Source organism: Hetaerina americana, unplaced genomic scaffold, assembly GCF_022747635.1.
Source record: "Hetaerina americana unplaced genomic scaffold, ioHetAmer1.1.p SCAF_14, whole genome shotgun sequence".
Lineage (NCBI taxonomy): Eukaryota > Metazoa > Arthropoda > Insecta > Odonata > Calopterygidae > Hetaerina > Hetaerina americana.
In genome coordinates this window covers 693,900-765,988 of record NW_027286514.1, presented here as the reverse complement: position 1 = coordinate 765,988, position 72,089 = coordinate 693,900, and the positions used below count along the sequence as shown (strand labels likewise).

At 37.7% G+C, this 72,089-nt stretch overlaps 2 long non-coding RNA genes across 2 annotated transcripts; both read right to left on the bottom strand.

The window, feature by feature from the left end:
• Positions 1–35,927: 35,927 nt before the first annotated feature.
• Positions 35,928–37,742, bottom strand: LOC139686418 (uncharacterized). Its single transcript, XR_011700373.1, has 3 exons — positions 37,672–37,742; positions 36,857–37,058; positions 35,928–35,947 (listed from the first exon to the last, which is right to left on the bottom strand). It is a non-coding gene; the product is annotated as an uncharacterized lncRNA (long non-coding RNA).
• Positions 37,743–37,887: 145 nt separating this feature from the next.
• Positions 37,888–41,702, bottom strand: LOC139686417 (uncharacterized). Its single transcript, XR_011700372.1, has 3 exons — positions 41,562–41,702; positions 40,889–40,972; positions 37,888–38,100 (listed from the first exon to the last, which is right to left on the bottom strand). It is a non-coding gene; the product is annotated as an uncharacterized lncRNA (long non-coding RNA).
• Positions 41,703–72,089: the final 30,387 nt, after the last annotated feature.

Here is a 72,089-nt window from a genome sequence, read left to right as displayed (position 1 = left end):
GCCTACACCGAAACAGTAGGGATCTCTCTATGGGATGGCACTTGCATTTGTTCAAAATAGGATCCTGAATTCTCAGAATCGACATGGGAGTGTTGTTTAACCATGGAACTTGCTATATTGAATCCAAATATCAATTTGATGTTAGCATTCGGAGCTTGCAAAAATAAAAATTGAAACGATGCATTTCTACGTCTCTAATATGACAGAGAGTTTTCATTTATCTTAAAATTTACCAACTTGGATAGTACCTAGGTTATTTTCTTTAGCTCATTTGTTTTATTTCTATCTATTGCTTTGACGATTTCTCCCAATAACATAAGATTTAATAATTGGTGCTTAATATTGGCAGTTGAAATAAAGCCACTGCTATCATTTATCAATTATGCCAAATTAACCTTTGAATGATTAATAGCAAAGCTGATCGATATAACTATAGCAGTGAACCTTATTTAAAATGAGTACATTTTGACAAACTTACCTTACTTGTTCACTTTTATACTCGACTGAGACGAATATGAATTTTGAAGATATGGAACCTTGAAATATGTAAGCTGTTGGTAAATACCAATTATATAAACACTTCAATAGCTCTTCCCAACGTTAGTATTAAGATAGATGGCCTTTGAAATATTAAAGTTGTAGGCAAACACCAAATACATAAACACCTCACTCACTCTTCCCGCCGTTAGTGTTCCACAAATCCTTATGAAAACCATGGAAACCAACAATGAGAGAAAATTTATTCATTTCGCGTCATTCTCCAACCTTCTACGATGGCCCTTTAGTCTTTCGCCCTAAGTTCTAAGTTGAGTTAATTCATCAATTCGGCGTTAAAAACTTCTAACTCGGAAGAATTAAGTATATTTCACCTAGACAGACTGAAATTCCCCTCTTCAGCGATTCATAATAAACAAGCACGCATGAAAACTGACGTTTTCACTTCATTGCATTTGAAAAATAGCAAAATTAGACTAGGAATCTATGATTTAGCTATACTACGTCCATATCATAACCATTCTGTAAAAGGTCTTTTAGAAAGTTATATAGAACGGACGCAGTAGAAAGTCATTGCCAAATGGTTGGTATTCATTGCAGGTATTTGGACCGGAAGTATTTCAGCTATATAGTTTCATTTTCTCTGCTTGAAAGAGAGACCACGACGAGAGGAAAACTTATAAATTATTCTCTTGATAAACTTCAAAATATATTTTTTAATGCCGCCTTTCCTGTCAAGAAGTGGAGCTGCACACCCGAACGACTGAAGAGACTGGAAAGTCCAACCTTTCCACAGTTTTGAAGCGGGCTCACCGACGATTGCTTATATCGTTAGCAACATGGCAGTTATGTAACGGTTTGCGAAGGACCGAGATGGGAACCCAGGCAACCATACATTGATTCATGGTACCTTTTAAACCACCGAAAGGGTGCAGGGCAGGGGGGATCATATGCTTGACTTCTTTGTCGCAAGCTAGTAACGAGTGGTTTACCAGGCAATGAAAACACAAGAATTTTGATAAAAATGTATTTCATTTTAACAATAACATACTGTCAGCTCTGTACGCATTTCCCAGCGGTTTTCAATATGTGTGATAACCTTTTTGTTATGTAACTTTCTTGCTCCTCAAAATAGCTATTAACTGCCGTCATTACTTCCTCAAGGTCGGAAAATCTTTGAACACCGAGCCATTTTTTTTAATTTTGCGGAGAGACAATAATCCGAGGGGGCTAAACCTGGCGAATAGGGTGCATAAGGTAGCAATTGAAACTATATTTCATGAATTTTGGCCATTGCAATTACAGATTTGTGAACCGGAATATTGTCTTGATGAAGGAACACTTTCTTTTTAGCCAGTGGCGGAGTGATCTGACGAAGACTGCAGTGTCCCGCCCGTCTGACGTATTCCCGAGAAAATGTTTTGCCTGACACGAAGAGCCTCCGTGTTTTCCAATCGCAATGGGGTAGTCCAAAGGGTACAAGATTCGTCTGCTGGCTAGATAAGCCCAGTTTTAAATTTGGGTGACAGTGTTGATAGCTGAAATGGTGCTATTTTCTAGGCCCCAGATCTCTATAGGTAACACCGTGTGAAGCTGGGATAGCACCTAATGCTCATACTTGTAGTTGTTATTAAAACGCACTGCAGGACAATATAAATAGCTTGACCTGAAGCCAAATTGACCACTGTATTCTTTACCATTTATTAGCCGGGGTCGCGGTAGTCCAGTGGGCAGAGCGTTTGACTGCTGACCGGAGGGTCCCGGGCTCGATTCCAGGGCAAGGCACTCTGGGCACAATCAGCTCCACCCAAGCTGAAGTGATTTTTCGGGTACCAGGTCTTCCTGGGGAACCATATCCGGCACAGGGAAAGGAACTGGCCCCCCTACCCTGATGTGTGAATGTTTAATGTGCTAAAACATTACTTTTTTGTCATAGAACATTTGGCCAAATCTTATTGACCAATGTGAGTGTGGTGGGTGAACAATAATACAGCCAAGATAAAGATTAATTGAGAATTTAATCGGCAAGAACGGTATATATCTATAATTTCAGCCCCTCATAATTATTCTGCACAGCCAGTGTTACATATTTAATTTTGAGATCAAGTGACCTCATTTGAAATGGACAGGAGGGAACATTCTTCAACAGATAAGGCCAATTCAGATGGACATTAATGCAATGGTCATTGATGCGATGGTCATTTGAATGAGGAATCTCAAGAGATTTTGCACCATGATCCTGTATCATATTGAAAGGAAACAGAAACATAAAAAATACATTCCATTGGCAAATACAAGCTTAACATTCCTCAGATACTCTGGTGAAAGAGATAATAGAGATGACGGAGAATGAATCACATTGCTTCAACTGTTTTTAAACTTCAGAGGAATCATAGTTCCAATTAATTTAAATTTTATAACGAAATAAATCTTTTCTTTCGGCCACATTCATGGTAGATAAGATTGGTAAGTAGAAGGTTAGGAAACGATTCATTTTTATTGTTAAATGTTATTATCTGTGTTAGAATACCCTGTCACACACCGTAGCTGTGGCTTGCGGAATACCATGGAGAAAAATTAGAATAAACAAAAGAGAACTAAGGTTAATAGCCATAAGTAGGGTACGAGCTGCCCATCCCCCCTTTTACTAGGTATGTATGGATTTCGGCCAAAATTGATACGGTTGTCTTTGAATCAATTTCGGTGGATTTTTGTTGTGGAGGAGAGATTTAATACCGTCAGATAAGTAGATGGAAAGGCAGTTTTAGACGGAGGAATAGTTGCCGAAAATAGACCAACTAATAAAATGCTAACCAAAGCATTTTGGGTTACGAATTACCTACTACGAATCGAATTCGATAAAAAATTCGAATAACGAGGATTTATATTAAAATACGGTTGGATACTTTTTGAATTGATAATTTTTACACATTTGCATACGTTCCTGAAGAGCGATGTAACGCATGAATGGATTGGTTTGTAAGAAATTTAAAATGCGTCCGTTATCGCATAGGACCACGCGGGACTCTTGGTGGGGGATGTCAGCAGAAGAGAATAATAGGGAGAGGATGGAAGAGTATAGACACTGAGATAATGGAACTCAAATAGAATAAAAGCCAAAAGGGTTAAGCGGTTGGTAAAAAAAATCCATTGAAACCTATCCAATAATTTGTACATGATTTTTAAATGTAATATCCTGAAAAGCTTTTATTATTTTAATTAATCCTCAAAGATACAATCAATCCTACTACATTGCACTGTAACAACAGTGATTGATACTTGCGGTCCTTTTCCACTGAGGTCAATTGTGCGAGAAAGGTACCCAACGGACGAATGAGGTTAACATTTTCACGTCCCAAAGGACGAACTGCTACTCCACTTGCAGTGCTTTGGTTTATTTGTGAGTAGGTATCACCCTACATCGTTACGGTAGTAAGACTGGTTTCTCGGATAGGAAATGAATGTCTTCCTCCTAGGATATCGTACGTATTAAGGTGTCTGAATTAAATGAATTGCACAATATCAAATACAGAGGAGCTTTTTATTAGGGAATTATTAATGAAAAGAATGAATAAACTCAATGAATTTTCGTATGCCTAAGAAGTACATGTACGTAACTTTTTTATTAAAAAGAAGATTTTCTCTGTAGCAGAAGTTCCAGCACACCGATTAGAATGCCACTTAAACAGCATCATCTTAGGAGTGGGTCCAAGGAGCTGCAGATGTTCAATGGGTAATGCCTTTTGGATGCATAATGACGATGACATTTAAAATACTGGATTTTATTATTAAAGCATTAACAAAATGCGAAACGGACACAATAGTGTACGCAAATACAATTTCATTTTTTTTATCAGATCGATCTCCGATAAACAGATTACAGTGTAAATTCCATTGTGCTAATACATTACATGTTACATCAGGGTACGAGCTCCCCATCCCCTATTTTCTAGGGATGCATGGAGGTAGGCCAAAGTCGATACGGGAGTCTTTGAAATATTTCGGTGGATTTGTTTGGAAAAGGGAGACTGAATGCCCTCAGATGAGTGGATTTAAAGGATTTCTTAGACGGAGCAATAGTTGCAGAAAAAGACCCAACCAATAAAATTCTAACTAAAGCATGTTCGAAATTCGAATTAGGAGGATTTATTTTAAAAAAACTGTTATATACTTCTTGAATTGATCCTGTTTATTCATTTGCACAAGTTCGTGAAAAGCGATCTAACGCATGAATGTTGGAAAATCAATACGAAGTCAAATGCTATTATACGCCAAGATTCAAATTGTAAAGAATGATATCTAACATCAAAAGAATAAGATCACTTATAATTACGATAGATCAAGGGTGAAAGCCAAGACGGAATTGAAGAGGGTGTTATGCGAAGGACAGAATTATCAGAAAATTTGAAATAGAAACCGAAAACGATGTGGCCATACGTCTGAGAGGCACAAGGAAATGAAAGTTATGATCAATACAAGACAGGACTGAATTTATAACACGCTTATTTCGAAGGATACATCTGATTTTTTGGATTTGATACTGTGCAATTCAAGAATTTCAGACCCCTCACTATGCATGGGGAAAGGAGACCAAGGAGAAAGTTACTCATTTCCTATTCGAGAAAACAAAATATTCCATGTGTTATACTTGAAATGAAATACATATGGTGACCAATTCAAGCATTACTCACTATATAACTTAAACGTTGAGTAAAAAAAAGAAATTACAATCATCAGCCTACAAGTTTGGTTTGATGAGTAGAGTAGGAGCCTACCTCATGCTTTCCTGCATTGTATCTGAAATTACAAGTATGAGCATCAGATTCCTTCCTTGCTCCACCTGTGATCTTTTAGAAAGAGCTGGGGCCTTAAAAATGTTAACATTTGCAGCTGCCCAAAGTGACTATCACTTTCAATATTGGCTTATCTGGCCAGTAGTCAAATGTTCAACCCTGCGGACTTCCGCATTTCTGTTTATAGGTTGTGCACAAATTTTATTTGAAGACAGCAATTGTATCAAGTATAGATTGAATAATACTCACTCCTCCTGGAAATTTGTTGTTGTCCAGAACCAATTGGTGACGAAGCACTTCCCTGTATATGAAATCTTTAACATCACAGATAGTGTCATCAGTGTCACTCATGAAAAGCTAATCATGAATCTCATTTGAATTAGAAGATACGTGAATTATTCCGATTCCTTGAAAAAAATATGCCTCAATTGCTCGGAAAAATCATGAGCTCATAGCGGATGAAGTCCTTAAAATGTTTATATATATATATATATATATATATATATATATATATATATATATATATATATATATATATATATACCAGAGGAAAGGGAAGGAACAGGATAGGGTTGTTGGACGGGATGAAGGGAGGAAGGAAGTACTCAGAGATGAAGAGGGACCTGATATAGAGTAGGATGATTGATTTTGTGTTTTGTTAGGAGTAATAAAATATTTGTTTGGTAGTTGTGTCAGTCCAAAAACCTACCTTAACCGGTAGATTACTTTAAAAAAAAATATATATATATATATATATATATATATATATATATATATATATATATATATATATATATATATATATATATATATATATATATATACACCCACACACACACATTCAAACGCGAAATCCCGCCATGCGGCGAGCAAATATTCATTTATATAGAAACAGATGTTAGGAAAAGGGACATGAACACATAATGGACGAACAAAGGAGAGATGGGGAAGGCGGAATCAAGAATATCACGAATGCAAAAATATTTCCAAGACCGGGATTCAAACTCTGGATCTTTCCATTTTCCGGGTGGAGGCTCTTAATCATTTCAGCTTTCCAGGAAACGTTTTATACGTTGAGATCTGCGATTCTTTATGCATGCATGTGCCCTTATTCTTTGGCCAAGAGATGGCATAAGGGAGCTGTTTCACCCAGCAAAGGAGTAATAAACAAGAAACTCTTCCTGTATGTGGGTTCCGATCCCTTGATACATATTTTTAAATAAGTACAATGATCGGTTTCATTATAAATATTCAAGTTGATTTTTCATGATTTTATCAAGGCAGTAAAATTGAACGAATAATTTTGCAAAAACAAATAACTGATTCAGGATAATATATTTAAATCGCTTAAGATTCCATTACTAATGTTTCGGAAGAAAGTAAAGCCTCAAGTCCAAATTGGGGATGTTCTATGTCTTTCTGTTTCCTTTCAATCTGTTTCAAGATAATTTTTAATAATTTCTTGAGATTCCACATGCATATGGCAATCGCATTCATGTCCATCTGCATACGGTCATCACTTGTCTTGACTGCAGAAGTTGAATGAGCCATTCGGTTTATCTCTAAATGAGGTCACTTGATCCCCACTTTGAATTTCTAACACTGGCTTTGCAGAATTATTATCAGGGGCTGCAATGTTAGATCCCTACTCTTTTTCCGCATGAATTTTTGGGCTGTACTATTGTTTATACACAACCTTCACAATTGTCATTTAGTTTGGGTCAACCGGTTTTTATGACCTGTGAGGAAAATGTAATTCATTATCTCATTAAAATTTGAAAATTCTTTTATCTGATTATAGTAGCATTATATTCATTGATCATTCAGGCATTAATATTTTCCCTTTGGCTTCAGCAAATTATTCAACATGGTACTTTAGGAAAGGGGTTCAAGCAACAAGGACAGTTAACTCTTAATGGACTTTTAGGGTGTCAAAAGGAAACCAGTACATATATTCAACCAAGTGTGGAGTTCTGTAAGCGATGTGTAATCTTTGCAATTGTAGTAGATTTTTACATATATTTCACAATATTTATTTATTTTCATTTAGTGTTATAGATTTAAAAAATTCGCAAATATTATTTGTTAAGAGCTTTATTAGGTAAAGAACATATCTTTGGAAGAAGAAATGATATTGTGAATGTTTGTGAAAGAGGTGATAGTAGGGTAATAAAAATTTAGTAACTTAATTTTTCTTAGAACATATATTTCAATAAATAAAAGCTTTATATTCGATGTTTTCTGGCTTACCTTTGTGGAAATTAATTATTACTGAAGTTAATATAACGTTTATCTTTCCATTCCAAATTTTACTTTAGTGAAACGCACTTATCTTTATGAGAGAAGATTTTTCCTTGTCAACATTAGGGACATTTAAATTAACTTACTGTATTTTCCCAACGAAAACGCGAACCAAGAGCTTTGTAGTTCTTATAAATTTGTGTAGATAGCTCGCGCCAAGGGCTTCATAGTTATATCTTGAACGCGTAAAGATGCCGCGCATCAGTATATAGACTTATATAAGGGCGTAAAAATTATATTTAGTGTGTGTAAAAATACGTCAATATACGATGTGCGCGTGTGTGTGCGTAAAAATACGTCCATGTTTGGATTTTCTAAATGTTCATTGCAAAACGCGCGTCGTCATTTTTTTCGGCCATCTGCACATTTCTGCATAGCTATCGTTCTCGTTATCGATTGGAAAATAGGGTACTTTTTTCGGTTTTAAATTCGACTGAAACTAATCGGAGCCTCAAAACAAGTATTCTTGATATATTACAGCCATAAGAAAACACCTTATGTATAAAAATATTACTACTTTACTTAATATTAATACTTTAAAATAATTACTTTTACTTCGTTCGATTTTTCTTCAATATTGAACTTGAGTATTCCTGTCCACACCGTAGAAGCCAAACAATGTAAAGATATTCACGCCACCTAATCCTATTTCCATAAGTGCCTTGCCGCCGTGGGTATTTAGAGAATTATTCTGCGTCAAAAGTTTATCGATTTCATATCTTCGGGAATAAAGTCCTCCGCACACAGAAAAAGGTGATTTTTCATTTTTGGAGACTTAAGAGTGGCCAGAAATGGACAGAGAAAAAAGGACCTCTGGCTCTTTTATGGACTGCGAATTACGATATTTAAAAATATTTATGCTGCGTCGACATTTCGATGGTTTTCCTCCGCTGATGTCGCCGATGGACCAGGAATCTCTCGGTTATGCTTCGGGTGATGCAGACTACGACGGGTTATATCTCTGACATGGACTCCTTGCACGCCTACGGCCGGAACGCGACACCCTGCTGACTCAAGCACCGCCCACCTCCGACGGAAACTCGGCGAGAGATGATGTGGAAAACTCCTCTCATTTCACTCTTCTCACCCTCCCAATCTACATCTCCCTATCTACATCTACATATTACCCCGCAAGCCGCTGCGAGGGCATGTATCGGGGGTATTTAGGTCACCACCCGTAAAATAAAATAAAACCACATGCAAAACCTAAACATGTTACCTCCACAAAAATATTTTTGTCTCGATAAATTTTAATCACGCGAAAGAAAGTACTCACTCGTATGCACTCCTTCCCAGTATAAATCCATCTCCTGTTTCCAATTGCAACTTTGTTACGGTTTAAGTGTCTTTTTATCTTTTAAATATGCAAAGAACCATGATTTAATCCACCCCATCACGACCACGCTGCCGAATATTATGCCGGTCCTTCTGAGGGTTATAAGTCGAACTTTTAGGCTACATCCTAGAAAATCGAGTTTCCTCCTTTCCTCTCCGAACAGACTGGAGTCCTGCCGATGAGAAGAAGACCGTATATACACCCATAGATGGCTCGACTGATAATGTTTTCCGGAATCATGAACTATCAATACGACGGACTCGACCACGCATCACAAGTAGAAAACGGGACGCCTCTCTCCCTGTCTCTCGTCGAAAAACCTACCTCTACCAGCAACTCTTCTCCGCCCTAGTTGACCCGGCTCCTCAAACCCCCCCTAACAATCACGCCAGCATACCCCTCATTCGCCCAGGAACCAATTATCAAGCCCCGAACTGCAGATATCCGTGAAAGACACGAAGGATTGGACTCTTATAAACAGATCCATCACCGTTTCCCTAGAGTCTCCGTCGATCAGCCGCCTCTCGGCAGCGCAAAACAAAAGACTACAAACGCTTAATTGTATTTTCTCTGAAAAAGCTGGGAACGCTTCACCTCCCAGTTAGAAGTGGGCAAAAATCCTTTCCCAGTGGTCCGCGGGCAAAGCCAACCCAGCCCAAAGCATCCGCGATTCTTTTGCTGCCTTTTGCCTACATATTAATGACGTCATCCAGATGCACTCTTTCAAGCCGATGACGACCACAATGAGGGAAGACGGGAAGACCTCCACTAGCTGGATCCCAACTACCAAACTCTCTCCACTTCGAGCACACCTGCTCTGAATATTCTAAATAGATTAAAGTTGTGTTGGATGAAGTCCACGGCACATCCACTCCTATTTTTTCTATTTAAGAATTGCTAAATTAGTTTAAACACGCGGCTTGAATCCAAGAATGATTGACATCGTTCAGAAAGTCCCGTGGAAGTTACTTCCTCCGAAAAGAACGACTATATCCACGTTGCAGTTTTTAGTGAATGGTACAGTTTTATTATATTTTCACGAATAACCGGGTGTGAAAAATCTGGGCGACATGAGTGTCTCGTTTGTTGTCAGTGGTGGGTAAAAGCAATCAAGTGGCTAATTCGGAGGCTGGTTTGGCCCTTCTCTGATCCACTCGTTGAGTTTCCGCGTGCATACATTGCTGTGGATGAACTATGAACACATTAATACACTCCAGAAGCATTCAAACAGTCGAAACAATGGGTTCCGAAAGGTGATCTAAAGGCTCCGAAAAAGGCGAAGTAGGTGCATTCAAGCGAGCAGATGATGATATGCCAAGTTTTTTTGTGGATAGTCTGGGTATCATCTGCTTAAATCACATGCAAAAAGAGAAAGCGGTAAATGGAGAATAACATGCTTCGTCCTGCACCGGTTAGACAAAATCATCGAGATCGATCAACCAAATCAACTGCAAATTGGATCAGCACCATTCGCTAGACTCAAGCCTACAGACAAGACTCGGGACTGAAGATTAATTTTGAAACAGTATCAAGTAAATAAAGAAGGACAATGTGAAGTTTATTTAGAATAATTAAGGCATTGACGTCAATATTATTGATGTGCTTAGGACAACAGTAAATTCTTTTATTAAATGGGATAAGAGTGGCATAAAAATTATCTCCTTTTCTTGATCAACTTTTTTAAATAATTAATTTCCTTTTATAACTTGAAATTACATTACCAAACGTCCACAACATACATAACGACCACCCTTGCCGAATTATGTTAGAACAGACGCACCATTAATGAATCATCGGCTTATGTTGTTGATAACACGGAACCTTCGTGACAGTTCACGATGGATTAACTCCAAGCTACGGATTACACGAAACAATAAATTGTTACCTCATTGCGTCCGTTGGGCAGCTACTTCGCACTAATGACCTCAGTGGAAAAGGACTGCAAGTATCAATCACTGGTCAAACAGTGCAATGTATTAGGCTTGATATTAACTATGAGAATTAATTACAATAATTTAGGGCTTTCAGAAAATTACATTAAAAAACCTTCTACGTTTTTTGAAAAAGTTTCAATGGACTTTTTTATACCAATCGCTTAGCTCTTTTGGCTTTTATTTTATTTTGAGTTCCATTATTTCAGTGTCATTACTCTTTCATCCTCTCCCCATTATTCTCTTATGTTGACATCCCATACCATTAGTCCCGCGTGGTGTAACCTACCCAGTTTGACTTAATCTTCCTTATATGCCCTCACTGTTCATGGCACTTTCCATTTCTTCTCAACATTGGTTCATTTACAAACCTTTCCTACCCGATAACAAATTTCATTACCAATTTCTTCCAAACATATTTATGCATGCGTTATGCAAGTAATTTATCGTTTGGGCCATTTTCTGAAACTATTCCTCCGTCTCAAACTGCCTTTTCATCCACTTATCTGAGGGTATTATATCTCACCTCCCCTCAAAAATCTACCAAAATATATCCAAAGACAACTGTATCAATTTTGACCGAAATCCGTGCATCCCTAGGAAAAGGGGGGATGGGCAACTTGTATCCTACTTATGACTATTACCTTAATTGTCTATTGTTTATTCTATTTTTTCTCCATGGTATTCCAAGAGCCACAGCTGCGGTGGGTGACAGGGTATTATAACGCAGATAATAACATTTAAAAATTAAAATGAATTGTTTCTTAACCTACTCCTTACTAATCTTGTCTATCATGAATATGGAAGAAAGAAAAGATTTGTTTCGTAATTAAATTTAGAAGAATTGGAACTTTGACATCCTCTCAATTTGAAAAACAGTACAAGCAATGTGATTCTTTCTCCGTCATCTCTATTCTGCCTTTCACCAGCGTATCTGAAGAATCTTAAGCTTGTATTTGCCAATAGATTATTTTTTATATTTCTGTTTCCTTTCAATATGATGCAGGGTCATTGTGCAAAATCTCTTGAGAATCCTAATTCAAATGACTATCGCATTAATGTCCATCTAGTTTGAGCTTATATGTAAAAGAATGTTCCTCAAAATTAAATATTTAACACAGGCTGTTCAGAGTAATTATGAAATGTTGGATATATACCCTTTCTGCCGATTGAATTCTTAATATTCTTTATCTTGGCTCTTTTATTGGTCAATAAGATGTGGCCAACTGTTCTATGACAAATATGTAATATATTAGCACATTAGAATTAGATAATGCTTTAATCTTATTATCGGAAATTATTCGGATAAAAAATGAAAATATATATATATATATATATATATTATATATATATATTATATATATATATATATGCGAACACTATTATGTCCGTTTCGCATTTTGTTAATGCTCTCATAATAAAATCCAATACTTTAAATGCTATCGTCACTATGCATCTCACATGCATTCCCCCTTGAACATCTGATGTTCCTTGGTCCCTCTCATAAGATGAAGCTCTTTTAGGGGCATTTTATTCGGTGTGCTGGAACTTTTGCTACAGAGAAAATCTTCTTTTTAATAAAAAAGTTACGTACTAGTACTTATTTGGCATACGAAAATTCCTTGAGTTTATTCATTCTTTTCATTAATAATTATCCAATAAAAAGCTCCTCTGTATTTGATATTGTGCAATTCATGAAATTTAGACACCTTAATACGTACGATATCCAAGGAGGAAGTCATTAATTTCCTATTAGAAAAACCAGTCTTTCATCCTTTACACTTGAAATAAAATGTGTTATGACCCATTTAACCATTGAATATCTAGCTTAAACATAAAAGAAAAATTCCAAGAAACTATGGTAGATGCCAAGACAGTAACTTTAAACGGAGTCGACCGCTAAATGTGCATTGCAGTGCAAAAATTTCGGAGCATAAAAATCGTACAATCTCGTAGTGCAAGGGGACCCATCGGTGGCTTAATTGACTGCAGCACATCTAAGGATCCGGGTTTGAATCCCGGTCAATGATTCATATTCTATGAAATAGTTTCATAATTAAATAAATAGTAAAAATTACAGTGGTCAATTTGGTTTAAGGGCAAGCTATTTATATTGTCCTGCAGGGCGTTTTAAAAGCAACTACAAGTATGAGCATCAGGTGCTTTCCCAGCTTATCACGTTGTTTCCTAGAGAGATCTGGGCTAATCTGGCCAGTAAACAAATATTGTACCCTTTGGACTACTCCATTGCTTTCGCAAGAGACGGAGGCTTTTCGTGTCAGGCGAAACCATTTACCGGGAATGCGTCACGCCAGCGAATCACTACAGTCTTCGTCAGATCACTCCGCCACTGGCTAAAAAGAAAGTGTTCCTTCATCAAGACAATATTCCGGTTCACAAATCTGTAATTGCAATGGCCAAAATTCATGAATTAAAGTTTTAATTGCTACCTTATGCACCCTATTCGCCAGGTTTAGCCCCCTTGGATTATTGTCTCTCTGCAAAATTAAAAAAATGGCTCGGTGTTCAAAGATTTTCCGACCTTGAAGAAGTGATGTCGGCAGTTAATAGCTATTTTGAGGAGCAAGACAGTTACATAACAAAAAGGTTATCACACATTTTGAAAACCGCTGGGAAATGCGAATAGAGCTGAAAGTATGTTATTGTTAAAATAAAATACATTTTTATCCGAAATTCTTGTGTTTTCATTGCTTGGTAGACCACTCGTTACTAGCTTACGACAAAGAAGTCAAGCATATGATCCCCCCTGCCCTGCACCCTTTCGGCGGTTTAAAAGGTACCATGAATCAATGTATGGTAGCCTGGGTTCCCATCTCTGTCCTTCGCAAACCTTTACATAACTGCCATGTTGCTAACGATGTAAGCAATCGTCGGTTAGCCCGCTTCAAAACTGTGGAAAGGTTGGACTTTCCAGTCTCTTCAGTCGTTCGGGTGTGCAACTCCACTTCTTGACAGGAAAGGCGGCATTAAAAAATATATTATGAAGTTTATCAAGAGAATAATTTATAAGTTTTCCTCTCGTCGTGGTCTCTCTTTCAAGCAGAGAAAATGAAACTATATAGCTGAAACATTTCCGGTCCAAATACTTGCAATGAAAAATTCCAAAGAAACTGCGGGAGATGCCGCAACAGTAACTTTTAACGGAGGCATTCCCTAATGTGCATTTCAATGCAACAATTTCAGAGCGTAAAAATCATTCGCCTTGACTGGGACTCAAACCCAGATCCCTCAATATCCGGTCGAGTGCTTTAGCCACTTAAGCTACCAAGGCGTCCTCTTACACTCTGAAATTTTGGGGCTTTTAAAGGAACTAGATGTTAAGATGAAATACCGTACGTACAATGTCACATGCATTCGTAATCGAGCATCTGGGTTCGAGTCCCAGTCAAGGCGAATGATTTTTACGCTCTGAAATTGTTGCACTCGCAATGAATACCAACCATTTGGCAATGACTTTCTACTGCGTCCGTTCCATATAACTTTCTAAAAGACCTTTCACAGAAAGGTTATGATATGGACGTAGTATAGCTAAATCATAGATACCTAGTCTAATTATGTTATTTTTCAAATGCAATGAAGTGAAAACATCAGTTTTTATGCGTGCTTGTTTATTATGAATCGCTGAAGAGGGGAATTTCAGTCTGTCTAGGTGAAATATACTTATTTCTGCCGAGGTAGAAATGTTTAACGCCGAATTGATGAATTAACTCAACTTAGAACTTAGGGCGAAAGACTAAAGGGCCATTGTAGAAGGTTGGGGAATGACGCGAAATGAATATGTTTTCTCTCATTGTTGGTTTCCATGGTTTTCATAAGGATTTGTGGAACACTAACGGCGGGAAGAGTGAGTGAGGTGTTTATGTATTTGGTGTTTGCCTACAACTTTAATACTTCAAAGGCAATTTATCTTAACACTAACGTTGGGAAGAGCTATCGAAGTGTTTATATAATTGGTATTTACCAACAGCTTACATATTTCAAGGTTCCATATCTTCAAAGTTCATATTCGTCTCAGTCGAATATAAAAGTGAACAAGTCAGGTAAGTTTGTCAAAACGTACTCATTTTAAATAAGGTTCACTGCTATAGTTGTATCGATCAGCTTTTCTATTAATAATTCAAAGGTTAATTTGGCATAATTGATAAATGATAGCAGTGGCTTTCTTTCAACAGCCAATGTTAAGCACCAATTCTTAAATCTTATGTAATTAGGGGAAATCCTCACAGCAATGGATAGAAATAAAACAAATGAGATAAAGAAAAAATGCTAGGCACTATCTATGTTGGTAACTTTTAAGATAAATGAAAACTCTCTGTCATATAAAAGAGGTAGAAATACATCGCTCCAATTTTTATTCTTGCAAGCTCCAAAGGCTAACATCTTATTAACTTTTGGATTCCATATGGCAAATTCAATGGTCAGACAACACTCCTATGTTGATACTGAAAATTCAGGATCCTAATTTGAACAAATGCAAGTGCCATCCCATAAAGAGATCCCTACTGTTTCGGTGTAGAACTCTACAGTTGTCATAAAAGTATAAGCTAACATTTATGGGATATAACGAGGAAGGAATTAATCAAATTCTAGAGTTCAAAACTTTTTTTTTTATTATCAACATCACAATTTATTGTTTGCATCACTACCAATGAATGTCTTCCTCATTGTCCTATCAATTTATTATTACTTCCTCCTGAAGAGTTCTGCTAAGATTGACCCTTACTTTAAATTAACTCCTTATTTGGTTGGCAATTTCAATCTCTTCGTTAATATCATTGGCAAAGGCCAACTCCCAATAGACTTCAAGCCCGTTTTCATCTTCCGATGTATCTCTGCATTATTCATGCTACTATCGATAGCTATCTCAGGGAGGCTGTCATTATTTGAAATGAGTCTCATCTCTTATTTGAAAGTTCAATTTGACTGCTTTTTTAAGCATTTTTTGGTGTTTCTAGGATGTTTTAAACATATCTTCTGATCCCATTACTCCTCCAGTTTGCTTAACCACAGTCCTATTGATTTCCATCTTTAATTCTGTACTCCCACATTTATTAATTGCCACAGAGGGTAGAATGGATATTGAATTTCTATTAATAACTTTTTTCAAATTTTCAGGTCTGTGATTAATGCTGTATTTACCTAATTTTTCTTTATGGAAAATAATTATTTTGTGATGACTTCAATTAAGTACCTGGAATATTTGTTTCTTATTGATGTAATTTTTGGTGGTTTTTAAAATTAAGAAAATCGACCCTATTTTTTAAATATTTTTTTCTGTGGTCCATTTCTACTCCCACAAAAGTATTTTACTAATTTTCTATCTTCAGCCTCAACATTTAAAATTTGGAAAAATTATCAAACTTCCTTTCCAGCAATTACATTCCGTGCCCCAAATAACAACTCCATCTTAGATAGGAGTTATTTGGCTTCTACCTAAACTATTAAGCTTCATCAAAGAGATTTGCTGTAACTGAAATTTATGAGAGTGCCACCAATTATTTCATAAATATCTTTGAATTGACCAAGTTCAGACGATATAATTTATTCCTTTTGTCATTTTATTTAAAGAAGTTTCCACCAGAAAAATATGAAAGCATGAATCAAATATTACCTTTATCCTCTCCATTAAATGAACTTTAATATTAGGTATTTATTCCATCAATTTTATTCATTAAATTTTCAATCTATATTCTGGCTCATTTTCGGACCAGAGCTGAAGGCTGGGGAGGCTGAGTACTAAAGGGAGAAGCACTGTGTTATACATCACTCCCCACTCCCTTAGGTGCGGCTGTTCTTAAGAGGAGGCCACGTTCAGGGTGTCACCAATCATGATCCTGGGAAAGGTGAGATACGGAGGCTAGGGCAAGTTGCAAGCCTCTTACAGGTTTTGACAGTAGATCGAACTTCCGTAGATTATTTGGGTCAGTGTGAATCATTCACTGATTTTATTAGTTTGTTATATCAAATTACTTAATGAGCCAATTAGTAGTTAAGTTTTGCACTTGCAACAGAGTAAAACAATACCTTTTGCAAATTGCATGTGGAATCTCTAACAATTATTAAAAATTATCCTGAATCAGATGGAAAGCAAACAGAAAACCATAGAACATCCTCCATTTGGAATGCGGTCATCACTTTCTCTCCAAACCTTTCTAATAGGAATATTAAAAAGGGAAGAGAAAGTATCATGCTTGAGATCGAAAAGTTTGAGTGACAGTGTAAGTATAACTCTTTTAATATTAATAATGAATTAACATTTCCCTTATCCATTCTGTTGTCATAACTGCTCTAATGTTTTCCTAACTTCTGTTGAAAATAGAGCCATATGTAATCCTTAAAAATCATTTTACAATCTTATTTTATCTTCCCTTCAAAGTTGGTTAGAAAGTATACATAACCGTTCATGGTCCAGCTAGATGATTCCATTTGGACATTTACTTTGCAGCTACATTTTATCATGGGATGCCATTAAATTTTAACTATCGCCAAATATAATAGAGAGTGAAATTTAATTGTTGCACATTATTAATATGATTTCTCTAAATTGTTGTCATTCAGGATTATAAAATTTTTTTTGGATTTTGTAACTTTTCAAATGCCTCCCATTTAGGATTAAGTAGATCGTGTTGTAAACCATCGTTCAAACTCTTGAATGGCATAATTTTTTGGTATAATATCAATCTTTTTTATAGTTTGGAAATAAGAAAGTCCCTTGGGGTGCGACTGAGAGAATATGGTGAATGTGGTAAAATTTCTGATCCACATCACATTGATTGCTGGTTGCACCTTGTTTGCTTCTGAGAAGGAATCGATAGTCTTTGAACCCAGCTTTCTGACAACTTTGACATAAAAAATAAATTTTTCTCACACAGCCATAACTATTTCAAAATAATTTATGTGATTCCACTTTGCTCCAATGGAATGAAGTCATCAAGTTTTTTAAAGTTGCTTTATCTTCGATATGAATAATAATGTATTTATACTTAGTACTGGTGAACGTAAAACATCAGAAAAAGATAAGAAACCAAACCGTATTTAAATTTTTAGTGGTTCAAGCGATCTTTCTCAAGGAAAAGAGGGAAGGATCCTTTTTTTCCCTTCCTCTTGTATAAATATATGTTTTAAGTTTTTGTCAGAATGAGTAGCAAAAAAATGAAATTAAGAATATTCAAGTACGATGGCGTCTTTTCTTTTCCTTGCAAAACATATTCCTTGTATTGTAACAGGGCATTTTTATAATCAATAAACATATTGGGGAACATATAATGTACTTAACTAAACAAATCCACTTCTATTTATTGAAAATATTTCTACCATACAGATGCTGCCTAAGAAAGTGATGAACTCAGGAAAGACTACTCCAAATTATATGGGACTCAATGTTGAACCCGTAATTGGAGAACCTGCAACTAATAAATCATATCCCCTGACAAGGAATGGTAAATCCAGGAGTGAGGGGGCAGTGGAAAAATCTCATTATGAGTGGCTGAATACATCCCAGAAGATAGCCTCTGATCTGACTTCCTCTCAAGACACAGACTCCGATTCTACGACATTTTGGAAAAGACAAAGAAAATCACTTTTCAATTGTCTAAGGAGTTTTATATCATGCTGCATGAGACAAGATGTTGAATCGGACGTCTCTCTTGATGTCTAATTGAGTAAAGACATTAAACAAAGCAATGAATTGTTAAACCAAGGGCAAGAGTTGCAAGATACAAACCGCCTGTACTCAACACCAGCGCCACCTCTACGGTCAGCATCAACAGTTTGGTAGCAGCTTAAATTTTCAGTACATGGAGGATTAGAATTTATTGAAGTCTATAAGTTCATAATTCAAAAAGAAAAAAAATGATAGCTTCTGTATTTTATTTTTGCAAAATTATTTATTCAATTTTACTTCCTTAATAAAAGATTTGAAAATCAACTTGAATATTTTTCATTAGACCAATTATTTTACTTATTTAACCATAGATATATATATATATATATATATATATATATATATATATATATATTTATATATATATATATATATATATATATATATATATATATTTATATATATATATATATATATATATATATATATATATATATATATATATATATATATATATATAAATATCCCTTTATATACTTCATTCTCTATGAGCACATGCTTTTTTATGATCGATTAAGACATAAATCTTCCAAGGAATCAGAACAAATTACCTATATCTTCTGATTTAAAAGAGAATGAGTTTCATAATAGTCTTTTCATGAGAAATTCTGAGGTGACCTTGATGACTTTGTCTGCGATGTTTTAGATTTCATAAACAGGGAAGTACTTAGTTACCAATTGGTATTGGATGACAACAAATTTCCTGGAGGAGTGAGTATTATTAAAACTATACTTACTTCAATTTCGGTCTTCAAATAATTCTGTGCACTATCTATAAATAGTAATAGGGCAGTCCACAGGGTTGAACCTTTGATTACTAGTCATATAAGCCCAGATTAAAATTGATAGTCGCTTTGGCAGCTACAATGGTACTAAATTCAGGGCCAAAACTCTTCCTAGAAAATCATCAAAGGCCTTTCTTCTTCATAATGAAGCAAGGAAGGCCTCTGATGCCCATACTTGTAGATTCAGAAACAATGCAGGAGAGTTTGTGGTAGCCTCCACCTTTCCTCATCAACTAGGACTAGGACGCTATCAACCGTGTTTCCAAAGTTACTATCCCCAATAAGTTCTTCGTAGTGTCTTTTGATGTATCCAACCTCTTCACCAGAGGGCCGCTTAAAGTAGCTATAGACATTGCAGAAACCAAACTTTTCCAGAGTTCTGTGCCTTAACCAGTTATCTGTGAACTAATCCAACTGCTACAGACATGTTCTTCGCAAAATTATTTTAAATTTAACGGAAAATATTTCAAACAGCCCAATGGCCTAGCTATGGGTTTCCCTCTATCACCGATTCTGGCCGACATTTACATGAACCATTTCGAAAAGAACTTGTTCTCCTCGTGTAACGAACTAACAAATAATGTGTTGTGTTGGTATCGATATGTGGACGATGTGTAATGTGTGTGGAGAGGCTCCAAAAGGCAAATTCAGCTATTTCTTACACATTTAAATTCTTTGAACAAAAAACTAAAATTCACCTGTGAAGTAGAAGAAAATAATACACTGAATTTTCTTTATTTAAAAATTTCAAAATTAAGCAACCGGCTTGATTTCTCTATCTTTCGGAAAAACTCATACACAGATCAAGTTATCCATTTCAAGTCAAGACATTGCTTCTCGCAAAAACTCTCCGCCTTCCATTCAATGATACACCGGTTGGTGAACGTCCCAATGTCGCAAAACAACGTCAAAAAAGAACTTACCACGATTAAATTGATTGCAAGAAACAACGGCTACGATGAGGAGCTAGTAGAGAAACTATACCGCAAAAAACTGAATAAAATGGCATTGAAAGATATTTACAGTACTGAACCGCCACAGGACCCCGCAGCCAAGTGGCGCAGAAATTTTGTTGAAATTTTACATGTTGAAAGCAAAGGCTATAGATTGGACGCCTTAGAACATTTAGAAATTTTAAATTGTGTTTGTTTAAATGAAAATATTGTTAACGAATTTCTGTATGCCTCCCACTCTCCTCTCCTTAAAGACCCAATCCTCACGGTGGCCGATGACACCGCCCCCTGCCCTTAATCTAACCCTCTCTAATCCTCTGACTCACGAGAGCTCTACAATGTAGACTTCTCCCTCCCGCTCCACATTCCATCAACATCGCGGAGAGGACGCCAAACTGCCCTCCCCTCCAGCACGCAAACCAATCCTGACTTTACCCCTCCGAAACCTTCCTGATTATCTCCACCCCACCCACGCCCTGGCTGTATACTACCTTGATCAAAAAGTTCAAACGTTTTCAGTCAAAAAAGAAGGCAATGCTGACGGTTTTCATGGATTACAACGGTGTAGTGCATCATGAATTTTTGCCAGACAGTAAACAAAGAGTATTATTTGGGCGTTATGAGACGTTTGCGTGAAGCAATTCGCCGAAAGAGACCAGAAATGTGGGCAGAAAACTCGTGGATTTTGCACCATGATAACGCACCGTCGCACAGTGCTATCATTATTCGTAATTTTTTGACGAAAAATGCAACAAATACCATCCAACAGCCACCGAATTCACCTGATTTGGCTCCCTGTGACTTCTTTCTGTTCAATCGAGTTAAAAAACCATTACGAGGAACGCGTTTTAGCAGCCGAGAGGAAGTAATGGAAAAATCGCAGGAAGCACTGATGGACATGGATTTGATGGGTTTTTTTATCAAATTGAGCTATTTGACAATTCCTAATTCTTCCGCTGTCCATTATTTATTTTCAGTTGGTCGGTGTGAATTGTTTCTTGGAGATGCGCGGTGGCAACATTTTTCGTGAGAATGCTTTGGAAAAATGCATTCAGACTGTTAGCTCTGCCCTCACTCTCAGTATGAATGATATTCTTATAATGTCTTAAGAAACACTCGGATTTTTTGCCCCTTTTACTTCATTAAACATATGACTAGAAGGCCTTAGGGTCAGTGTCCAAATACTCGCAGTAACCTTTGTTTAAAGCCTTTTGAGGCGCTAAGTAATTGTGTTTAATATCAATTTTAGAGGATCTATACTCGTCCAATTCTCCAAGGATGATGTGTCCACGCCTGCTTTCTTTTCCTTGGAGTGTAACATTCTCTGCTTCCTGAGGGCTTTTCTAACGTCTTAGTCGGAAATATCCCATGCTTATATCTTTCATTTTTATCAAATTCCTAAGTCCTAATGCCTAATTCATTTTTTTCTTTACTTAAATTTCTCTTCCCAGAAAAGTTGTCAACATAGCTCAAAGTTGTCAGCGGAAAGAAATAAATAAATAGCGTTAAAGTGTGAAGCCAATTTTGCAGTTATTCAATTTGTCACTGTTTTTTAAATGAAATAATTTTTTGTAACTATTTCGAAATTTATATACTTGCTACCGTAGATATTTAATAATGTCAGGGCTTAATTTCAGTGAAATCAATTCTAAAAATTAGAGTATTTGAATAAGTTGTATAGGGAGAAAGAGGAGGGGGAAAAGAAACCATGGTGAGGAGGAGAAAGGCTTTTCCAAGAAACTTCAGGAGATGCCAAAACAACTGGTTTTTATATGGTCGCGTCAAATACACCCTTATCATATTTTTTGGAATGCGCATTTCCTATTTTTTCCATTTAGAATGCAGCTATTAATTTTCTCTACATAGATGTCGATTGAAGTTGGGGTGAGGCAGTATCCCTGTCTCCCTACTTTGCCCATCACTATCCCCTCTGGGATGACAACATTTATGTCCAGTGCACCCCAAGCAGTCATCTTCATGCCATTAAATAACTTTAATCCTTACCTTTTATTTTGACAGACTGCCAAATTCCTAGTTCATTTTTTTCAAATTAGTTATTTTAAAAGTTGATCGAGGAAAGGAGATAATTTTTCTTCCACTGGTATCCCACTTTATACAAGAATTTACTGTTGTCCTAAGCACTTAAATTACCTTGACGTGAAAACGTCAAATATTCATAATTGTCTTCACATTGTCCTTCTTCAGTTACTTTATGCTGTCCCAAAATTGGTCTTCAGCCCTGAATTTAGCAGTTTGTAAATGGAAGAAGAAATAGGAATAGATGTGCCATGGACTTCATCCAACTCAACTTTAATGTATTTGGAATGATGGAAGCAGGTGTGCTCGAGGTGGAGAAAGTTAGGTAGTTGGGATCCAGGTGGGGGAGGTCTTCCCGGTCTTTCCTCATGGTGTTCATCATCGGCTTGGAAAAAATAAATAATAATAATAATGAAGTGTGGTAACGGAGTGTCCTCATGTAGATCTCTCCTTTTTTATTTGGAGAATCAAATACAAAAGAATAGCATACAATAAAATAGCCTGATATGTTGAGGGGGTTCTTGGTCTCGCAAAATCCACCTTTAGTGTTCTCATATAATTAATTACACAACATGACGAAAAGAAATATCAAACAAGATGACACAGTAGCATTCAATTACAGAAGCAATGTACAACCCAAATTTAGTACAATTAGAGATAATAATTATTATAACAAATAAATATATTTTTTCATTACAATGCCTGCACATCTATCAGCCTGTTTCAGTGAATATGTTTATGCGCCCCACATAACTACGCTCCACAACAAAATGTTGCCCACTATTTTTTCATTATATTTACTCATCATTCCTGTCATTAACTCTTAATTTCTTGTGAAAGGCCCATAGCCCATCACAATTTCCATGTTTTAGCATTGTTTCAAAACCCTTCCGAGTTTAGCAAAATATTTTTACCTGCCATCTGCAATCTCCATTATGTACCTGGGAACTAATGTCTATAAGTAATTACACCCACATGAATTCGCTCAAAATCAAAGTGTTGACCTTTCTAATTTCATTATCATTTTTCATCATTCTTGTCATTAACTCCGATTTTTTCTTGAAACCTTGTATCCTTACTAAGACAATATTTTTTCAAAACTTCGTCGAGATACGTAAACTTCTTTTTGCAATTTCCAATATGTTGCTACTCTGGTCGAGATTAATTTTATCGGGATTCTGATTTCTGAGCAGGATTTATCTGTGCCTGGGAACTAATTTCTAATATAATAATCCGGGAAAAATTAAATTTCGGAAATGCTTTCATTAATAATTAGAGGCGAAGTATTTCACTTGAAATTCAAACATTCGGTTTGGAGACAAATGTCAAAAATATAATTCTTTGTAGAGTATTCCAAACTATTTTTCCTCGGGAACAAATTGAAAGGTTTGTAGGCCCTGCAATCAAAAATGGAATAATACGAGCATTTAATTTGCTTCCCAAAATTTTCCGCTGCAAGTGTTATCGCTGCATCTTTGAAATGGTATCCGTTACTTGCAGTACACACCGTATAGGTTTTTACGCCCATATTCAGGTTTCTTTGGAAACACTGGTATAATTTCAGAGCCATTGCACTCGACTTTTGTCCCATCGTTTCACCTCGTTTGTAAACCTTTCCCCTCCGCCCTTTCTCTACGTCCCCTTTACTCCGCATCATTTTACGTTACGACCTCATAATCCCTTACCCACACCCTCCTACCTCGACATTTATCTACCATGTCAGCTACAAAATGACGTCACGTCTTCACCGCCCACTTTTTCCTTGTGCTTTCTTTCCAATATTACATTTTGTTTGTTACTGAGTTGACATATTTATTGACTCGCCCGTTTAACATGACTTTATACTGTGGAATTACTCTTACATTGAAACATGTTCGTGGTTTTATTTCTTTCACAAGGTTCACGAGGCCTCAACTTCACCCAGCAACCCTTTTCTTACCTCTACCTGACCGTTTTGACATCCATACTTCCTTTTACTTCTTTTTCTCTTCCACACATAATGTACCTATCTTTTTATATTTCAAAATGGAACGGAAGACTTTCTATGCAACAATTCAGTGTGTAAAATCAGTTGCTATGGATATCTCGATGTTTGGCAGAGTAGTCAGTTGAGCCATCGAAGCGTTCTTGTTAGCTCTGAAATGTTTGGGGCTTGAAATTAGAGATATGTTGTTATTAAATACCAATACAAAGTCGCAGGCATTCACAGTTTTTACTGGGGATGCGGGCATAATCATAAAAAAGGGCCGTGGAGCAATGTTTTTTCCACTTGCGAGCGATGTTGATATGCTCGCATTTCTTTGGATGGATGTTGAGTTTCCAGGTGTCCATCCACTCCTCCATCAACTCCAGCTGTTCTTGGACGTTGTCCGCTTCAGTGTCGGGGCAGAAATATTGGGATGCTATGACTGCAGCGTCGGCGTGGAGATAGGATTGGGGTTTAGGATGGGATGAAAAAATCTTTTATATTTATGTTAAAAAGGATTGGGGATAGAACGTTATTGGTTCGAAAAGTCGGAGGATTTGGTGGGTAGTGGAAGTTTTTCTCCTGAAGCCTGTTTGTTCCGGCCGCAGGATATTTTGGGCGGTGGGTTCCTTTTCGAACCGATAAGGCATGATAAGTATTAGGACTTTCCTATACAGGAGAGGAGGCTGATTGGTCTGGGATTTCCGTGGTCTTTGGGATCTTTACCGGGTTTGGATAATACTATAATTTTTGCTGTTTCCAGGCGGCGGAGAAGTAGCAGAGGGAAAGGCATGAGTTTAGGATAGACAGGAGGTGATCGATGAAGGGTTTGGGGAGGTTTTTGAGGTGTTTGTAGGACATGCGGTCAGGGCCGGGAACGGATTTGGCTTTGCAGTTGTTTATGATGGCCTTTTGGTCGGACAAGTTTGCCAGTGGGATAGCGGGAGGGGGTCTTAGTGCAATAGATTGGAAGTTTTGTGTTGCGGGGGAGTCAAGGTGGGATGGGTTTGGGTTAGGGAACACCGATTCCAGGATATCAGCAAAAATTTAACACTTTTCTTGGTCAGATTAGGTTATTTGACCGTTAATGAGAAGAGGAGCTTGTGACGTGGTCCTTTTACGGAGCAGTCGGGCGAGCGGCCAAACCGAGTTGTCCTCGTGGGACAGGGAGCTTTTTGTCCCTGAGGGATTGCTTTTCACCGGAAGAATTAGGAATTGTCAAATAGCTCAATTTGATAAAAAAAACCATCAAATCCGCGGTTTCAGTAAAAATACATGCTAGGGTAATGAAACATTAAGCTCCTATCATCGCCGTATTTCGTAACGACTGTATTTTCTATAGGGTGTGTTGTAGGATTCCTATTTACGTGCTATACCTCTTTAGGAAAGCCTAAGCCAAAGGATGTAATAAGCTACATTTACAAATATTTGGTCACTTCTCTTTTTCTCCAGTTTGCCGAATAATTTATTTTAAAAAATCAATCTTTTACTTCGGATTTAACTCATCTAAGTAAGAATTAAACTTCCTTAATCTGATAAATAAACGAAAGTACTAACTTTGTAGTTCCACACGAAAACGATTTATTCACACGACCCGGGTTTTGAAGTAAAACTTCATCATCAGGTGAGCTCTCTACATTTGCAGCCCTTCTTATATATACAGCCAGGGCGGGGGTGGGGTGGAGATAATCAGGAAGGTTTGGGAGGGGTAAAGTCAGGATTCGTTTGCGTGCCGGAGGGGAGGGCAGTTTGGCGTCCCCTCCGCGATGATGTTGGAATGTGGAGCGGGAGGGAGAAGTCTACATTGTAGAGCTCTCGTGAGTCAGGGGATTAGAGAGGGTTAGATTAAGGGGAGGGGGCGGTGTCATCGGCCACCGTGAGGATTGGGACTTTAAGGAGAGGAGAGTGGGAGGCATAAAGAAATTCGTTAACAATATTTTCATTTAAACAGACACTATTTAAAATTTCTAAATGTTCTAAGGCGTCTAATTTATAGCCTATGCTTTCAACATGTAAAATTTCGAAATCAAAATCACTTTTATGTTTATTATCAATCAAATGCTTTGCGAATTGAGAGTTCATCTTTTTATTTTTTGCACATGCTTGATGCTCCTTCACTCGTTCTTGGAATTTCCTCCCTGTCTGTCCTATGTATATTGCCCCGCAATCGCACTTTAGCTTATATACTCCACTCTTTTCCTTATATGGGATTCTGTCCTTTGTGTGGGAGAGCAGGCCCCTGAGGCTTGATTTGTTATAATGGGCTATCTTAATTCTACATTTTGGAAGTTTCTGACATACTTTTTGTGAAAAATCGTCTAAATAAAGGATTCTGCGCCACTTGGCTGCGGGGTCCTGTGGCGGTTCAGTACTGTAAATATCCATCAATGCCATTTTATTCGGTTTTTTGCGGTATAGTTTCTCTACTAGCTCCTCATCGTAGCCGTTGTTTCTTGCAATCAATTTAATCGTGGTAAGTTCTTTTTTGACGTTGTTTTGCGACATTGGGACGTTCACCAACCGGTGTATCATTGAATGGAAGGCGGAGAGTTTTTGCGAGAAGCAATGTCTTGACTTGAAATGGATAACTTGATCTGTGTATGAGTTTTTCCGAAAGATAGAGAAATCAAGCCGGTTGCTTAATTTTGAAATTTTTAAATAAAGAAAATTCAGTGTATTATTTTCTTCTACTTCAAAGGTGAATTTTAGTTTTTCGTTCAAAGAATTTAAATGTGTAAGAAATAGCTGAATTTGCCTTTTGGAGCCTCTCCACACACAATACACATCGTCCACATATCGATACCAACACAACACATTATTTGTTAGTTCGTTACACGAGGAGAACAAGTTCTTTTCGAAATGGTTCAGGTAAAAGTCGGCCAGAATCGGTGATAGAGGGCAACCCATAGCTAGGCCATTGGGCTGTTTGAAATATTTTCCGTTAAATTTAAAATAATTTTGCGAAGAACATGTCTGTAGCAGTTGGATTAGTTCACAGATAACTGGGTAAGGCACAGAATTCTGGATAAGTTTGGTTTCTGCAATGTCTATAGCTTCTTTAAGCGGCCCTCTGGTGAAGAGGTTGGATACATCAAATGCAACTAGGAAGCACTTGTTGGGGATAGTAACTTTGGAAACACAGTTGATAGTGTCCTAGTCCTAGTTGGATGAGGAAAGGTGGAGGCTACCTCAAGCTCTCCTTCATTGTTTCTGAATCTACAAGTATGGGCATCAGAGGCCTTCCTTGCTTCATTATGAAGCTAAAAAGGCCTCTAATGATTTTCTAGGAAGAGTTATGGCCCTGAATTTAGTACCATTGTAGCTGCCAAAGCGACTATCAATTTTAATCTTGGCTTATATGACTAGTAATCAAATGTTCAACCCTGTGGACTGCCCTATTACTATTTATAGATTGTGCACAGAATTATTTGAAGACCGAAATTGAAGTAAGTATAGTTTTAATAATACTCACTCCTGGAAATTTGTTGTTATCCAGTACCAATTGGTAACTAAGTACTTCCCTGTTTATGAAATCTGTAACAACACAGACAGAGTCATCAAGGTCACCTTAGCCTTACTCATGAAAGGACAATTATGAATCTTTTTATCCTTTAATTCAGAAGATAAGTAATTTGTTCAGATTCCTTGGAAGATTTATGTCTTAATTGCTCATAAAAAAGCATGTGTTCATAAAAGATGAAGTATTTAAAGGGATATATATATATATATATATATGTTTAAATAAGTACAATAATTGGTCTAATTATAAATATTCAAGTAAATTTTCAAATTTTTTATTACGGAAGTTAAATTGAATAAATAATTTTGAAAAAATAAAATACAGACTATACCATTTTTTTTTCTTTTTGAATTTTGAGCTTATAGACTTCAATTAATTCACATCCTGAATATTCTGAAAATTTCAGCAGCTACCAAACTGTTGATGCTGACCGTAGAAGTGGCGCTGGTGGTGAGTACAGGAGGTTTGTATCTTGCAACTCTTGTCCTTTGTTTAACAACTCATTGCTTTTTTTAATGTCTTTACTCAATTGGACATCAAGAGAGACTTCCGATTCAACATCTTGTCTCATGCAGCATGATATAAAACTCCTTAGACAGTTGAAAAGTGATTTTCTTTGTCTTTTCCAAAATGTCGTACAATGGGAGTCTGTGTCTTGAGAGGAAGTCAGATCGGAAGCTATCTTCTGGGATGTATTCAGCCACTCATAATGAGATTTTTCCACTGCCCTCTCACTCCTGGATTTACCATTCCTTGTCAGGGAATATGATTTATTAGTTGCAGTATCTCCAATTACGGGTTCAACATTGAGTCCCATATAATTTGGAGTGGTCTTTCCTGAGTTCATCAGTTTCTTAGGCAGCATCTATATGGTGGAAATATTTTCAACAAAGAGAGGTGGATTTGTTTAGTTAAGTGCATTAAATATTCCACAAGATGTTTATTGATAATAAGAAAGCCCTGTTATAATACAAGTAATGTGTATGCAAGGAAAAGAAAAGATGCCATTGTACATGAATATTCTTAATTTTAATTTTTTTTGCTACTGATTCTGACCAAAACTAATAACATATATTTATATAAAAGGAAGATAAATAAAGGAATCTTCCCTCTTTTCCTTGAGAAGATTGGCTTGTACCACTGAAAATTTAAATACGGGTGGGTTTCATTTCCTTATCTTGTGTTTTACATTCCCTGGTATTAAGTATACGTACATTATTATTAATAAGGAAGATAAAGTAAACCTTAAGAAAATGAGTGCCTTTATCCTGTTGGACCAAAGGAGAACCACATAAATTATTATAAAAAAGTAATGGCTGCGTGAGAAATATGACTGTTTATGTCAGAGTGGTCAGAAAGCTGGGTTCAAAGACTATCAATTCCTTTTCAGATGCAAACAAGGTGCACCAGCAATAATTATGATTGGGATGAGATATTTATCCAAAAATACCCTGTTCTCCCAATCATAGCCCTAAGGACTTTTTCTTATTTCCAAAACAAAAAAAGATTGGTATTTTATCAAGAAATGATGCCATTCAAGAGTTTGAACAATGGTTTACAACACTATCTACTTAATCCTAATTTGGAGGCATTTGAAAAGTTACGAAATACAAAAAATTTTTATAATTCTGAATGACAACTATTTAGAGAAACTCTATTAATATTGTGAAACAATTAAATACCCTCTCTATTATATTTGGCGATAGTTAAAATTTTACGGCACCCCCTGGTAAAATGAAGCTGCAAAGTAAAAGTTCAAATGGAATCATCTAGCTGGACGATGAACGGTTATGTATACTTTCTAACCAACTTTGAAGGGAAGATAAAATAAGATTGTAAAATGATTATTAAGGATTACATATGGCTCTATTTTCAACAGAAGTTAGGAAAACATTAGAGCAGTTATGACAACAGAATGGATAAGGGAAATGTTAATTCATTATTAATATTAAAAGAGTTATACTTACACTGTCACTCAAACTTTTCGATCTCAAGCATGATACTTTCTCTTCCCTTTTTAATATTCCTATTAGAAAGGTTTGGAGAGAAAGTGATGACCCCATTCCAAATGGAGGATGTTCCATGGTTTTCTGTTTGCTTTCCATCTGATTCAGGATAATATTTAATAAATGTTAGAGATTCCACATGCAATTTGCAAAAGGTATTGTTTTACTCTGTTGCAAGTGCAAAACTTAACTACTAATTGGCACATTAAGTAATTTGATATAACAAACTAATGAAATGGGTGAATGATTCACAGCGACCCAACTAATCTACGGAAGTTCGATCTACTGTCAAAACCTGTAAGAGGCTTGCAACTTGCCCTAGCCTCCGTATCTCACCTTTCCCAGGATCATGATTGGTGACACACTGAACGTGGCCTCCTCTTAAGAACAGCCACACCTAAGGGAGTGGGGAGTGATGTATAACACAGGGATTCTCCCTTTAGTACTCAGCCTCCCCAGCCTTCAGCCCTGGTCGTTAAATGAGCCGGAATATAGAATGAAAATTTAATAAATAAAATTGATGGAATAAGTTCTCTAATATTTAAGTTCATTTAATGAAGAGGATAAAGGTAATATTTGATTCATGCTTTCATATTTTTCTGGTGGAAATTTCTTGAAATAAAATATCAAAAGGAATAAATTTTATTGTCTGAACTTGGTCAATTCAAAGATATTTATCAAATAATTGGTGGCACTCTAATAAATTTCAGTTATAGCAAATCTCCTCATGAAACTTAATAGTTTTGGAAGAAGCAAAATAACTCCTGTCTAAGTTGGAGTTATTAGTTGGGGAAGGGAATGTAATTGCTGGAAAGGAAGTTTGATAATTTTTCTGCCGTTCTAAATGTTGAAGCTGAGGATAGAAAATTAGGAAAATACTTTGAAATGCACCACAGAAAAAAATATTTAAAAAATAGGGTTGATTTTCTTAATTTTAAAAATCACCAAAAATTACATCAATAAGAAACAAATATTATAGTTACTTAATTAAAGTTATTACAAAGTAATTATTTTCCATAAAGAAAAATTAGGTAAATACAGCATTAAACACAGACTTGAAGATTTGAAAAAAGTTATTGATAGAAATTCAATACCCATTCTACCCTCTTTGGCAATTAATAAATGTGTGAGTTAATAATTAAAGATGGAAATCAATAGGATTGTGGTTCAGCAAACTGCAGGAGTAACGGGCTCAGAAGATATGCTAAAAACATCCTAGAAACAACAAAAAATGCTTTAAAAAAGCAGTCAAATTGAACTTTCAAATAAGAGATAAGACCCATTTCAAACTATGACAGCCTCCTTGAGAAAGCTTTCAATATTAGCATGAATAATGCAGAGATACATCGGAAGATGAAAAACGGGCTTGAAGTCTATTGGGAGTCGGCCTTTGCTAATGATATTAACGACGAGATTGAAATTTCATACTAAATAAGGAGTTAACTTAGAGTAAGGGTCAATCTTAGAGATCTCTCAAGGAGGCATTAATAATAATTTGAAAGGGCAATGAGGAAGACATTCATTGGTAATGATGCAAATAATAAATTTTGATGCTGATAATAAAAGCAAAAGTTTTGAACTCTAGAATTTGATTAATTCCTTCCTCTTTATATTCCTTAAATGTCAACTCATAATTTAATGACAACTGTTAGATTTCTACACCGATACAGGAGCGGTCTCTCTATGGGATGGCACTTGCATTTGTTCAAAATAGGATCCTGAATTCTCAGAATCGACATGGGAGTGTTGTTTAACCATGGAACTTGCTATATTGAATCCAAATATCAATTTGATGTTAGCATTCGGAGCTTGCAAAAATAAAAATTGAAACGATGCATTTCTACGTCTCTTATATGACAGAGAGTTTTCATTTATCTTAAAATTTACCAACTTGGATAGTACCTAGGTTATTTTCTTTAGCTCATTTCTTTTATTTCTAGCTATTGCTGGGACGATTTATCGTAATAACGTAAGATTTTATAATAGGTGCTTATCTTTGCCCTTTGAAAGAAATTACTGCTATCATTTATCAATTATGCCAAATTAACCTTTGAATGATTAATAGCAAAGCTGATCGATATAACTATAGCAGTGAACCTTATTTAAAATGAGTACATTTTGATAACTTACCTTACTTGTTCACTTTTATATTCGACTGAGACGAATATGAACTTTGAAGATATGGAACCTTGAAATATGTAAGCTGTTGGTAAATACCAATTATATAAACACTTCGAAAGCTCTTCCCAACGTTAGTATTAATATAGATGGCCTTTGAAGTATTAAAGTTGTAGGCAAACACCAAATACATAAACACCTTACTCACTCTTCCCGCCGTTAGTGTTCCACAAATTCTTATGAAAACCATGGAAACCAACAATGAGAGAAAATTTATTCATTTTGCGTCATTCTCCAACCTTTTACAATGGCCCTTTAGTCTTTCGCCCTAAGTTCTATGGTGAGTTTATTCGTCAATTCGGCGTTAAAAACTTCTAACTCGGCAGAAATAAGTATATTTCACCTAGACAGACTGAAATTCCCCTCTTCAGCGATTCATAATAAACAAGCACGCATGAAAACTGACGTTTTCACTTCATTGCATTTGAAAAATAACAAAATTAGACTAGGAATCTATGATTTAGCTATACCACGTCCATATCATAACCATTCTGTAAAAGGTCTTTTAGAAAGTTATATGGAACGGACGCAGTAGAAAGTCATTGCCAAATGGTTGGTATTCATTGCAGGTATTTGGACCGGAATTATTTCAGCTATATAGTTTCATTTTCTCTGCTTGAAATAGAGACCACGACGAGAGGAAAACTTATAAATTATTCTCTTGATAATCTTCAAAATATATTTTTTAATACCGCCTTTCCTGTCAAGAAGTGGAGCTGCACACCCGAACGACTGAAGAGACTGGAAAGTCCAACCTTTCCACAGTTTTGAAGCGGGCTCACCGACGATTGCTTACATCGTTAGCAACATTGCAGTTATGTAACGGTTTGCGAAGGACAGAGATGGGAACCCAGGCTACCATACATTGATTCATGGTACCTTTTAGACCATCGAAAGGGAGCAGGGCAGTGGGGATCATATGCTTGACTTCTTTGTCGTAAGCTAGTAACGAGTGGTCTACCAAGCAATGAAAACACAAGAATTTCGGATAAAAATGTATTTCATTTTAACAATAACATACTTTCAGCTCTATACGCATTTCCCAGCGGTTTTCAATATGTGTGATAACCTTTTCGTTATGTAACTGTCTTGCTCCTCAAAATAGCTATTAACTGCCGGCATCACTTCTTCAAGGTCGGAAAATCTTTGAACACCGAGCCATTTTTTTTTAATTTTGCGGAGAGACAATAATCAAAGGGGGCTAAACCTGGCGAATAGGGTGCATGAGGTAGCAATTGAAACTATATTTCATGAATTTTTGCCATTGCAATTACGGATTTGTGAACCGGAATATTGTCTTGATGAAAGACGACTTTCTTTTTACCCAGTGGCGGAGGGATCTGACGAACACTGCAGTGCCCCGCTCGTCTGACGTATTCCCGGCAAAATTTTTCGCCTGACACGAAGAACCTCCGTCTTTTTCGAACGCAATGGAGTAGTCCCAAGGGTAAAAGATTTGTCTACTGGCCAGATTAGCCCAGTTTTAAATTTAGTTGATAGTGTTGATAGCTGAAATGGTGCTATTTTCTAGGCCCCAGATCTCTCTAGGAAACAACATGATAAGCTGGGAAAGCACCTGATTCTCATACTTGTAGTTGTTTTTAAAACGCACTGCAGGACAATATAAATAGCTTGCCCTTAAACCAAATTGACCACTGTAATTTTTACTATTTATTTTAATATGCAACTCTTTCAGAGAATATAAATCATTGGCCGGGATTCAAAGCCGGATCCTTAGATGTGCTTCAGTCAATTAAGCCACCGATGGGTCCCATTGCACTACGAGAAGGTACGATTTTTATGCTCCGAAATTTTTGCACTGCAATGCACATTTTATGTTTAAGCAAGATATTCAATGGTTAAATGGTTCATAACACATTTTATTCCAAGTATAACAGATGAAAGACTGGTTTCTCGGATAGGAAATGAAGGTCTTCCTCCTTGGATATCGTACGTACTAAGGTGTCTGAATTAAATGAATTGCACAATATCAAATACAGAGGAGCTTTTTATTAGGAAATTATTAATGAAAAGAATGAATGAACTCAATGAATTTTCGTAAGAAGGACATGTACGTAACATTTTTATTAAAAAGAAGATTTTCTCTGTAGCAGAAGTTCCAGCACACCGATTAGAATGCCCCTTTAACAGCTTCATCTTTGGAGAGGGTCCAAGGAACATCAGATGATCATATATATATATATATATATATATATATATATATATATATATATATATATATATATATATATATATATATATAATTAATAATAATTAAGTGAACAATAAAAGAGCCAAGATAAAGAATATTGAGAATTCAATCGGCAGGAAGAGTAGATATCCAAATTTTCATATTTACTCTGAACAGCCAGTGTTAAATATTTAATTTTGAGTAACATTCTTTTACAGATAAGCTCAATCTAGATGGACATTAATGCGATAGTCATTTGAATTAGGAATCTCAAGAGATTTTACACCACGATCCTGCATCATATTGAAAGGAAACAGAAAAATAAAAAATATTCCATTGGCAAATACAAGCTTAACTTCTTCAGGTACGCTGGTGAAAGGGATAATAGAGATGACGGAGAAAGAATCACATTGCTTCAACTCTTTTTAAAATTGAGGGGAAGTCAAACATCCAATTCTTTTAAAATTAATTACGAAACAAAACTTTTCTTTTGGCCATATTCATGATAGATAAGATTAGTAAGGAGAAGGTTAAGAAATAATTCATTCTTATTGTTAAATGTTATTATCTGCGTAATAATACCCTGTCACCCACCGCAGCTGTGGCTCTCTGAATACCATGGAGAAAAAATAGAATAAACAATAGACAATTAAGGTAATAGTCATAAGTAGGATACGAGTTGCCCATCCCCCCTTTTTCCGGGGATGCACGGATTTCGGTAAAAATTGATACAGATGTCTTTGGATATATTTCGATTGATTTTCGTTGGGGAGGGGAGACTGAATGCCCTCCCATAAGTAGATGAAAAGGCCGTTTTAGACGGAGGAATATATTCAGAAAATGATCCAAACGATAAATTACTTACAAAAGCATTTTAGGGTAAAGATTACCTAATACGAACCAAATTCGAAAAAAAATTCTAATAACGAGGATTTATTTTAAAATACTGTTGGATACTTCTTGAATTGATCATTTTTATACATTTGCATAATTTAAGCGATCTTACGCATGAATGGTTTGGTTTGGAAGAAATTTGAAATGAAATTTGTCATCGGGTAGGAATGGTTTGTAAATGAACCAACGTTGAGAAGAAATGGAAAGAGCCATGAACAGTGAGGGCATATAAGGAAGATTAAGTCAAACTGGGTAGATTACACCACGCGGGAATAATGGTAGGGGATGTCAACATAAGAGAATAATGGGGAGAGGATGAAAGAGTAATGACACTGAAATAATGGAACTCAAAATAAAATAAAAGCCAAAAGAGCTAAGCGTTTGGTATAACAAAGTATATTGAAACTTTTTCGAAAAACGTACATTATTTTATAATGTACTTTTCTGAAAGCCCTAAATTATTTTAATTAATTCTCATAGTTAATATCAATCCTAATACATTGCACTGTTTGACCAGTGATTGATACTTGTTGTCCTTTTCCACTGAGGTCAATAGTGCGAAATAGCTCCCCAACGGACGTAATGAGGTAACAATTTATTGTTTCGTGTAATCCGTAGCTTGGAGTTAATCCACAGTGAAATTTCACGTAGGTTCCGTGTTATCAACAATATAAGCCGATGATTCATTATTGGTGCGTGTGTTCTAACATAATTGAATGGTAGTGGGCATATTTACAAACAAAATACATCGAATATTTTACACATGAAACGCGTATAAAATGAAATTTACAAGATAAAAAAGTGAATACAAAATCTTCTTAGTCTCCTCTTCACCCCATCCATGGAGTCCTCTGTGCGTATCGTCGGTGCGCCCCTCCTAAAATGACGTCATAACTACAGTTACTATCGAGTCATACTGCCAAATGATATCTTTTTGCACATGGAAGGTCACACACGAGTTTTCACATGAATCACTTTGAGGCCTAAAGGTTAGATATCTATATTTGAAATATATTTGGCACCAATTCATTCTTCATTTCATAGAATTTGACATATTTATGCATAACACATGATATTCTGTTGGAAATATTATTACGGAAATATTTCAAAATTATGATATTCTTCATCATAAACAATGAAAATAGAGAAAGCTCCCTGACAGTTGAAAACAAAGAAACGTGGAAAAAGTCAAATGGTGTATTTCCTTTATTCTGATAATTCCGATAAGCCTAGGCATAAAAAAACAACATAAATCAGAAAAATTCCCAGTGCTTCATTAGGATGTGAGAACATGAACGCACGCAATGTTTGTTGCCCTGCTTGCCCAGTGTCCATTATGGCGTTTGGAAATCATTTGACCAAACCAACATTTTTACATTTAGACGTAGAAGGAAGGAAGACATTTTCTTATTTTCTCTCTTTCTGAGAATCTGAATGTTTAATAAAATTAAATTGAAGAAGATCGAAATAATTAATATCTAAATTCCTCTTGATTTCAGAAAAATTCAGCCTCAATTAAAAAGTAAATGTCCAGTACTTTAAGATGGGGAAATATATTTCGTAAGAATACGTTAACGAGGTAACCATGCGTCTGAGCTCTAAAAAGTGGACTTAGCATAGTAAAATATATATTATACGATTATTTTTCAACCTAAACAAGACGTACCTGTATATGAATAAAATAATAGAAAAAGCTTTCCTTATATCAATATTAAATAAAAGATGCTAAAATATAATCAGGAAAATCCTGCATCTAGGGACGGCAAAATATTGTCTATATACTCACATACTGTAACGTGATTAAGCGAGTCCCTCGTTTCTTCTTTCCTCATTCGACGTATTGCTGGCTGACGACCATCGACCGCAATTGCATAATTACTACACCTATTCATGCTTCGCTGCTTTTGATAAGGTCCACTCTCAATTACACTGTGGTCTTGGTCCCTTATATCTTATACCGTAGACTTTGTTGCTCCATATATGGCAGACTGTAATTAAGGAAAAAGGAAAATACTAGAAATGTATTGAATATAAGCGGTTCCTTCGAACTAAACTCGCTCAAACGCAACAGCATTTTAATAACGATAGAACTTCGAACCCTAACAAAACGCGGCGGAAGAGAAACAATCGTTCCCTTAGAGCCAAACACACGAACGTAACAGATATGAACAAAAAATTATGGTGATACCATTAATCTAAATCATAAACTATTTAAATCCCTAATGGTCCATGCTGGTGACCTTGAGTGCCAAAATCAAATTATAAAAGATGGAAAATTTTTGAACTAAGACACATATTGTTGACACCAAAAAAAACTTTTGTAAACTAGGACTTATTCATATTTTTAAGATATAAAAATAAGCGAATCTAAACTATTCCACGGAATTATTATGTGATTCATGTGTTACTTCTTAACAAGACAAACGAAATGCCAATTCAACGAGTGTACTTTCAATATAAGAAGAGACATATGAACAGCATGTTAGCAAAGGCTTTCACAATGGAAACATACGTAGCAAATTGTAAAAATTGAACTAGTTAACTGCAAAATTTATCATGAAATTAACGTTAGAAAAAGTATAACAAGAAAAAAATACTTACATTTGAAAGCGAGATGAAAGTGATGACTCCTATTTTCTTCTTTCTTCATAAGACGTCCAAGTTGGTCCATATCATCTTCGTCTGTAAGAGAACGGATTACTTCAAACAAAATATACACTTTGTGCAAGAGGTTCCAAAGATCAAAACTCCGTCAACCATTACGGAATTGGCTGCAAGACCATTATTCCTTTTAGATGAAAGCAGTGTTATCACCGTTATACCTTAATTGGCCTTTCACTCATCAATTCCACAACAATGCATTGCAATGGAATGCATCTTTGCCATTCTTCTAAAATGGCAAGTCCGTTGCTCATAGGTACACATGCTAGCACAGAACGCATCCTGTTATGTGGCGTTTGAACTCCATTGGTTATTTCAATTAGTTTTTCTTGTGTCCTTTTTTTCTCATTAGAATCCATTTTTTTCGTCCTGCAACATATCAGAAAAAATTTTTTTAAGTTTATAGTTTTATTGATTTTACAGGTTTCTGATCCAATCAAAAATTGCAAAATACTATACAATGCTCATATCTTCTCCGTTTCGAAGTAGCATTCGATTATTTTCCGAGATTAATTTAAAATTTTACCATAAAAATAAGAGGTTAGCCGTTATATGTCCGAGTTGTAAATATCCACAAAGTGAGCACTTTTGAAGAGACCTTAAATAGTTAAGTTAGCAGTTTTGGCGATCGAAAAGAAAATGAAACTATCAGGTACGTTGCGTCTCCCAATCTGTTGCCCTATATCATACTATACAATTGTAAGTGACATGTAGATGATGTTTGATGGATGCCGTAAAAAACTGATATTCTTCTTCTTAGATATGGATTGAGGGATCTTAATTGTATGGTAAATATGAGGTGCAATCTGAGTGCTTAATTTAAATTCATTGTGTAAAAATGTCAAATTGAGCCCAAAACTAGTAAAAGCTTTAGGGGAAAAAAACCCAAAACGTTCGTAGCGAAAAATTTTAGGAATAGGAGTAGTTCCCTCACGAATGCCCTCTGCGTGACGTATAATGAAAAAAAAAGGGTAGGCTTGATTGAACACTTAGGCTTGGCCCTCACTCACGGCCTCTCATGGATGAGACACTCATGCAAGTAAATAGGTGGACAGCCCAGCAAGTAATTGATATTATGAGAAGCCTTTCGGCGTAACACGACGAGGCAGCTCAATGGCAGGGTTAGGTGAAACAATTGAACCTCATTTATAACAAGGCGTCAGAATTTGAGATTGCAAAGTATGCATCATTGTGGATGATCCTATTGAATATGGGCCCAAGCTTTTTCAATATTTAAAAATAAGGTCCATTTGATTAAGGACATGAAGGCAAAAAATAAAAATGCAAACTTAAATTTAAAGACCCCTAACGGGAATAAGTCACACTACAAACAAGAAAAATGCTGGACAAATCAGATTACAAACTTCGGCTTATCATTGACCACAACGCCGCCATCAATCATTGGCGTCAAAAACAAACTCGATCGACGCACCAAACTTATGACACGAATAAGGGCTTAAGTTTAAACATCGAAATCCCAAACGTTCCACGCGTTATTTATTATCAAACTGTGGAACTCCCAAAAGTTCAATTTCTCGCAGTGGCTCGATACAGAGTATATACTACCTTGATACAAAAGTTCCCGGAATAACCACCGTGTGGCGCTCCCATCGTTCCGATTTGAGTTCTGTTTTTTTTGTTAAATTGGTGCATCTGTTGTTGATATTCCCTTTAAATCTTAGTGTCATAACTTGACATTTGCAAAAGTTACGTAGCCAAGAGTACATCTATCTCTGTGTGTGTTGGCGATTTTTTACAATTGCAGAAATGGATTTAAATTTGCAACAACGAACTTGTGTTAAATTTTGCGTAAAAAACGGATTTAGTGGCGCACGGACGTTGGAAGTGTTGGAAAAGTGTTTCGGCAACGATTCTCTAAAAAAACGGTCGTTTACCAGTGGCACGAGCGGTTCAGAAGTGGTCGTGAGTCAATCGAAGATGATGAACGCAGTGGCAGACCATCGACATCGAAAGTCGGTGAAAGTAAAAGAAATGTTGGTCAATAACCGCAAATTAACCATCAGAGAAATAGCGGAGGACTTAAACATTGCCTATGGATCCGCCCAAGACATTGTGGTTAATGATTTGGGTTTCCGTCGTGTAGCAGCAAAGTTGGTGCCAAAAGACATCAATTTCATGCAAACCGTGTTGACGTCGCAAAAGACATGATTTGCGAGGCTGAATCCGATCCCACATTCATCAAAAGGATCATTACTGGAGACGAGACGTGGGTTTATGAGTAAGACACGCAATCCAGACATCAGGCAAGTGAATGGCGTTCACCAAATGAGCCGAGACCAAAAAAACCACGTCGTTTTCAGTCAAAAAAGAAGGCAATGCTGACGGTTTTCATGGATTACAACGGTGTAGTGCATCATGAATTTTTGCCAGAAGGCCAGACAGTAAACAAAGAGTATTATTTGGGCGTTATGAGACGTTTGCGTGAAGCAATTCGCCGAAAGAGACCAGAAATGTGGGCAGAAAACTCGTGGATTTTGCACCATGATAACGCACCGTCGCACAGTGCTATCATTATTCGTAATTTTTTGACGAAAAATGCAACAAATACCATCCAACAGCCACCGAATTCACCTGATTTGGCTCCCTGTGACTTCTTTCTGTTCAATCGAGTTAAAAAACCATTACTGGGAACGTGTTTTAGCAACCGAGAGGAAGTAATGGAAAAATCGCAGGAAGCACTGATGGACATACCGAAAACCGAATATAAAAAATGTTTCGAGGATTGGATCAAGCGCTGGCATAAGTGTGTTGCAGTCGATGGGGATTACTTTGAAGGGGACAATATAGATTTAGATGAATATACTTGTATTTTTAATTTTCTGAATAAATTCCGGGAACTTTTTGATCAAGGTAGTATATGTTCGCAGGTGGATCCACAGATACATCTGGCATCAAAAACCATTGAATTTTCCTTGTTAATTTTCAACACGTAAATCACCCTCATTATGAGATTACTTCACCCTTCGACTTTGAGAAACTATTCCATAGCGTCCGTATTTCCATCGCTCTTGATTACTTAGTCGATTGGGTAGGAATCAAGCAGCTGACTCATGTCGTTATCGAGGAATACATCACCCTCGCAAAAATGCGCAGTGGCTCAACATACTTCAAGGTCAACAAAAAAGTGTCAACTTACGGTACAGCGATGAGGGATTCCTTCATCGCCAATGTTTTATTCCAGGAATTGAAAAACGAATGTCCGGCCTTTTTCAATTATTTCCTTTAGGAAAAGAGGAAAAGTGATTTCCATAAATGTATATTAATACGTTTCTCCATTCGTCACAGAATTAGAACACGAATCTTAAAGCCGAAGTAAAAAGATGTGATGGTTGAATTATAGACAAACTGTTCACAGCCGTAAGAAAAAGTTTCAAAAAAACAATTTACTCTCATACAATTGAACAAGACAGCAAAGAAACAATTAATTACCTATTCTTTTAAACCTGAGATTACAAAAGGATTTTATAATGTGTATTTACAAAATTAGACGCTTATATCAGATTCCGAAACCAAAACGGAATTCAAAACTTATCAGGAAAGCCGAAAAACTGCAAAAACCGACTCTAATGCGCCAAACAAATTTGACGACAATCATTTCAAGGAATCACTTTAAGGAAGAAAAATTTCTGGGAGATATATTAGGTAGGGGGAGAGTAAAGATTGGGCGAGGAAGAGAGGGAAGCTTAAATATGGCCTTCCATGGCAGAGGTCAATCCGACGTGGACGTCTTTAACACCGATCAATGTATGCATTGAAAATATATTCACAAATAAAATATTTTAAGATAATACAAAAATGTCTCAACTTACAATTATTCCTATTCGCAGGATTCTCCGAAGTTCCATTCCCTAGGGAACCTTATTGCATTCCTTCACTTCCAGATATTTCCCTCTCTCACTCGCACACACAGCAGTGTCAATCCATGAAATCTTCATCCACACACACATACACAGACCCTGAAAAAGATTTTAAAAAGTTAGATAAAATAAAAACACTCCAGAATGCGCGTGACAAAGTTGACCATTTTGATAATATAATTTTATTTCAAAAAAATGCTGAACCTCTCATTTTTACGTTGAACGTTAAACCTGGTTTTTTGCAATAAAAACTATATCCAGTTACGTTTTCAATTAAAATAATTTTAAATTAAAGGGTATAGAGGAGGAAATTTCGTAATGTGTCGTTTGCCTAAAATTAGTCGCTTAAAGTGAAGCTACGAGTGTTCGAAACATGGAATTCGACGATACTAATTGAGCAATTTTCCCTTAGAGTTATTTGAACCCCGGTCTGAGGCAGAGAGAGAGACTCATAGTAAAATAGGGCGCACCTCTTAGACCTTAAAAACCTTGACTTTTCTCTTGGAACGCGTACGCTCAATTAATTTGAATCTGCACCGCTTTCTTTCGACAGACTTACACACGAATTGGATTCCAGTTCTTTTAAAAATTAATTAATAATTTGGAATAACCTTTGAATGAGTATGGAAGCATAATGCAATGAGATGTGACAAGTACATCTATGGAAAACAGTACCGACTTTCAACAATCTCGAGTGGAAGAAGCGCAAATGCAGCGGGCCAACTGCAGATGACTGAATGCCATAAAATACTTGGTTAAAGTGAATTTAGGAGTAAAAAATAGACAGATTTTTGTTCCCTGGCGTCAAAAGAAGAAATCCACAATCTCAGTGAAGGAAATTCGTAACGACTCATTTAATCGCGTGCCACGATCTCTCCGTCTTCTCGGAATTAATTATATTTTGAAATCAATCGGAATGGCTCTATTTCCCGTTTCATTGTAAATTATGATGTAATTACACTTCCCGCTGGTAAACATCGAACTGATAAGTTCATAGCAATCGCACGGAAAATCAGTCGACACTTGTGTTCCATAATTACGAGGGAATTGACATATCTATCTCTGTCACAGTAATAATTAAATAATTACCTCGAACCCAACGAAATGCACCATTTTTCACAAGCACGAGTTATTACATGAAACAACCAATAATAATGAAAAAAGGCGCGAATATCAGACAAGTAATCACTCACCTCCGTCCAGCACGACGACACATGACCAACTGAACGGATTAGTTAATCGAAGGAATAGCAGGGGGCCAAAACCGTTGGATGACGTCATGCTTGAAATTTGAAAATGGTCCGTTAAGTTAGAGTATTTAAAGTAAAATAAATATACATAACAATTTCCTTTTAAATGTTGGTAATGTAATTTTAAAACAATTTTCTCTTCCTTAATTATTATTTTTTTAATTCATTTTCATTTTTTTAGTATTTTAAGTAACAACCCTAGTATGAACTATTACCACAAGATGGCGCAAAGGGAAATAGATAACCATTTGCACATGCAATCTCAGGACGTTGATTACGACACGGCGAAGGGGCGTAATTGCACAAAGACACGTACCTGAGAAATATCGGATTACATATTAGTTTCGCGGTCCATCCTTCACTTCTACCGGCAATAATGCTTACTGTCCTCTCTCCTAAGAAGAAGCATTATTATTATTTCCTCTTGAAATCATCTCGGTTGTTTAATATTTTGCAGAGATCATGCACATTACAATAAGGCGATCCACCTCGGTTTAAAACACAATCACATGGAATTCGGAACTGCCTCTTGGCGGGGCCCATCGTCGCAATGTGGATGTTATGAAATATTTTGATTGAATATAGACTGATATTTTGAAGGGCACTTTATGTTTAAATATCACTCTTTTCCATGATCGAACCAATCGTCTCCAAGTAATAATATGACATCGTCCCATGCCAGCTTTCAATCACTGCCCGTCTACGATTTGCATTCACACCGACCACTGTTAAATTTAACATTATATCGGATAATATTGTTACGGTTAATCCGGGGAAAAGGCGAAAATATTAACAAAGCACTGCTTGACAGACGTTCCTTCGAATAACAAGAGCAGGACCGTAGAGACCCTTCCAGCTGAAATTCGTGGGAGTGACTAAACGGACACTTAACATTGAACGAAGCAGGTCAAAATTCTCTCGCTCTTAGCACATAGTTTGAGTTGTAAACGGGTAAATGTCGCCATTTTACCGACACGATTTTAAGGAAACTTGGGCGCAGTAGAATTTCCTGAAAGACGTAATTTTCCCTTGCCAGCCTGAAATGTGTTCAACGGGACCTGAATAAATGCTCTTTTGGTGACTGCGAACACCTTAATTAAAACTGTTTTCTCATGGGTGCGTTCGTATGCTCTCGTGCATGTTAATGCTTGCTTGTTTTTCGTCCCTGGTGTTATCTATGTTTTTAATGCGAGAAGTACATTGGGTAATTTGTGTTTCATGAGGGGGGGAAGAAATCTATAGCGCACAGTACTTAGAGCACAAAGGTGAGTTGCTTAAAGCACAATCTGGCCTCTTGTTATTTCAATGAACTTGAAAGAAATAAAACCATAAAATATCCTAAACATGGTGTTTGGAAGTGCCTTGACGTTTGTAATTATACCCATATCAGTTTTCTGAGTGATGCGCGCGGGATGATATACTTGGAAAATTGTCAAGCTAAGAAAGTGCCTTTGCCGCAGAAGAAGGGAGGGAAACAACTGAGAATAAAGTCCCAAGAAAAGAGGCAATTGAATTGGCTTGACATTCCGAGAATGGAAGGATGCATGCATTCACCCGAGAAGACGAGGACGGGAGATAGACGGAAACATCAGCTTGTTATGATTTTTCAAAGAGAGACCTTCGCACGCTCTTCTCTCAATCAATGCAGTACACCCTTGACCTTGTATAATGATTGGACTCCGTTAAGTGTTTTAATGGAAGGAGGCGGTCACTTTCCTGGTCGTAATTATGTATCGTACACATCGGTGTTATTTCATGAAAGTAAGCCCACTTACTGGTACCAGGGTGTCTATCGTTATTTGAAGTAAGGAATTCCGGCACCGGTATTATTTTTACGCCCGTATTTCAATATTCCCTGAGATACCACCGCTGCCAAATCATCCATTTGTCCCTAAAGAAGCGAATTTCCTCATTTGTCACTCATCCCCCCGCAAAATAGTTATTACTGCATTATAACCCATACATGATGTCTACTACACAATAATTTATTTTTCACTATCATAAAAATCGTTCTTGCATTTCACTCCTTCGATCTTACCTTATTAATTTCACGTTCTCATTTGGTTATTTAAAGTCGATCGGCTCATTTTCTGGTACTGCTCATGTGTACTTTAGAATGCATTGCCTTTATTGGTTATAACCTAGGGATTGGGCTTTTCTCGATTGTTAACATTATGCTATTGGTTGTATAACCTATTAAACATACTTAGTTTATCCATACTAATTACACTGTGTGTACTTTTCCGCAAATTATGATTTTCGTTCGTTTTTTTTCATTTATTTTAATAAATTCTTTTTCAAGTTGTCCGAGTTAATCTGAAGTTCTCCTTAAGATGAAGCCACTGAACCGCTCAAGGTCTTTTTACTCGTATTTTAAACGAAAGGCATGTCTCTTTCCTTTCCTCAGGACTCTTCCAATTTTTAGTTCTATCATTTCATCTGCGCGGGTGCCACACTTCGTGAATACAAAACATATATTGCCCTCCTTTGTCGAACTCAAAATAATACCCTAGGCACAAAATGCATCCTCAATATCTTTTATCCCCTTTATCGAATCATGTAAATGCAAAACAGGGTTTCAGTAAGCCATAAAACTGAGGAAAGTTTCACTTTAGCGTAAGCCAGCATAAAATAAGAGACACAGTTTAGGATACGAGGGAATTAATATTCAAAGGATGCATTCAAATGGGTGAGGTAGTAACAGTTAGACGAGGGTAATTGAAGGCCCGCCCCTTTTCTCATCCCGAGATAAGCCCATTTGACTCCCACCCACACTTGCCCCATTCAATCGCGGAATTTCATTTCAGGTCGCCCAGTAACAGCAACGAAGGAGGACCACCGCGCCCCTACCCCCTCTCTCCCCCCACCCACCATATTTGCCTCCTCTACCTCTGTTTGGCTGGTAGTATTTCACGGTTTAATGGACGCATTCACAGTTTTAATTTTAATCGCCATGAGGTGCATTTCTCGCCCAGGGAAGAAATCCATTCCCTACGTTATTTGTGAAAGTTTAACGCCGCGTGCTCAGGGCCTCCTTTCGGTTTCCGATGAAACTGCTCATATCATCGAAGGTATCAAACCGGTGCCCCCGTTCCTGGACTGAAGGGCCTGAGTGGTCGCGCGAAGAAAGTCGTAATACAGTATGCACGGAAAATACCATGGATTGTCATTTTTGACCTAAATTATAATTTAATTTTCGTTGCCGCATAGTAATTCATTAATATGCTACATGTCTTATTGTTTAATAAGTTCTCATGTTCGTCTTCAGAAGAAAATTGTCCCGTCATCACGACCGATCTGAGGGCAGGAAAGAACATCGTGGTTGGACGCTGGGTCGGTTGTACCTTGCAGAACGAAATGTAACTGATCATACGTACTATTATTTTGTTCTTATTTTTTAAAATTCATCGTAAAATAACCATGAATATAATATTCCTTACTAGAGACATAGATCATTTTTTCATTTAGAGATATTTTGGAATATGAATTTTTTTCAATTTGTTTACATTTTGCATATTTAATTATAGGCCATACTGCAGAGATACATCGGAAGATGAAAAACGGGCTTAAAGTCTATTGGGAGTCGGCCTTCGCGAATGAAATTAACGAAGATATTGAAATTGCAAACCAAATAAGGAGTTAACTTAAAGTAGGGGTCAATCTTAGCAGAACTCTCAAGGAGGCAGTAATAATAAATTGAAGCGGCAATGAGGAAGACATTCATTGGTAGTGATGCAAACCATAAATTTTGATCCTGATAATAAAAGCGAAAGTTTTGAACTCTAGAATTTGATTAATTCCTTCCTCGTTATATTCCTTAAATGTCAACTTATACTTTTATGGCAACCGTAGAGTTCTACACCGAAACAGTAGAGATCTCTCTATGGGATGGCACTTGCATTTGTTCAAAATAGGTTCCTGAATTCCCAGAGTCAACATGGGAGTGTTGTTTAACCATGGAACTTGCTGAATGGAATCCATAAATCAATCTGATGTTAGCATTCGGAGCTTGCAAAAATAAAAATTGGAAAGATGTACTTCTACCTCTCTTATATGACAGAGAGAATTTTCATTTATCTTAAAATTAACCAACTTGGATAGTACCTAGGTTATTTTCTTTAGCTCATTTCTTTTATTTCTAGCTATTACTGGGACGATTTATCGTAATAACGTAAGATTTAATAATAGGTGCTTATCTTTGCCCTTTGAAAGAAATTACTACTATCATTTATCAATTATACAAAATAACTCTGGAATGATTAATAGCAAAGCTGATCGATATAACTATAGCAGTGAACCTTATTTAAAATGAGTACGTTTTGACAAACTTACCCTACTTGTTCACTTTTATATTCGACTGAGACGAATATGGACTTTGAAGATGGCCTTGAAATATGTAAGCTGTTGGTAAATACCAATATTATAAACACTTCGAAAGCTCTTCCCTACGTTAGTATTAAGATAGATGGCCTTTGAAGTATTTAAGTTGTAGGCAAAAAACAAATACATAAACACCTCACTCACTCTTCCCGTCGTTAGTGTTCCGAAAATTCTTATGAAAACCATGGAAACCAACAATGAGAGAAAACATATTCATTTCGCGTCATTCTCCAACCTTCTACAATGGTCCTTTAGTCTTAAGCCCTAAGTTCTAAGTTGAGTTAATTCATCAATTCGGGGTTAAACACTTCTAATTCGGCAGAAATAAGTATATTTCACCCAGACGGACTGAAATTCACCTCTTCAGCGATTATTAATCGATCAAATGCCATTTGAAAATGCAACATTTCAGGAACAAGACTAATCTCGGGACCATAGACCCGTATTAAAACGGTATAAATTAACATAAGAAACAAGCACGCATAAAAACATTGGATGAAAAATGACGTTTTCACTTCATTGCATTTGAAAAATAATAAAATTAGACTAGGAATCTATGATTTAGCTATACTACGTCCATATCATAAAGATTCTGTAAAAGGTCTTCACAGAAAGTTATATGGTACGGACGCAGTAGAAAGTCATTGCCAAATGGTTGGTATTTATTGCAAGTATTTGGACCGGAAGTATTTCAGCTACATAGCTTCATTTTCTCTGCTTGAAAGAGTGACCACGACGAGAGGAAAACTTATAAATTATTCTCTTGATAAACTTCAAAATATATTTTTTTAATGCCGCCTTTTCTGTCACGACGTGGAGTTGCACACCCGAACGACTGAAGAGAGCGGAACGTCCAACCTTGTCCACTGTCTTGACGCGGGCTCACCGACGATTGCTTACATCGTTAGCAACAGGGCAGTTATGTAACGGTTTGCGAAGGACGGAGATGGGAACCCAAGCAACCATACATTGATTCATGGTACTCTTTAAACCACCGAAAGGGTGCATGGCAAGGGCATCACATGCTTGACATCTTTTGTCGCAAGCTAGTACGAAGATAAACCTAGGAATAGTCTACCAAGCAAAGAAAACACAAGAATTTTGGATAAAAATAAAAACGCCTCATTGCTCTATACGCGCCTCTTTCCCTGCGGTATTCAATATGTGTGATAATCTTTTTATAATAAGGACTTTCTTGCTCTTCAAAATAGGCATTAACTGCCAACATCACTTCTTCGCGGTTGGAAAATCTTTGAACACCGAGCCAATTTTAAAATTTGCGGAGAGAAAGTAATCCAATGGGACTAAATCTAGCGAATAGGGTCCATAAGGTAGCAATTAAAACTATATTTCATGAATTTTGGCCATTGCAATTACGGATTTGTGAGCTGGAATATTGCCTTGATGAAAGAACACTTTCTTTTTAGCCAGTGGCGGAGGGCTCTGACGAAGACGGTAGTGCCTCGATCGTCTGACGCATTCCCGGCAAATGGTTTCGCCGGACACGAAGAGCCTCGGTCTTTTGCGAACGCAATGGGGTAGTCCAAAGGGTACAAGATTTGTCTACTGGCCAGATTAGCCCAGTTTTAAATTTGGTCGATAGTGTTGATAGCTGAAATGGTGCTATTTGCTAGGCCCCAGATCTATCCAGGAAAAAAACGTGTGAAGCCGGGAAAGCACCTGATGCTCATACATGTAGCTGTTTTTGAAACGCACTGCAGGACAATATCTATAGCTTGCCCTGAAACCAAATTGACCACTATATTTTTTACTATTTATTTTATTATGCAACTATTTCAGAGTATAGAAAGCATTGACCGGGATTCAAACCCGGATCCTTAGATGTGCTTTAGTCGGTTAAGCTACCCCTTGCACTACGAGATTTTATGATTTTTATGCTCCGAAATTTTTGTACTGCAATGCACATTTAGCGGGCGTCTCCGTTAAAAGTTACTGTTTTTGCATCTCCCGTAGTTTCTTGGAATTTTCCTTTTATGCTTATGCTAGATATGCAATGGTTCAATGGGTCAAAACACATTTTATTTTAAGTGGAACAAATGAAAGACTGGTTTCTCGGATAGGAAATTAATGACTTCCTCCTTGGATATCGTACGTATTAAGGTGTCTGAATTGCTTAATATCAAATGAAGAGGAGCTTTTTATTAGATAATTATTAATGAAAAGAATGAATAAACTCAATGAATTTTCGTATGCCTAAGAAGTGCATGTACGTAACTTTTTTATTAAAAAGAAGATTTTCTCTGTAGCAGAAGTTCCAGCACACCGATTAGAATGCCCCTTTAACAGCATCATCTTAGGAGTGGGTCCAAGGAAATGCAGATGTTCAATGGGGAATGCATGTGAGATGCATAGTGACGATAGCATTTAAAGTATTGGATTTTATTATGAGAGCATTAACAAAATGCAAAACGGACAAAATAGTGTTCGCATATACATATACATTTTTTTTATCCGAACGACCTCCGATAATCAGATTAAAGCATTATCTAATTCTAATGTGCTAATACACTACATTTTTCTAATAGAACAGTTGGCCAAATCTACATTCCCAATGTGAGTGTGGTTCGTGAATAATAATAGAGCCAAGACAAAAAAAATTGAGAATTCAATCGGCAAGAACGGTAGATATCCAAGATTTCAGCCCCTCATAATTACTCTGAAAAGCCAGTGTTAGATATTTAATTTTGAGATCAAGTCACCTCAAATGAGGTGGACAAGATGAAACAGATAAGCTCAATCTACGAGGGTCATCCGGAAAGTAGTACCCGTTCGTGCCGCATGAAGTGCTGACGACGCGAGTAGCCGCTGGACGAGGTCAGATAGCTTCAGTGGCTTGTCTGCCTTCTCTGAGCCAAGTTGCGTGACGCTAGCATTGCCTGTGTTGTTTCTGTGATTGTTTACAATGTTTAAAAAAATTGAGAACGCCGCCAGTTGTGAAGTGAGGGCAGTGATTAAATTCCTCAATGCAAGAAACGTTCGCCCATGTGATATTCATCGCCAATTAAAGGAGGTGTATGGAGACAATGTAATGGACGAGTCGTCTGTTCGGCGGTGGTGTCGCAACTTCAACATGGGGAGGGGGAACACACACGACGATGAGCGTTCGGGGAGACCGTCTGTCATTACAGACCAACTGGTGAGCTCAGTTGACGAATTCGTGAGGAACGATCGGCGCGTCACAATTGATGACATCTGTGAGCATTTTCCCAATGTTTCTCGAACAATTGTTCATGAAATTGTTAAACACCATCTGCATTATGCAAAAATTTGTGCAAGATGGGTCCCTCGCGTATCTCAATGAGCTGGCGGCGAAGGACTATGCAGCAGGAATACAGAAACTTGTCACACGTTATGACAAATGCCTTAATTTGCTTGGAGATTATGTTGAGAAGTAGTTTAAAGTATCCTCTTTCAAATAAAATTTTTTATGTTTGTTAATATTTACTTTTGTGTCTTTATTTCACGAACGGGTACTACTTTCCGGATGACCCTCGTAGATTGAAATTAATGCGGTAGTCATTTGAATGAGGAATCTCAAGAGATTTTGCACCATGATCCTGCATCATATTGAAAGGAAACAGAAAAATAAAAAAATATTCCATCGGCAAATGCAATTCTTCAGATACGCTGGTGATAGAGATAATAGAGAGGACAGAGAAAGAATTACATTGCTTCAACTCTTTTTAAACTTGAGAGGAAGTCAAATTTCCATTTCTTTTAAATTTAATAACGAAACAAAACTTTTCTTTCGGCCATTTTCATAATAGATAAGATTAGTAAGGAGAAGGTTAAGAAATAATTCATTTTTATTGTTGAATGTTATTATCTGTGTCAGAATACCCTTTCGCACACCGTAGCTGTGACTTGGGGAATACCATGGAGAAAAAATAGAATTAACAATAGAATATTAAGGTAATAGTCATAAGTAGGATACGAGTTGCCCATCCCCCCTTTTACTAGGGTTGCATGGATCTCGGTCAAAATTGATACAGTTGTCTTTGGATAAATTTCTTCGGTGGATTTTTGTTGGGGAGGGGAGATATAATACCCTCAGATAAGTGGATGAAATGGCAGTTTGAGACGGAGGAATAGTTTCAGAAAATGACCCAAACGATAAAATGCTAACAAAAGCATGCTGGGGTGGAAATTACCCAGTACGAATCGAATTCGATGAAAAAAATTCGAATAACGAGCATTTATTTTAAAATACTGTTGGATACTTCTTGAATTGATCATTTTTATACATTTGCATAAGTTCTTAAAAAGCGATCTAACGCATGAATGGATTGGTTTGAAAGAAATTTGAAATACGTCTGTTATCGCGTAGGAAAGATTTGTAAATGATCCAATGGTGATAAGAAATGGAAAGTGCCATGAATAGTGAGGGCATATAAGGAAGATTAAGTCAAACTGGGTAGGTTACACCACGCGGGACTAATGGTGGGGGATGACAGCAGAAGAGAATAATAGGGAGAGGATGGAAGAGTATAGACACTGAAATAATGGAACTCGAAATAGAATAAAAGCCAAAAGAGTTCAGCGGTTGGTAAAAAAAATCCATTTAAACCTATCCAATAAATTGTACATGATTTTTAAATGTAATTTTCTGAAAGCCTTTTAATATTTTAATTAATCTTCAAAGTTACTATCAATCCTACTACATTGCACTGTTACACTAGTGATTGATAGTTGCAGTCCTTTTCCATTGAGGTCAATAGTGCGAAGTAGCTGCCCGGCGGACGCAATAAGGTCAACATTTTCTCGTCCCACCCGACGGAAAGCTAGTCCCCTTGGAGTGCTCGGGTTTTTTTGTGAGTAGGTATCACCTTGCATCGTTACTGCAGTTTCGTGCTGTGTGAAGAGTTCTCTTCTGGAGGTGTGAGGTTCAGTATTCGTACGGTACAAGTATCCTACTTAGGAATGCTGGCAGTGTAATATTCTTAGGATGCTGATAATTATTCTTACCCATTAATACATATCCTCTACACATGAAAAACCGAAGATGGAAGACTGTAGTTTATGTCAGGTTGTTGACTTTATTGAAACACTCCTCATACAAATTTGAGAGCACATGTCAAAATTCTGGATTCGGTGATTACAATCCCTCATAACACATATTGTATGTATTGGTTCTGGCCTGGAATCCTATCTTTTTCATTTCAGAGATGTCCTCGGTTCCCCATATTTTCATAATACTTGCTATTTCAAGTGACTCTCATGCCTGCAGCATTGCGCCCTTTTCCATTTTATTGTTTCGTGTAATCCGTAGCTTGGAGTTAATCAATCGTGAACTGTTACGTAGCTTTCGTGTTATCAACAATATAAGCCGATGAGTCATTACTGGTGCTTCTGTTCTAACATAGTTGGGCAATGGTGGTCGTTATGTATACTGTGGACGTTTGGGTATGTAATTTCAAGTTATATAAGGAAATTAGTTATTTTAAAAGTTGATCAAGATAAGGAGATAATTTTTCTGCCACTGGTATCCCACTTAATACAAGAATTTACTATTGTCCTAAGCAGTTAAATTACCTTGACGTCAACACGTCGAATATTCTTAATAATTTTCTCATTGTCCGTCTTCAGTTACTTGATGCTGTCCCAAATTTGGTCTTCAGCCCTGAATCTTCTCTGGTGGCTTAAGTCTAGCGAATGGTGCAAATCCAAAAGGCACTTGATTTGGTTGATAGATCTCGATATCGGTGTATATTGTAATAATCAGAACTTTATTTCCTTTTTTTCGCCATTTGCCTTGTTGATGGTGTCCATCCACTCCTCCAACAACTGAAGGTGTTCTTGGACGTTGTCTTCTTCAGTGTCGGGGAAGAAATAATGGTGAAGGGGTATCCTTCTACGCTAGTGGACGTTAGAAAAAATCAACACTCGAGCGTTAAACTCAACGGGTTTATTAACGAAACGGATGTACAGAGGGCGATCGTACTGCTTGCTTCTTCATTCGCGGCAGACTGCTCTCTCGCCCGACGTCCACCTTTTTCCGTCGTACCGACGCCGTGTCCCCCTGGTGGTACTTTCCGGAACTTGGAACAAATAAATTCCGCCGTGCGTTCCGTCTGCTCTCCTTGCGCCGCCACAATGGGATGCAATGGCGGTATCGTCGGCGTAGAGTTATGATTGGGTTTTACGATGGGATGGGAAATCGTTTAAATTCATTTGAAATGGGTTGGGGATAGAACAGCACCTTGGGGGATGCCAGCAAGGATTTTTCTCGCTTTGGAGTTGTTTCAATTTACGAAGACAAAGAAGGTTCTTTTCGAGAGGAATGACCCTATAATTTTTATTAGCGAGAAGGAAATATGGGTCTGGGAGAGTTTGTGCACGAGTCCTTCTTTCCAGACGCAATCGAAGGCCCGTTTAATTTCCAGGGAGGCGACTTGTGCATGTTTTTTGATGTTGAACCCGTACGTTATTTGTTCGACAAGTCGGAGTATTTGGTGAGTATTATAAGTTTTTCTCCTGAAGTCTGTTTGTTCCGGCCGCAGGATATTTTGGGCGGTGAGTTCCTCTTCGAGCCGATAATGGATGATACGTTTTATGACTTTTTCCATAGAGGGGAGGAGACTGATTGGTCTGTGATAGCCGGGGTCATTGGGATCATTACCGGGTTTGGATATAAGTATGATTTTTGCTTTTTCCAGGCGGCGGGGAAGTAGCAGAGGGAAAGGCATGAGTTTAGGATAGACCTCTGACTCTCAACCTCGACCTAAACTTCCTCCGATATACTTGAAGGATATCCGAAATCGGCAGGAAAAATAAAAATCCCTGCGTTCGGCTTGTGTCCTCCCCCATGTGGCCACCATAGTGCGCAATGAAGTCAAAGTAAACTGCGAAACGGTTTCTGATTTTCGTGCCGTCACCTCCCTTCTCAGAACTAAGGGTTGGGAGCATTACACTAACCACCTCAAGTGCGATAAAAAACGCTACTTTGTACTTGGGGGCCTCCCGTCTAACAATCCAGTAGAAAGCATCAACGAAGCCCTAGCGGGCATCGGCTTTCCGGCGGACTAAGTCGTCCATCTAAAGACCACCCGACCTTCCCTCATTGAACAGGCGTAGAGGAATGCGATACGCTCCGTAAACCCTGAAGCTGAACTCCCAGCTATTCCTTCAAATGAACTGCCATTGTTCGAGGTCCGTCTCCAAGATCCTTCCACACACGAGGATTTTCGGCAAAAGTACTATCTCCTCCACCTGCACACGAGCGTTGAACCCTACCGGCAACCCCTAGGCCCCACAGTGCATGTCATGCCAGCGCTAGGGCACACACATACGCCGTCTCCAAATTTCAGCCAACTTTGCCATACTGGCTCCGGCATCGTCTACCGACTTCTCCCCAAACCCCGTAGACTTTAACATCCTTGACCTAGTCCTTACCTCCCTTCCTCCCAATTTTTACATAAAAAATTTGAAGACTGAGCATAGATCATGGCTGTATAGTATATCCAAGCTAGATAGTACGTGATTTATTTGCAGTCCTCCATTTCATTGTTCTAACCGTTTGCGGTATTTAAATATTTCAATTATTTTCAGTTTTTTACTATATTTATTGTTGGTCTTATTTTCAGTTAATTATTTAATTTTAAAATTTTTATCGATTTACTGCTTGTATTTTCTCCAATTTCCCCCACCCATCCTTTGCCCATTTATAAGAGTACGGCTGCGGTGAACTCTTCCCATTATATGAACACAAGATGCTTTCTGCGGATCCTTCTTCCTGATAAAAGGATATTGTCACGTGTCTATTTCTCGAAATATTCTGAATATTCGAAGGCTCTTCTCACGATGACGCCCTATTTTCGAGCTTGGTGAATTTCTCCCAATTGGACGAGAGAATAATGCAATACTGTTGTGCTCTGTCAATCAGTTGATCGACAATATATATTTATATATGATCTCAAACCGTTAAAACTTAATGTCGGCACTTAATGGCTATTTTGAGGATCTAGACAGTTCTCATTATAAAATGGGTATAAAACTTATTGAACATTGCTGCGAAAAGTGTATAGAGGTGAAAGGAGACTATGTTGAAAAATAAATATGTTTCTTTCCACAATTGTTATCTTTTGTTTGTTGGGTTGGATACTTCTGGGACCACTCAGAGGCTCCAGGTGCTCACCCCTAAGATGATGCTATTTGAGTCACAATATTTGGTTGGTGACACTTCTGATGAAGGGAAAAAGTAAAAAACTGGTACTTCATATGGGATGCCAAATTTAATCCAGTCTATTTGTCTGTGTACTCTCCTAGGAAACTTCTTTGGATTCCATGCTGTGCAATTTATGAATTTCAGACCCCTCACTATGCAGGGCATCCAAGAAGAAAGTAACTCATTTCCTATTCAAAAAAAAATATTCCATTGTTATAATTGAATTGAAATATGTGTGGTAACCAATTTAACCATTACTCACTACAAAACTCAAACATTGAGGAAAAAATAGAAATTACATTCATCAGCCTACAATTTTGGTTTGATGAGTAAAGGTGGAGCCTACCTCATGCTCTCCTGCATTGTTTCTGATCTACAAGTATGGGCATTTTCTAGGAAGAGCTGGGGCCTTGAAATATGTACCATTGCCAAAATTACTATCAATTTGAATCTGGGCTTATTTGGCCAGTAGTCAAATGTTTATCCCTGTTAGACCAGACCAGAACCACATATTGTCTGGGCGTTTGCCCTATCTTATAATGCTGCTTCGGTGCGACATCGTCCACCCCTTCAGCTGTAGTGGTTGTACAATTTTACATGGGATATCATTCAACGAAAGTGTAAGTGACGAACGTGTACCTTTCCAGTGTTAGTGAAGGAGAAGTTGAAAGAAAGACCACTAGTGGGTCGGCAATTGGCCGTAAATTAAGAAGAGAAACTAAATTAAATTACCTTAACTTAAGGGCTTGAACATGTTGCCCATTATCACGTCAACACGACGGAAAATGTAAACTAATCCTAAACATTTTTAAAAAAAAATAAACATCATACTATAACTCTGGTCTACAAACTACAATTTATGGTAATGTATTGATATATATATATATATATTTTTTTTTTCCAGTCTCTTTTTTTTATTGGTTTTTTTTCTTTCTCTTTTATTATATCATTAATTTTGTTTTTTTTTCTTTTTTTTGTGTTCTTATATTTTTTTTTTATTTATTTATTATTATTTTTTTTTTTTCTCCTTTTTTTCCGATAGGCCTTGGGTTGCCCGATAAGCCCGTAACAATGATTTAAGCCTGGGCCATCTGACAAAGAAATTACTATTTTAATTATAAAATTGTTTGATTAAATGCTAACATGTATTGCAATATAAAAATAAGAAGTAAAAGTCATAGGAAAGAATTCGGTTTTGTTACCGAAATATGATTTCTTTTGGAAGTCTGTAGCTCGGACGGCGTTTTCTATGTAGGGAGTAATCCCATATGTTTTTTGTAAGCGTGTTATGTGGAAGGGACCTCTCGAGTCTTTCAGCTTGCGCTCGGATGAAGTCGTGTACTTTAGGAATTTTGTGTGCGTTTCTGATCTCCTTGATTGGTACGAGTTTACTTTGGTTTGTTAGGTAGCGAAGTGTTTTATTCTGGAATGTTTCTAAGCGATTTCTGTCTGTTTTTGTCGCGTTTCCGAAAATTTCGCAACCGTACAGCATCCTGGGGCGGATATAGGAAAGGTAGAGTCTAATTTTGGTTCGGTGCGTGAGGCGCGATTTGGAGCACAAGAGTGGAGACAAAAGTGCTCTTGTGCCCCTTGCTATTTGTAAGGCATGCTGTACGTGCGTGGCCCATGTCAGTCTGTAATCGAAATGTATCCCTAAGAATTTGTGTGAAGATTTCGTCGGAATACGCACGGATTGAAAGGTAAGAGGTTTTTTTGGGAAATAGCTTCGTCTCCTCCGAAAGTCAACAACAACACTTTTCTCAGCATTTATTGTTACTTTCGAGTCGACGGTCCACTTTTCAAGTAAAGATAGGTGGTTTTGTATCTTTCGGAAGGCACACGTGCCGCTCCAAGATCTTGCCGCGATAGCAGTATCGTCGGCGAACATGAAAGTTTGAGTTTGTGGAGAAGAAGGAAGATCGTTGACATAGCAGTTGAAGAGAGTAGGAGATAATATGGCGCCCTGCGGGACGCCACAATTTATCTGTTTCCCGGTTGACAGAGCTCCGTTTTCGGCGACATGTATAGCTCGTGAAGCGAGAAAACTATGGAACATCTTGATGAGATGTAATGGAACCCCGATTTTAATTAGTTTAAGTATCAATCCATCATGCCAGACTTGGTCGAACGCCTTGGCCACATCCAAGAACAACACTGCAATGTGTTGGTTGTTCTGCATGCCGTGGCTGATATACTCTGCTAGTCTGAGTATTTGCAGGGAGGTGGAATGTCCTTCCCGGAATCCCATTTGTTCCGGTCGTATTACGTCGTTTGTCCGTAGGAAGAGGTCTAGACGGGCTTTCAAAATCGATTCAAACAGTTTAGAGATAGAGGAAAGTAAAGATATAGGTCTGCGGTTGAGAGGAATTGTCGGGTCTTTGCCTGGTTTGGCAAGCAGGCAAAGTTTTGCTATTTTCCAGGAATCGGGAAAATAGCAAGAGGAAAGACAGTTATTAAATAAGCCCAGCAAGTGACGAACGGCCGGCAGTGGCGCGTTCTTTAAATGCCTGTTTGAAATGTCATCAATACCCGGGGCTTTTTTCGGGTTCAAGTATTTAATTGTCATTCTTAGCTCCGTCTCTGTCACTGGTTGGAAAGGCGGAGTCGGAAGGAAACTTAGGCTCCTTACAGCAGCCTCAGCCTCCCCGTCCTCCACAGTTCTTGGCCAGTCGTTTCGAAGAGTCATGGTTTCCTGAAATGCGTTGGCGAGGATTTCTGCCTTGTCATTGGCGTCAAAATACAAGTTGTTATTGTGCCTGATGGGCTGGTCGGGACGTCCTTTTTTGGTCAGTTGCTTAGCAACCTTCCAAAGGGAACCGTCGTCAAAGGAAAGGTTGTCGAGTTTGTCTCTCCATTGGTCATTGAACCGATTTCTGATTTCGCGTTTGACGCAGGACGCGAAAAAGTTATAACGCCGTTTATAGGCGCCATCCCTGGTTCGCGCCCATTGTCTGCGGGCCTTGTTACGCTGTTTTATGAGCATCAGGATGTCGTCGGGTAGGGCGTTTGAAGGAGGAGGGGGGTGAGGGTACGGGAGTGATGCAAGTGCATGCGCTTCCCGCATTGTTTCTGTAATGGCAAGGACATGCGCGTCAATGTCCTGCCTGTCTGAGGATTGTGGGATGGGGATTGCTGTGAATGCGTTTTCTGTAAGGGTGGCGAACTGTTTCCAGTTCGTTCTTACAGAGATGGAAGGAGGTTGCTCATAAGGGACAGTCGCAATGTTGGCTTTAATCGGATAATGATCACTGGAGAGATCGGGTAGTACCGTTGGAGTCTCTATGACAGGTAAGTTGTTGGTAAGGCAGAAATCGAGGATGTCCTCTCCTCCACGACTATCAATGTGCGTCGCCGTTAGTGGCACTTCGACGCCTAGCATGATGGAGTTTACAATATTAAGCAAACGCCGGCCATTACTATTCGCGGACCGGCACCCCCATTCTAAATGTTTTGAATTCCAATCGCCGATGGCTACGACGCGTCTGTCAGCCGGGAATAAGGGACGAATTTCGTCAGGAACAACAGTTTTACCACAAGGTTGGTAAGCTGAATAGATGTCAAGGTCACCTATGGGAGTTGGGAGTCGTATTCCGACGCATTCTAGTGTACTAAGGGCGTGTGCTTTCAATGCTTTGTGTTTTATTGAGGATTTAACTGCGATAAGCACGCCTCCACCGCGAGCAGTGGGACGGTCTCGCCGATATGTGGTGTAGTTGGGTATGTAGAATCTGTGACTGGGTGTTAGATGCGTCTCCTGAAGGGCGACTACATCAAAATTGCCAGAGCTTATAAAATTTTTGAATTCCCGTTGGCGGCCGAGTATGCCGTTGCAATTCCAACTGAGAAGGCAGATGTTGCGGAGCTTACTAGTCATTAAGCTCGTGCAACTCGCATAATTGCTGGAGCATAAAGATTTTCTTCTCCGTTTTTGTCTTTAGGAGACTTAACTGGTTGTGCATTGACATGAAATATCCAAAAAGTGACTGTTCTCCGTGTACTGGATTTGAAGTAGGGAGTTTTGGTAGGTGACTGTTAGAGGAAGAAGAGGATTGTGAAATAGCGCCACCAGGCATTAGAGGGTTGATGACATGGGGAGGAGGGATTCTAGGAGGGGGTAAGGAGGGAAATAGGTTGGTGACAGCAAAAGATGTTTGGCCCTGCAAAGGACCTTGAGCTCGCGGAGCCCAAGCGTTCCTGTTGGGAGCCGGGGCAGGTATAAATGTTTTCCCTTGGTCTGATCCACGGGAGTTTGTGTCGCGCTTTTCACGCGCCAATCGTCGCTGGTTTTCCCATTTGTAGACGGGACAACCGCGATAATTGGCTGGGTGGTCCATTGCACAATTCACGCACCTCGCGGGCGTAGTGCGATCTTTTTTTTCGCATTCGGTCGTTAGGTGCGCGCCGGCGCACTTAACGCAACGGGGCCGAATGTCGCAATAGTTTTTTGTATGCCCGAAGCCCTGGCATTTGTGGCACTGTATCACGCCCTTAGGTTTTGTGAATTTCGTGATGTTCACTCGCATGGTCAGCAGCCATTCAACTTTGAGGAGATCTCCTGGTTGTGGGTCTTTAGTTAAGATTACATGAAAAACTGGTATCAGTCTCTTGGTGCCTGAGGTTTTCCCTAGTTCTCTGTCCTTTAGGGTAGGTTTAGTAGTGGTTAGTTGGGTAACGCTTTTGGTTACGAACCCAAGACGTTTTAGTTCGTCTTCTAAGTCAGACGAGCTGACGTCGCCGACCAGGTTTCTAACGCAGAATTCACTGAGTCTGTCGGTGGGAATCTGGTATGAAGAGAATTCTAATTTTCTTTTGCGCAAGATTTCTTTTGTCTTTAAGTAATCTTCAACATTTGCGCAGTTGATGGCGACCCTGTTCAGTCCTTTCAAAGTGCACTTAGGGGGGGTAAGGAGGTTCGTTGTAAGCTCCTTTGACAGTTCTACCCACCCAGAAACATTGTGAACTGTGATTGCCGGGATTTTGGTGGATTTTGGGACAGGGGGCTGAGTCTCCATCACCTCCGGCGTGTCTAAGGGGGCAAAACTATTTGCTTGAGCTATCTCTGGGGATTCGACTACCCTGCGTCTTTTTAAGGGTGTGCCTTTCTTTCTAGAAACAACAGTGAAGCTGTCGTCGTCCTGACCATGCGAGGTTTGCGCTTGTGGGCCAGTGTGGGTATTCGTATCGAGCGGGAGGGCTAAAGTGGCTTCCGCTGAAGGGGTGGACGGTGGGCATGGTTTGTCACAATCGGGGACGATGGTGTCCTTCGCACGTGGCTCGTGTGGTTTCTGAGCTTTTGCTTTTAAAAGTTTTTCTCTGTTGATAGCTGCTATAGCTGTTGCTACAGCAGGGGACGGTGAAGCCGGTGTATGTGATTCTCTCGCATAATCGGTGTTTCCAGAATGCATTATGTTGACGGCTCTTTCTGGTTTCAATGCCGGGTCTAGTGAGCATTTTTCCGCGTTTTTGAGGGCCTCCTTGGTAGGGGGGCCGTTATTGCTGTGTACCGTAAGGGTGTATGACGGTTTAAACATTCCCTGCAATGGCAATGCAGGGGGTAGTGTTTTACCCTGTCCCTGGGCCTTATTGGTGTCCATTAGAAGGACAGGATTAGCCTTTTGAGCGATGTGTTGCGGAGCAAGACTTTGCTCCGAAATGGTACGATACCCCCGAAGGGGTTTACAAAGAGATTGTAGAGTACATGAGCAGTGCTACAAACAAAGTTTCATCAGATATTAAATCAAATCTAGCCTTTTAAGTCTAGTAAATGTTAATTACAGCGGTTTGTACTCCGTAAGCGGCCGAATATTGCTGTTAATTGTCAAAAATTATGATTTTTCGAAATTTCAGATTGCTCCGAAATGGTACGATAGCACTGGTATGGTCGTTTTTAGGGACACCCTAGCGTGGGGACCCACCCGGTTCCCCAGTAAGTGCAATGCACCTTACGGTGCTTTACTGGATTGCCGAAATGAGGCGACCGCTTAATATTGATGAGGCGCAGAGCGCCACCCGAGAGTGAGTAAGTGGTGCTGAGTTAGCCACTCCTCCCGGGTGCCTTGCAGCCTGGGCTATAATACCCTTTGTAAGGATGGTAGCAGCTCACTCCGCTGCAGTTTTCTCTCTTGAATATCGAAAGTGTTATTTGAAAACGTCTAGTATTCTAATCCTCTCTGAATCTAATGTTTATCCCTGTTGACTACCCTATTACTATATATTGGTTGTGCACAGAATTATTTGAAGACCAAAATTGTAAAAAGTATGGATTGAAAAATACTCACTCCTCCTGGAAATTTGTTGTTATCAAGTACCTATTGGTAACTAAGTACTTCCCTGTATATGAACTCTGAAACATCACAAAAAAAGTCATCAAGGTCACCTCAGCCTTTCTCATGAAAAGACTATTATGAAACTCATTCTCTTTTAAATCAGAAGATATAGGTAATTTGTTCTAATTCCTTGGAAGATTTATGTCTTAAACGATCATAAAAAAGCATGTGCTCATAGAGAATGAAGTATATAAAGGGATATTAGTATATATATATATATATATATATATCTATGGTTAAATAAGTAAAATAATTGGTCGAATTATAAATATTCAAGTTGATTTTCAAATCTTTTATTAAGGAAGTAAAATTGAATAAATAATTTTGCAAAAATAAAATACAGAAGCTATCATTTTTTTCTTTTTGAATTATGAACTCAACAGACTTGAATAAATTCTAATCCTGCATGTACTGAAAATTTAAGCTGCTACCAAACTGTTGATGCTGACCGTAGAAGTGGCGCTGGTGTTGAGTACAGGCGGTTTGTATCTTGCAACTCTTGCCCTTGGTTTAACAATTCATTGCTTTGTTTAATGTCTTTACTCAATTGGACATCAAGAGAGACGTCCGATTCAACATCTTGTCTCATGCAGCATGATATAAAACTCCTTAGACAATTGAAAAGTGATTTTCTTTGTCTTTTCCAAAATGTCGTAGAATGGGAGTCTGTGTCTTGAGAGGAGGTCAGATCGGAGGCTATCTTCTGGGATGTATTCAGCCACTCATAATGAGATTTTTCCACTGCCCCCTCACTCCTGGATTTACCATTCCTTGTCAGGGGATATGATTTATTAGTTGCAGTATCCCCAATTACGGGTTCAACATTGAGTCCCATATAATTTGGAGTAGTCTTTCCTGAGTTCATCACTTTCTTAGGCAGCATCTGTATGGTAGAAATATTTTCAATAAATAGAAGTGGATTTGTTTATTTAAGTACATTATATGTTCCCCAAGATGTTTATTGATAATTAGAATGCCCTGTTATAATACAAGGAATATGTATTGCAAGGAAAAGAAAAGACGCCATCGTATTTGAACATTCTTAATTTCATTTTTTTTGCTACTCATTCTGACAAAAACTTAAAACATATATTTATACAAGAGGAAGGGAAAAAAAGGATCCTTCCCTCTTTTCCTTGAAAGAGATCACTTGAACCACTAAAAATTTAAATACGGTTTGGTTTCTTATCTTTTTCTAATGTTTTACGTTCACCAGTACTAAGTATAAATACATTATTATTAATATCAAAGATAAAGCCAACTTTAAGAAAATTGATGACTTCATTCCATTGGAGCAAAGATGAATCACATAAATTATTATGAAATACTTATGGCTGTGTGAGAAAAATTACTTTTTTATGTCAAAGTTGTCAGAAAGCTGGGTTCAAAGACTATCTATTCCTTGTCAGAAGCAAACAAGGTACAACCAGCAATCAATGTGATGTGGATCAGAAATTTTACCAAATTCACCATATTCTCTCAGTCGCACCCCAAAGGACTTTCTTATTTCCATTACTCTAAAAATGATTGATATTTTACCAAAAAACGATGCCATTCAAGAGTTTGAACAATGGTTTACAACACGATCTACTTAATCCTAAATTGGAGGCATTTGAAAAGTTACAACATCCAAAAAAAATATTATAATTCTGAATGACGACTATTTAGAGAAATCATATTAATAATGTGCAACAATTAAATTTCTCTCTCTATTATATTTGGCGATAGTTAAAATTTAATGGCATCCCAAGGTAAAATGTATCTGCAAAGTAAATGTCCAAATGGAATCATCTAGCTGGACCATGAACAGTTATGGATACTTTCTAACCAACTTTAATGGGAAAATAAAATAAGATTGTAAAATGGTTATAAAAGATTACATATGGCTCTATTTTAAACAGATTTTAGGAAAACATTAGAGCAGTTATGACAACAGAATGGATAAGGGAAATGTTAATTCATTATTAATATTAAAAGAGTTATACTTACACTGTCACTCAAACTTTTTGGTCTCAAGCATGATACTTTCTCTTCCCTTTTTAATATTCCTATTAGCAAAGTTGGGCTAGAAATTGAAGACCCCATTCCAAATGGAGGATGTTCCATGGTTTTCTGTTTGCTTTCTATCTGATTCAGGATAATTTTTAATAATTGTTAGAGATTCCACATGCAATTTGCAAAAGGTATTGTTTTACTCTGTTGCAAGTGCAAAACTTAACTACTAATTGGCACATTAAGTAATTTGATATAACAAACTAATGAAATGGCTGAATGATTCACACTGACCAAAATAATCTACGGAAGTTCGATCTACCATCAAAACCTGTAAGAGGCTTGCAACTTGCCCTAGCCTCCGTATCTCACCTTTCCCAGGATCATGATTGGTGACACCCTGAACGTGGCCTCCTCTTAAGAACAGCTGCACCTAAGGGAGTGGGGAGTGATGTATAACACAGGGCTCCTCCCTTTAGTACTCAGCCTCCCCAGCCTTCAGCCCTGGTCTGTAAATGAGCCGGAATATAGAATGAAAATTTAATAAATAAAAAAGATGGAATAAGTACCTAATATTAAAGTTCATTTAATGAAGAGGATAAAGGTAATATTTGATTCATGCTTTCATATTTTTCTGGTGGAAACTTCTTGAAATAAAATGACAAGAGGAATAAATTATATCGTCTGAACTTGGTCAATTCAAAGATATTTATGAAATAATTTTTGGCACTCTCATAAATTTCAGTTAGTTTAGGAAGAAGCCAAATAACTCCTATCTAAGATGGAGTTGTTATGTGGGGCACGGAATGTAATTGCTGGAAAGGAAGTTTGATAATTTTTCCAAATTTTAAATGTTGAGGCTGAAGATAGAAAATTAGTAAAATACTTTTGTGAGAGTAGAAATGGACCACAGAAAAAAATATTTAAAAAATAGGGTCGATTTTCTTAATTTTAAAAATCACCAAAAATTACATCAATAAGAAACAAATAATCCAGGTACTTAATTGAAGTCATCTCAAAATAATTATTTTCCATAAAGAAAAATTAGGTAAATACAGCATTAATCACAGACCTGAAAATTTGAAATAAGTTAATAATAGAAATTCAATACCCATTCTACCCTCTTTGGCAATTAATAAATGTGGGAGTAGAAAATTATAGATGGAAATCAATAGGATTGTGGTTAAGAAACTGGAGGAGTAATGGGATCAGAAGATATGTTTAAAACATCCTAGAAACACCAAAAAATGCTTAAAAAAGCAGTCAAATTGAACTTTCAAATAAGAGATTAGACCCATTTCAAATTATGACAGCCTCCCTGAGAAAGCTTTCGATATTAGCATGAATAATGCAGAGATACATCGGAAGATGAAAAACGGGCTTGAAGTCTATTGGGAGTCGGCCTTTGCCAATGATATTAATGAAGAGATTGAAATTGCCAACCAAATAAGGAGTTAACTTAAAGTAAGGGTCAATCTTAGCAGAACTCTCCAGGAGGAAGTAATAATAAATTGATAGGGCAATGAGGAAGACATTCATTGGTAGTGATGCAAACAATAAATTGTGATGTTGATAATAAAAACAAAAGTTTTGAACTCTAGAATTTGATTAATTCCTTCCTCGTTAATTCCCATAAATGTTAGCTTATACTTTTATGACAACTGTAGAGTTCTACACCGAAACAGTAGGGATCTCTTTATGGGATGGCACTTGCATTTGTTCAAATTAGGATCCTGAATTTTCAGTATCAACATAGGAGTGTTGTCTGACCATTGAATTTGCCATATGGAATCCAAAAGTTAATAAGATGTTAGCCTTTGGAGCTTGCAAGAATAAAAATTGGAGCGATGTATTTCTACCTCTTTTATATGACAGAGAGTTTTCATTTATCTTAAAAAATACCAACATAGATACTGCCTACCATTTTTTCTTTAGCTTATTTGTTTTATTTCTATCCATTGCTGTGAGGATTTCTCCTTATAACATAAGATTTAATAATTGGTGCTTAACATTGGCTGTTGAAAGAAAGCCACTGCTATCATTTATCAATTATGCCAAATTAACCTTTGAATGATTAATAGAAAAGCTGATCGATATAACTATAGCAGTGAACCTTATTTAAAATGAGTACATTTTGACAAACTTACCTTACTTGTTCACTTTTATATTCGACTGAGACGAATATGAACTTTGAAGATATGGAACCTTGAAATGTGTAAGCTGTTGGTAAATACCAATTATATAAACACTTCGATAGCTCTTCCCAACGTTAGTGTTAAGATAGATGGCCTTTGAAGTATTAAAGTTGTAGGCAAACACCAAATACACAAACACCTCACTCACTCTTCCCGCCGTTAGTGTTCCACAAATCCTTATGAAAACCATGGAAACCAACAATGAGAGAAAATTTATTCATTTCGCGTCATTCTCCAACCTTCTACAATGGCCCTTTAGTCTTTCGCCCTAAGTTCTAAGTTGAGTTAATTCATCAATTCGGCGTTAAAAACTTCTAACTCGGAAGAAATAAGTTTAATTCACCTAGACAGACTGAAATTCCCCTCTTCAGCGATTCATAATAAACAAGCACGGATGAAAACTGACGTTTTCACTTCATTGCATTTGAAAAATAACAAAATTAGACTAGGAATCTATGATTTAGCTATACTACGTCCATATCATAACCATTCTGTGAAAGGTCTTTTAGAAAGTTATATGGCACGGACGCAGTAGAAAGTCATTGCCAAATGGTTGGTATTCATTGCGAGTGCAACAATTTCAGAGCGTAAAAATCATTCGCCTTGACTGGGACTCGCACCCAGATGCTCGACTACGAATGCATGTGACATTGTACGTACGGTATTTCGTCTTAACATCTAGTTCCTTTAAAAGCCCCAAATTTCAGAGTGTAATAGGACGCCTCGGTAGCTTAAGTGGCTAAAGCACTCGACCGGATATTGAGGGATCTGGGTTCGAGTCCCAGTCAAGGCGAATGATTTTTACGCTCTGAAATTGTTGCATTGAAATGCACATTAGCGGATGACTCCGTTAAAAGTTACTGTTGCGGCATCTCCCGCAGTTTCTTTGGAATTTTTCATTGCGAGTATTTGGACCGGAAGTATTCAGCTATATAGTTTCATTTTCTCTGCTTGAAAGAGAGACCACGACGAGAGGAAAACTAATAAATTATTCTCTTGATAAACTTCAAAATATATTTTTTAATACCGCCTTTCCTGTCAAGAAGTGGAGTTGCACACCCGAACGACTAAAGAGACTGGAAAGTCCAACCTTTGCACAGTTTTGAAGCGGGCTCACCGACGATTGCTTACATCGTTAGCAAAATGGCAGTTATGTAACGGTTTGCGAAGGACAGAGATGGGAACCCAGGGTACCATACATTGATTCATGGTACCTTTTAAACCACCGAAAGGATGCAGGGCAGGGGGGATCATATGCTTGACTTCTTTGTCGCAAGCTAGTAACGAGTGGTCTACCAAGCAATGAAAACGCAAGAATTTCGGATAAAAATGTATTTCATTTTAACAATAACATACTGTCAGCTCTATACGCATTTCCCAGCGGTTTTCAATATGTGTGATAACCTTTTTGTTATGTAACTGTCTTGCTCCTCAAAATAGCTATTAACTGCCGACATCACTTCTTCAAGGTCGGAAAATCTTTGAACACCGAGCCATTTTTTTTAATTTTGCGGAGAGACAATAATCCGATGGGGCTAAACCTGGCGAATAGGGTGCATAAGGTAGCAATTGAAACTATATTTCATGAATTTTGGCCATTGCAATTACAGATTTGTGAACCGGAATATTGTCTTGATGAAGGAACACTTTCTTTTTAGCCAGTGGCGGAGTGATCTGACGAAGACTGTAGTGATTCGCTCGCGTGACGAATTCCCGGTAAATGGTTTCGCCTGACACGAAAAGCCTCCGTCTTTTGCGAACGCAATGGAGTAGTGTTTGTAAGTGTCCATTTTTTTAGCGATGCCTGCTGACCCATAGGAAAGTTTACTTTATAGAGTAATTTAGGGTATTAAGGGAAATTTTAGCGGCGTGGCTCCAAAGGCTGACTCTGGTGTCGCTACTGTCTACGTCTATAATTAAAAACGCCTGTATTTCTTAAACGGTAAGAGATAGTGCCGTTTGGATGAAAGATTTGGAGCTAAAGTAGAGAGTAGGGGAGATCAGTCACCCTCGCTACAATACACGACCATTAAATCCCAAGGAAGTTGCCTTGGAAAAAATAATTACAAAAGTACTATGGTTTGGAGATAGTGCCGGTGGCTGAAACTTGTGTCGACGCCGACAGCGTCTTATGGAAAGGAAGGCTATATCTCGGGAACGGTGAGAGATACAAGTAGCTCAATTTTGACGAAGGATTTCAATTCAAAGTGGGAGGAGGGGGGATCAAACGTCCACACTACCTAAGCCACCCTGTGGGAGGTAGTAGGTCGCGTTTGAATAACGTCTTAAAGAAAAAAAAATACAGGGACGCACCCAAAAGTGGTAGGACTGTTTTTTCACAAGAATTTCATTGACGATGTACTTACATCGACTTAATAATCTTCAAAGTATGCTCCTTGAGCTGCTACCCACTTAGTATAACGTTGCTCCCATTCCCCGTAAGCCCGCTGGAAATTTTCTTTTGGGATGCCGTTGATGACCCTCGTCGAAGCCTCTTGAACGGCCTTTATCGAGTCAAAACGTCGTCCCTTGAGCTGTTTTTTCATCAGGGGAAAGAAGATGAAGTCCGGTGGTGAAAGGTCAGATCGGGAAAAAAGGGCGGGTGCGGCAACGTGGCAACGCCGTATTTGGCCGCTCCGCAAGCGGGCACAGCAGGTCCGTGCCAAGGCGCCGTGCCGCCCTAATGCCCTAAGAAGTGGACCCGCCCGGGTCCCAGTGGAGTGCAACGGGAGAGAACTCCCTTACAAAGGTAACCGGACGAGACATCCAATAAGGCACAAAGCTCGAGCGCCTCCGGAGGTTGGGATGGAGGGACTAGTTAGCCTCCACCCACCGGAGCTACAGCTTAGAAGGACTCAAGTCTCCTGAGTGTGCGTGTGTGTCTATTTATATGTGTGTATTCCTATAACTTATTTCCTATATTCCTAAAACCTATTTTCGTCACCAACAACAAACTCAAAACACTTTTAGGAAACCCAAAAGATGCCATTGGTCCACTTCAAAAATCAGGCATATACGAGATAAACTGTCCCGAATGAGACCAATCCTACATAGGACAAACACGTAGAAATATCCTCACACGATTTAAAGAACACATGGCTTGCTACAGACTAGGACATACCGAAAGATCGGCGGTTGCGGAACATATGCATCAACACTCACACAAAATTGATTTGAAAAATTTTAAACTCATTGGCACAGCACCGAACCACTTATGAGACTATCACGAAAGCATCCACATCCACTGCTCAAGAAAGAAACTGATGAACCATGACCAGGGCTCTATCTCATCATCCTTAATCTCCTTAACAAAACACCATAACCTTTCAACTCGAAAAATCACCACTAATGACTAGGCCTCCTTTGTCACCCGCACACGGCTTATCGCCCCCTCCCACCCACCCTTCCCTGGTCCCCAAAACAACTCATATTCCTGACATAACCATTCCCCACACCCCCTCCCCATCTTAAACGACTTTTCATCACAACTCTCCCCCCCCCCAATCCCCTTTTTGACCGTTACACTACACACAGCATATATAAATCACCACACATGAGACGAAATCATTCCTTCTCTGAAGAGGACTGCTTGGCAGTCGAAACACTTGTGTCAGCTTCTGGGCACTCCATTTGCCCTTCCACCAAGTGCGAGTCACAGTACTAACGTCGGAAGAAATTCCACGGTAGACCTGTGAGTGAGTCTTGCTAGGGTTAAGGCGACTTCGCATACCTAAGCAAGTGAGTGATTGGCGGGCCACTGCCGCAGAGGGAAACCTCTCGTAACCCCTGATAGAGTGGGAGTGTATGCGACTAGCAAGGATCACTGCTGCATAGTACATCCAAGCTAGAGAATGCGTGATTAATTTTCACTTTTTTAGTATTCAAAATTTTTGTATTATTCCAAATTTTAATACGTGAGTTTGAGTGATTGAGACTAGCACAGATCAATGCTGTATATTATATCCAAGGTAGTTAGTACGTGATTTATTTGCAGTCCTCCATTTCATTGTTCTAACCGTTTGCGGTATTTAAATATTTCAATTATTTTCACTTTTTTACTATATTTATTGTTGGTCTTATTTTCAGTTAATTATTTAATTTTATAATTTTTATCGATTTACTGCTTGTATTTTCTCCAATTTCCCCCACCCATCCTTTGCCCATTTATAAGAGTACGGCTGCGGTGAACTCTTCCCATTATATGAACACAAGATGCTTTCTGCGGCTACTTCTCCCTGATAAAAGGATATTGTCACGCTTCTATTTCTCGAAATATTCTGAATATTCGAACGCTCTTCTCACGATGACGCCCTATTTTCGAGCTTGGTGAATTTCTCCCAATTGGACGAGAGAATAATGCAATACTGTTGTGCTCTGTCAATCAGTTGATCGACAATATATATTTATATATGATCTCAAACCGTTAAAACTTAATGTCGGCACTTAATGGCTATTTTGAGGATCTAGACAGTTCTCATTATAAAATGGGTATAAAACTTATTGAACATTGCTGCGAAAAGTGTATAGAGGTGAAAGGAGATTATGTTGAAAAATAAATATGTTTCTTTCCACAACTGTTATCTTTTGTTTGTTGGGTTGGATACTTCTGGGACCACTCAGAGGCTCCAGGTGCTCACACCTTAGATGATGCTATTTGAGTCACAATATTTGGTTGGTGACACTTCTGATGAAGGGAAAAAGTAAAAAAACTGGTACTTCATATGGGATGCCAAATTTAATCCAGTCTATTTGTCTGTGTACTCTCCTAGGAAACTTCTTTGGATTCCATGCTGTGCAATTTATGAATTTCAGACCCCTCACTATGCAGGGCATCCAAGAAGAAAGTAACTCATTTCCTATTCAAAAAAAAAATATTCCATTGTTATAATTGAATTGAAATATGTGTGGTAACCAATTTAACCATTACTCACTACAAAACTCAAACATTGAGGAAAAAATAGAAATTACATTCATCAGCCTACAATTTTGGTTTGATGAGTAAAGGTGGAGCCTACCTCATGCTCTCCTGAATTGTTTCTGATCTACAAGTATGGGCATTTTCTAGGAAGAGCTGGGGCCTTGAAATATGTACCATTGCCAAAGTTACTATCAATTTGAATCTGGGCTTATTTGGCCAGTAGTCAAATGTTTATCCCTGTTGACTACCCTATTACTATATATTGGTTGTGCACAGAATTATTTGAAGACCAAAATTGTAAAAAGTATGGATTGAAAAATACTCACTCCTCCTGGAAATTTGTTGTTATCAAGTACCTATTGGTAACTAAGTACTTCCCTGTATATGAACTCTGAAACATCACAAAAAAAGTCATCAAGGTCACCTCAGCCTTTCTCATGAAAAGACTATTATGAAACTCATTCTCTTTTAAATCAGAAGATATAGGTAATTTGTTCTAATTCCTTGGAAGATTTATGTCTTAATCGATCATAAAAAAGCATGTGCTCATAGAGAATGAAGTATATAAAGGGATATATATATATATATATATATATCTATGGTTTAATAAGTAAAATAATTGGTCTAATGAAAAATATTCAAATCTTTTATTAAGGAAGTAAAATTGAATAAATAATTTTGCAAAAACAAAATACAGAAGCTATCATTTTTTTTCTTTTTGAATTATGAGCTAAACAGACTTCAATAAATTCTAATCCTGAATGTGCTGAAAATTTAAGCTGCTACCAAACTGTTGATGCCGACCGTAGAAGTGGCGCTGGTGTTGAGTACAGGCGGTTTGTATCTAGCAACTCTTGCCCTTGGTTTAACAATTCATTGCTTTGTTTAATGTCTTTACTCAATTGGACATCAAGAGAGACGTCCGATTCAACATCTTGTCTCATGCAGCATGATATAAAACTCCTTAGACAATTGAAAAGTGATTTTCTTTGTCTTTTCCAAAATGTCGTAGAATGGGAGTCTGTGTCTTGAGAGGAAGTCAGATCGGAGGCTATCTTCTGGGATGTATTCAGCCACTCATAATGAGACTTTTCCACTGCCCCCTCGCTCCTGGATTTACCATTCCTTGTCAGGGGATATGATTTATTAGTTGCAGCATCCCCAATTACGGGTTCAACATTGAGTCCCATATAATTTGGAGTAGTCTTTCCTGAGTTCATCACTTTCTTAGGCA